Source organism: Vulpes vulpes, chromosome 13 (assembly GCF_048418805.1).
Source record: "Vulpes vulpes isolate BD-2025 chromosome 13, VulVul3, whole genome shotgun sequence".
NCBI classification, from domain to species: domain Eukaryota; kingdom Metazoa; phylum Chordata; class Mammalia; order Carnivora; family Canidae; genus Vulpes; species Vulpes vulpes.
In genome coordinates this window covers 44,070,305-44,142,393 of record NC_132792.1, presented here as the reverse complement: position 1 = coordinate 44,142,393, position 72,089 = coordinate 44,070,305, and the positions used below count along the sequence as shown (strand labels likewise).

Below are 72,089 nucleotides of genomic sequence, written 5' to 3'. Positions count from 1 at the left end.
AAGTATTCTCCTAAAGACTTTAAGTTTCAAACTGCTTGCTGGATATCTTTATTCACAAATATAATAGGTATATCAAACTTAACACATACAAAATTTAACTCTAATCTTCCATGCATGTCCTGTATCACACCCCTCTCTCAATCTTCCCTATGTCTTCAAAAATATATCCAGACTCTAATCCTACCACTACCATCCTATTTCACTTGTGTTTGCCATAACTCTTTGCCTAAATTAGTAGAATACTACCTGTATGAATCAGGCTTAACAGCGTAAAAAAATATCCTCCCAATTCTCAGGGGCATTCAACATAATTTACACCTTGCTCATAAATCTACAAGTCTAAAAACAAAACAAACAAAAATCTACAAGTCTGCTGTGACTTCCCTGTGCTTGACTAAGCTTTACTAGGTCATCTTGTCTTGGCTCTTGGCTGCTAGTTAAGTGTCTATTTACTCCATGTCTCTCATTCTGGGACCCAGGCTAAAGGAACTCTGGCTACTTGAGATATTCCTTGGACAAAGCATCAGAGGGCTGAAAAAGACTGTGTTTTAAAGTCTCATCTCTTAATTACTCTACAGCCACTTTTTACTCACATTTCATTGGCTAAAGCAAGTTAAATCCAGTTTTAGTGGAATTTATTCTATCTAATGTAGAAGATAGGATTATAAATATTTGTTGAATGATAGCCTACTACAGCCTCCTAATTAGTCTTTCTGTTCTTTCCCTGGCCCTTTTCAGCCTTGACACGAGATCCAGAATGAACTTCTTAAAACATTCCAGGACCCTGCTTTACTAAAAATCCATCAGTAGCTATCCATTCACTATGAATCCACACAATGGCCTATAATGTCTTGATTAATTAAGCACCCAGTTACCTCTTTGATTTCAGTTTCTACTAACTGCCTCCTCACTTTCTCAGTCCCAGTAATATAGGATTCCTTGCTAACCTGGAATAGACCGTGCATGTGACTTTCTCATATTATCTTCTACCTGTTAAGATGATCATCATCAAAAAGATAAGAGATAATAAATGAAAAAAAAAAGAGATAATAAATGGTGGTAACGATGTGGAGAGAAGGGAAACCTCACCCACTATTAGTGGAAATGTAAATTGGCACAGATATTATGGAAAACAGTATGGAAATTCCTCAGAAAACTAAAAATAGAACTACCATTTGATCTAGCAATTCCACTTCTAAGTATTTATCTGAAGAAAACAAAAACACTAACTCAAAAAGATACCTCCATCTCTATGTTCATACTGGCATTCTTTACCATAGCCAAGAGGAAACAACCTAAGTATCCATCGATAGATCAATGTACAAAGAAGCTGTGGGGTGTGTGTGGGGGGGGGAATATGATTAAGCCATAAGAAACAAGGAAATCTTGCCATTTGTGACAACATGAATGAACCCTAAAGTCATTATGTCAAGTGAAATAAGTCAAACAGAAAAAGACAAATACTATATGATCTCAATTCTCACCCTCAAAAGAAAGAGTGGTCAAAGGTGCGAACTCCCAATTACAGGACAAACAAATACTAGGGATGTAATATGCAATATGATAACTATAGCTAACATTGCTGAATGATACACAGGAAAGTTGTTAAGAAAGCAAATCCTAAGAGTTCTTGTTACAAGAAAAATTCATTTCTTTTATCTTTTTGCTTTCTCTTTTTATTGTATCTGTATGAAATGATAGATGCTAACTAAACTGCAATCATTTCACAATATATATAAGTCAACTCATTGTACTGTACTCCTTAAATTTATGCTGTGATGTATGTTGACTATTTCTCAACAAAACTGGAAAAAATATTTGCTTCTGAGTCTTTGTACTTACACTGCCTTCTAAAACATTATTCCTCCAGATATCTCACACTCCTTCCAAGTCTTTACTCAAACATAACCTTAGTGAGCCTTCCCAGAATCTCCTATTTATCATTTCAAACCATTCAATACTCTCTAGCCATCATTTCTGCATTATTTTTCTCCATAGTACTTATTATACCTTACATTGTGTACTGTCTGTCTCCTCCCACTAAGATGTGAACTCCAGGAAGGTAGGTAATTTTTATATGTCTTATTCACTTCTGTATCCCCTGGAATAGTGCCTTATATATAATAGGCACTCAATAAATATTTATGGAAGGAATTAAAAATAAGCTAGCATAAATAAGGATGCTCTATTATTATAAATAAATTGCCTTAACAGGGAGAGCCATTCTACCAGGACAAATCTGATGTTCAATCCATATCTGTCCTTTGAATTCCAGAGACCACATCCAGGCTGATGAAGAAGTTCAGGAATCTCAGGGTAGCATTAAAAAACAAAACAAAACAAAAAAGCTTAAGAAGTTTTTAATGATAAAGAATATCTTTGAGGAACTTAATGCAAATTTAAAAAACATACAAACAGGAATTATACAATCTAGGGCTCTCTAGGAAGAGTACATGTTATGGCATTTGATCATTTAGAGGAGGTCTACCTCTATTTTCCATATATACATATGATGAACCAATATATACGATAATTCAATATCTATGATAAACTGAATTTTCTTCAACTTTAATACACATCTCTCCTAAGTATATGGAATGTGAAAGTGCGTATTAAAATTGAAGAAAACTGGGATCCCCAGGTGGCACAGCAGTTTGGTGCCTGCCTTTGGCCCAGGGCGTGATCCTGGAGACCTGGGATCGAATCCCACGTCAGGCTCCCGGTGCATGGAGCCTGCTTCTCCCTCTGCCTGTGTCTCTGCCTCTCTCTCTCTCTCTCTCTCTCTCTGACTATCATAAATAAATTTAAAAAAAAATTTAAAATAAAATAAAATAAAATAAAATAAAATAAAATAAAATAGAAGAAAACTGGTTGCTTGGTCTCTGAAGGGAGTATATAAAGAGTAAACTGAGGACCAAGGAAATAAGGTATACAAAAATGCTTTGCAAAGTTTAAAGGAGATGAAGGTTTAAAATGCAAAATACATTTTTTCATTTTTATGGTGATACTAAAAGTGAGTCAGGGATTGGGTGCACCATGGCACCTGTGCTATAAGAACAGTAAGAGCTTTTGTGCCACTCAGAGGACACACAGACTATGTTAGCCCCTGTAGTTGAGGGCACCAGTAGCAAAATGAGGCATGGGGTATGGGAAGGAAGAGAAGGTAGCTAGATTACATAGTTAATTAGGGACAGAAAAATTCTGCATGTCTCTAAGCCAGTGGTTCTCCAACATTAGAGGTCAAATGAATCACCAGTTCCTGCTACAAATCAAGTACCCCTCTACCTCCAAAGACTCTGATCATGTTAAGTATGGACTGGGGGTCCAGGAAACTGCATTTAACGAGAGCCACACGCAGTTCTAATAGTGAAGCTGGACAACTGGACTTCAGAAAGCACTATTGCAGGTTAAAGTCTCTCCCATCCTCCTGTTTTCCTTCATTTTAGAGGCATTCTTAATAATGGCCAGAAGATGGCATGCATAACTCCAAAAATATATAACCAAATATTCTCACATGAATTAAAGAGTTGTAAATCCAAAATATGTGCCTTCAGTTCCCAATGGAGACAACACAAAATGACAAAAGTTTGGGAAAATAAAAAGCAGAAAGACAGCACACACCACAACTATTATCTCCACCTTGACCACTAACTAACACCTTATGAGACAACACACGTTCTGAGAAATCTTTTTCGTTTTGAAATTGTAGTGTATAAAAGCACTGATGTACATGTTATTCTGGATTTTTCAAAAAGATACCTGTTGTTTGTTTGATTGGTTGCTTGCTTTTTGAAATCTCTACAACCTAAGCTTTTCCTTTGAAAACAGCAGTAATAAACCCTCAAGGCATTTTATGTCAACAGTTCCTATGATGTAATGTTTATTAGGCTCCTCCCCTTGTACTAGATAAACCTCCGAGTTCAAGGCTGTGAAGAAATGATTGTTCAATCATTAGAGAACTTCCTCCTAAGTCTGCCAAAGACATAAGGGACAGCAGCCTGGGAAGACCAAAATAAAGAGACCTTCCCAAATTGTTCTCTTCTTCCTGGTCCTCCAAGGAGGGAAGGGGGGTGATGATGGGTTCTGTATGCTCTAAAGAGCAAGGCACATACAAGCAGTTACTTTTATCTCATTATATTATAATTCTCTGCTGTTAGCCCCAAACTGCTGGTAGACGTTGTTAGGGGCTACAAAGTGGTCTCACCTCTGCTGTGGCAAATTCACAAAGGGGTGTGTGCCCTTAGTTAAGTCTGGCTGCTGAAGATGACAATGTCAACATCTTCCCTGGGAGCAAGGGAGGTGGTGGCAACAATGATTAGTGAGATCCTCAAGGGAGTGAGATAAGGCCTGGACACCAGGGCAGTTGTTCCTTCCCCCACAGTTGAATTGTTTAAATTAGGTGAAAAGTTACTCTGTATAGAACAAAATAAAAATTACTCCTTAACTAGGTTTCCAAATATTCCAACTTTTGACATAAGCTGTTTTGTGAAGGCTGATTGTAGTCATTTTCTTCATAATAGATCATTAAAATAAGATGCACCAAAATCTTGTCCTTTTCTTTACAATACCAAATATAGCTTTTGTTTTGAGAGGGAAACCTCAATTTTCCCAGTAAAAAATTAAGGAGTTGCTGTAAGAAACTGGAATGTTGGCAAACTGAATTTAAATAAAAAATACAAGTAAAATCAAGGGACGCCTGGGTGGCTCAGGGGTTGAGCATCTGCCTTTGGCCCAGGGTGTGATCCTGGGGACCGGGGATGGAGTCCCACATCGGGCTCCCTGCATGGAGCCTGCTTCTCCCTCTGCCTGTGTCTGCCTCTCTCTCTCTCTCTCTCTCTCTCTCTCTCTCTGTCTCTCATGAATAAATAAAGTCTTTTTTTTTTAAAGTAAAATTAAAAAATTAATGACATAACAGAAGGGATATTCTGAAAGGGGGACTAAAGAGGAGTAAATAGGAGGTTCTTTACAAAACCAGACTGGGGGATAGATGATAATTTATCCAGTGTTGCAGCTGTAGTCATACATCAAAGACTAACTGTATATTCTTTAACTTATCTGAACTAAGCAAAGGTAGACCCAGGGACACAATGGAAGCCAAGTGAAATCCCAGCATGGCTGGTTTGCTTCCTGGGAGCCCTTTGAAATGTGGACTAAAAATACTCTTTTTCCCTTCTCAAAGACTCTTTCCTTTCCCCAAAACCTTCCTTCCAATTCTGCCTTCATTTTGTCACTTATTTTCTACTCCTGCTCCCGTCCAATTGTGCCATCTCACATGTTTGAGATTTATGTTCTTGTCTTTAATTTCTTATTCCAACTCATTTCCTGTATGCTTTTCATTCTTTTCCTTTATTCTGGAAGGAATAAGCTTCCCCTCTTCCATAAGCTTCGTTTCCTATTTCCATAGAGATGACTCTAAAGCTATCTAAAACAGTTACATAAGTATTATTTTTTATTCTTAATATTTAGTGGAAATTATATACGTATGTATCTTTACAAGGACAAGATCTTTAATTCTGTCTGGGTTAGAATGCAGCTGGTGCTATATACAGTAGGTGCTCACTGAGAATATCAAGGAGAGTGATCTTACTCAGACTACAGTATCTCCTGAGACCCTTCAGATATTCTATCTTTTGCCACTGTAACTATGGCCCATGGGTTAGCAGCATGGGGCACTACCTGGGAGCTAGTTACATCTGCAGGATCTCAAGCCCCACCCATTCTTGTTGAATCAGAAGATTCCCAGGTGATTCATACATGCAATAATGTTTGAGGAGCACATATTAGAAAACATACAGAAACCTTCGACTTTTTTGCTAAAGGATTGTCAATGTCCAGAATTTCATAATTAAATGCCACTAGCTTAGCGTATCTAAGCAGAGAACTAAAGCCTATCTTGGTGGCTTCAAAGACTTACTGGCATATAATATAACCTACAATCTAAGATTTCCTCTCTTTTCAGACAGAAAAGAGATCAGAACAGGTTAAGTATTTGTGACTGTTGCAGTGGGGGGGTCATGAATAATTGGATATTGTTCTCAATGAAGGGTACTTGTTATTATAGCCCTGTACAAGTGTGCATAAACAATTACATATTTCCTTAGTTTTTATTTGAATGTCTGACTAGTTGGAGAAGCTAGACATGTATAACCAGTTTAGTCTAACAATCAGGTTCAGAAAACAGTATGTAGACTTCCTCCTAATTCCTCTTCTACATGAGGCCTCCTGTGAGCTCAAAAATATGATCTCTTGGAAATTTTGAGCCCAAAATTCTCTTGGTACTTTTGTGAATCACTTTGCTTGATTCATATATGTATCTTCATATAATGGCTTTTAGTAATAAGGAATATTTGGAGATGAAAATATTCTGAGCCCATTAAATTGGTAGGTTGCCATCTCTTATAAGGATTTACTCTTCTGGTATACCATGTTTTCATTATTGTTTTTTATATTATTTTTGGCTTAGATTTCGAGTTCCCTATTCATGAAAAATCAAAGTCCTTTAGTTATGCTGCTTTGTTATTAGGAAGCACAATGTGAATGCTTGTTATCATCTCCGGTGACATACTTACTAGTGAATAAAAGGTAGCATTCAGGCCATAATTTAGGTGATTCAGGCTTTACTATCAGGTAACTTGACTGAAAGATCACAGTTTTGAATGACTAAGGAACTGCTCTGCTCTTTTTGTTTCTTGTTTTTTAATATTTTATTTATTTATTCATGAGAGACACAGAGAGAGAGGCAGAGACCCAGGCACAGGGAGAAGCAGGCTCCATGCAGGGAGCCCAATGTGGGACTTGATCCCGGGACTCCAGGATCACACCATGAGCCGAAGGCTGAGGTTCAACCACTGTGCCACCCAGGCGTCCCTGCTTTGCTCTTTGTGAAAGAATTATTCAAAAATATGATCTCTTGGAAAACACAGAGGGGTGTTAAAAATGCAGAGTTTGTATCAACCTTTAAGAAATTCTGTAAAGAACCAAAATTATGATGCTCCCTACAAGGAAACAAAGGAGCTTCCTTATTCACTAATAATCCTCTGTGATAGCCATTGGAGGATCTGCAAGTGGTAAGTCAGCATTGAAATTCCAATATATAACTCCTTCTTAATCCAGAGAGGGAAAGAAATGAAACAGCATCTTTTTACAATCCTTTTGTCTTCCAAGAGTAAGAAAAGAGATCACAGAACATGAGGGATTAGAGACATGACATGAGGCCTTCTTGGAGAGCTTCAAGATATCCCTGCTTTAAGAGAAGAACCAGCTAATTAGTGGGATGCCGGGACATCATGCCAAGAAAGAAGGACTCTCAATCAGTGCACATTGCAGGAGAGCTAAAAGGTTCTCAGCAGCCCCACTAAAAGCAATTTTCCTGGAAGCATAGACAATACAGACATGAATTTTAAAGGATATTAGTATTTACTAATCCTGCTATTTCCGGTACCTTACGTGGCGATAGTGGGTACTTGATGAATAAGTAAAAGACTCGAGGATCATAGTAGATGCAAGAGAAAAAAAATTTGGGGTTTTCTCCCTCTGAAATTAGAAAGGTGAAAGTTAAGGAAAATAGTACTGTTTTACAACTAAATAGCAGTTTTTAGTAGGGATACTTAAAGTGTCTGCACATTTGTTTTATTTTTTTCGACTTTATTTTTCCATGTTTATGTCTAGAAAATATTTTAAATGGTTAAATACACATACTACATATGTTTTATGTTCAGAGAAAAACATATTGATACTGATGGGGTACTTACTGATAGTAACATAAAATGTTAACAATGGTTATCCTGCAGGAGGTAGAAGGAGTGATTCTTTGAGAATCAGAGAAGGCTTTCACTTACTGCATTATCCACATCTGTTGAATGTTATGTACAAATATGACTTTCAAAAAATTTTTTACATTTTATTTAAGTAATCTACTACACCCAACGTAGGGCTCGAACTCATGACCTCAAGATCAAGAGTCACATGCTCTTCTGACTGAGCCAGCCAGGGGCCCCCAAATATGACTTCTTATTAGGAGCCTCCACTCCCTTGCTTCGTGTTTATTTAAAGAGATTATACAAATACTCCTTGCATCTCTCCCTCTCCTACAGGCTCCTTCCCAGGTATTATCCAATAACTGAATTAGAAAAAGAAACTGAGGGCAGTCCAGGTGGCTCAGGGGTTTAGTGTTGCCTTCGGCCCAGGGTGTGATCCTGGAGACCCAGGATGGAGTCCCAGGTTGGGCTCCCTGCAGGGAGCCTGCTCCTCCCTCTGCCTGTGTCTCTACCTCTCTCTCTACTCTCTGTGTCTCTCATGAATAAATAAATAAATAAAATCTTAAAAAAAAAAAAAAAAAAGAACAAGAAACTGAGGCAGTTCACAAGCCCCTACCCAGTCTTTTCAGACCCAGTCTGTCAATCAGAAGCATGCATTTCTTTATTGTCTCTGCTGCCTATAGCACCCTGCTTTACCGCCTTCCCCCTACAAACAGAAGGAAAAACCATATAGGAGAGCAAGGATTTTTGCCTCCTTCATTCCCTGCTGTGTCTCCAGCATCTAGAACATGTCAGCACTCAGAGAGTGCTCACTAAATAAACACTTTTTGAGTAAGTCAATAAATTCCCATGTGGTGAGGTGCCTGCCCTGCCCAGAGAAGCTGGCAGTTGTCCAGCAGTGCTGAAGGCTGGGCCCACTAACCCAATTCAGAGATGAGGTTGTCAAGTCCACTATGGCTGCACCAAGCCTTGTGTGCACTCAGCCCGTTGTTGCTTAGCCTGACAGCTGGCATGTGATACCGACCCACTGACCACTGAGTTCAACTCTTACTTGGCTCCAATTCAAGAAGAAAGATAGCATTTGTTAGATACATTCCAATCGTGGTATTTTTGTCATTAAAACTTTTGATTTGAAACAGACATGTTTTATTAGAGCTGTGTTACTTTTTAAAAGCAATGTTAACTAGGTCATATGCTTCTACCACTCTCTACCGTGTATGAATAACCACACGTGCATGTGTAACTAAATATACTCATTACTAAATGCACCGTCGAAAGGGGGCCATTGAGGAATGAGAGCATTGCAGCCTTCTCACTCACCTCTCCTAGCTCTCAACAGGAGGTGTCTCCAGTGACCATCCAATATGACTTTTTCTCTCAGAATATCCACAGCCCCATAAAATGTCTCTGCCCTGAGAAAGCAGGTATGAAAGGATACTCGGTTGACAGAAAGGAACACTGAGCTCCACCTAAAAGGCTGGCATACTTTTGCTTTTTCTGTGTTCTCACAAAGTCAATGACCATCCAGTATATTTCAGAGGATCACAGACCTACCCCCACATGAATCTTTGTGAGGCCACTTGCCCTATCCTTGCTGCAATTCCTATGTACCTACCCCCTGAAGACCAATGAGAGACATAATTCAGCTTCTCTAGGCCTTTTTCAAACACAACACAAATTGGGTTGCAGAAGTCTGGGGCCAGCTGCAGGAACTGCTTGCTTATAGATAACCAGTTCCACAGAATGCCTTGCAAAACTATATCCACTTAGTGACCAAACATACACATGCTTATTCATTTAGGCTACTGCTGACCTCAAAGATTGTTCAGAGACTTAAAACGAGACAGAGGGTGGGGCACAGACGCTTTCGAAGATAGTTTGGAAGTTTCTTACAAAACTAAACATCTTTTTACCAAATGATCCAGCAATTGAGCTCCTTGATATTTACCCAAAGGAGCTAAAAACTTACATCCACACAAAAATCTGCACAAAGATGTTTACGGCGGTTTTACTCACAATTTCCAAAACTCTGAATCAATCAAGATGCCCTTCTGTAAGTGAGTGGATAAATAAACTGTGGTATACCCAGGCAAAAGAATATTACTTGGCTAAAAAGAAATGAACTATAAAGCCAAGAAAAGCCATGGAGGAAACTGAAATACATATTAAGTAAAAGAAGCCACTCTGAAAAGATTACATATCATATGATTCCAGCTATACGATATTCTGGAAAAGGCAAAATTATGGAGACAGTAAAAGACCAGTGGTTAGGGGATCCCTGGGTGGCGCAGCGGTTCAGCGCCTGCCTTTGGCCCAGGGTGCGATCCTGGAGACCTGGGATCAAATCCCACATCAGGCTCCCGGTGCATGGAGCCTGCTTCTCCCTCTGCCTATGTCTCTGCTTCTCTCTCTCTCTGTCTCTGTGACTATCATAAATAAATAATAATAATAAAAAAATTTAAAAAAAAAAAAGACCAGTGGTTACTATGTGTGGGGATCATGAATGGACATGTGTAGCATACATGATTTTTAGAGTGGTGAAACCATTCTGTATGATACTATAAATGATGGATATATGCCATAATACATTTGTCCAAATCTACAGAATGTACAACACCAATAATTAACTGTAAATAAACTGTGGATTCCGAGTGGCTATGTACATTTATCAGTTCTAATCAATTTACTATTCTTGTGAGGGATATTGGTAATGGGTGAATTATACATGTGTTGGGCAAGGATATATGGGAAATCTCTGTATCTTCCCCTTAATTTGGCTATGAACCAGAAACTGTTCTAAAAGTTTAAGTCAGGAAGGAAGGAAAGAAGGAAAAAGGAAGGAAGGAAGGAACGAAGGAAGGAAGGAACGAACGAAGGAAGGAAGGAAGGAAGGAAGGAAGGAAGGAAGGAAATAGAGAAAAGCAGATCATATTCTTCAAGAAAAAAAAAGTGAGAGAGGCACATTCCTGTCAGGAAATTATTGGCACTATTTTCCCTTCTACTTAGCATTCTAAGGCAGCAGGGCCATATGCTTGCAAATAATGTTAAACCAATACAACATATGTTAAGATGAAGGAATGGATGTGTTGAAATGGGGAAGGAAGGGGCGCTGAATATACCTCCTTCCTTTCCCTGCTGGTTCAGAACACTGCTGCCTTCTTGCCAGATCCTCATACACAGGTTAGATTCATACCCTTCCCCAATCTTAAAGCCTAGAAACACATCTTCCAGCAAAACCTTAAATAGCAACAAAATAACTCTATACTCAAATAGCCTGGAAATGGTATAGAATTCATTTTAAGTTGAATATTGGCTGAACATTAAAATCAATATTTTAAAGGCCCAGAATAATTTTATCAAGACTTAGCTATAACTTGAGAGTCATTAGTGTCTTAAATTCTTACAATTTCAGAGACTACAGAAGCAATACAGCCTAGCAATATATTTCAATCAATATAACGCACTTAACACCAGGTAGGGTCAACACATTTTTAAGAGATTGATAAAAATGTCTGAGTTGCCTGCTAGAGCAGAGGAGGAAACAAAGCAAGAAAAAAAAAAAAAACACAAAAATCAAACTGCAAAACAAAACCAGAACTCCAGTCACTTGATATGCTTTTAGATAGCTGACCTCACCCCAGATTCCTGTGGGATTTCTTATTTGATCTAATTTCCTACTGTAAAGGTTTAAGGGAGATATCCATTTGTTATCTATGCCCCTGAGTGTCTTTTACATATTCTTCCCTTGGAGCTCAGAAGACAAGTCACAAAGTTTGTTTTCCCTCAGAGACAAGACTGTCAACTAGGCCAACTTCCTGAGGAGACAATTATTTTCAACTTGCTGGTAAACATGTAAAGGGAGACTTATATTTTTGTTTGTTTGTTTGTTATGAGGAGACACCTAAGATTGCACGAAACTGCCTTAGATTCCAAACTCAAGACTAGACTTGGCAGGAATCTGCCCAGTTCCCTGCTTACTAACCATCTGGCATCGGGATGTATCATTAACCAAGTGTTATTTACTAAGGCATTGTTCTAAGTGTTTTGCTTGGATTAACCCACTTCACCCTCAAAAAAAAAAAAAAAAAGAAAAGAAACTTGAGATGGAAGCCTATAAGATGAGGTAACAAAGAGAATAAGTAACATGCTGAAGATCACAGAGATGTTCAAATAAAGAATTGAGATTAAACCCCGGTAGTGCTGTTGCTAAAGCCTAGACTCTCAACCATTTCATTGGTGATTTGCTTTTTTATTTTTTTTTTAAGGGGAGGAGAAGCAGAGGGAGAGGGAGAGAGATACAGAATCTTAGGCAAGTTCTATACCCAGCACAGAGCCCAACACAGGGCTCAAGCTCAAGCTCACAACTCTGAGATCATAACCTGAGATGAAATCAAGAGTAGGACACTTAACAGACTGAGCCACCCAGGCACCCCTATTGGTGGTTTTTAAATTTTTAAATATGATCTATTAAAGAATTATATTATTATTATTATTAAATATTATATATAATATATATTATATATTATTATATATTATTATATATATAATTAAAACCAACATTTTATTATTCTTACTCTTACTTCATGCAATTGATATTTTCTATTATATTTTATTTTTTAGAATGGCTAATCACTCCCAACCAAACTGATTTCAGGATCCACTGACAGTCAAAACCTGAAATTTGAAAAACAGGGCACTACATTTCTTTTTACCACCATAGGAATTTTGTGAGAATTACATAGGCTGATGTGTGCAGAACATTAATTACAAGGCCTAGCACATACTGTGTGCTCAATACATGGTAGTAATTATTATTAAGCTTGTAAACTAGCTGTAATTATGGGAGGTAGAGACATGAAGGGGAAAACCATGACTGGGCTGTAGATGAATCTTACTGCCAGTTAGTATCCATCCCCGGCAGTGAGATAGGGAATTTCCCCAACATTTTTAACGTATACTGTAATAGAAATCCACATTCAGCAAGGGAGCTGACTGGTGGCTTCCTCTTCTCCACTAGAAAGAGCAATTTACAAATTGCTATGCCTCTCTGCTGGAACCCTCAGTAAACCCAACTCATTGATCTATGTTTATATCCAACACCATTTTATCTAACGTTATTTTGGACACTACGAGCTATTCAAAATTAGTCTTCATAAAGGAGTCCAGCTGAGGAAATGCATTCATTTCCTACTGATGTTTTATAAATTACCACCAACTTAGTGGCTTCAAGCAACATAAATTGATTGTCTTCCAATTCTAGAGGTCAGAAGTCTGAACTCATCTCATGATGCTAAAAGCAAGCTGTTGGCAGGGATATTCACCTCTGGAGTATCTAGGGGAGAATCTATTTCCGTACATTTCCTGCTCCTTTTTAGAGGCCATCTGTGTTCCTTGGCTCCTGGCTCCTGGCCTCTTACAAAGGCCACAACAAAGCCTACAAAGCCTACAAAAGCAAGTTGAAATGTCACGTCGCATCACTCTAACTTTGACAATGACTTGTCATCTCATCTCATTCTCTGAATCCTCCACCTTCTTCCACCTTTTAAGGACTCTAGTGATTACACTGGGTCCACCTGAATAATCCTTACCTCCTATAAGGTAACCTTAAGGAGACAAATCACCTACAAGAAGAAATAACAACAATAATAATAACACATAACATTTACTGAGCATTTACTAAGCATTTTTCTGAGTGTTTTATTTGCCTTGACTCATTTCCTTATAGAGAAACGAAGGCTCCAAGAGATAATGCAAATTGCCCAAAAATGTACAGATCATGTCAAACCCCGATCCGCTTGGCTTCAAAATCATGCTTTCAATCCTTCACTACATATAGATAAATATTAAATGTGTATACTTTTAGTGCTTTGCAGCTCCTCCCCATCATGAACTCCTTTTACTCTTTTCCCCTGGGGATCTTAGTTTGAAAGATTTTGTATATCAAATGTTTTTCTTCATTAATCAAAGACGAATTTCTAATTGTAACGTCTGGTAGCTTCGAGCTAATCTCTGCCTCTTTTTAGATTTATATAGTTCCAGCCAAAATAATGAAACATAAAACTTTATTTAATATGTTTTGGTATCATTTTGGAATACTGAAAATGGAAACTCAAATAACCCCCTTTGTAGATGCCCAGGGATTCAGAAAAGAAGGAAATCAATGGGGATGGAGAAGAGCAGTCAGAAAAAAAATGGGGTCTGACTTCAGTCTCGAAGAAGTAGATATTTCAGATAGACCTAAGAACAAAGAACATGAATAATGTCTAGGAAATGGGAAACAAGTATACGTAAAAGATGAGATGTAGGTACCTTGTGAGGGAGAACTGGAAAAAAGAGAGTAAAGGAGAATAAATAAAGCATTGAGGCTTGGAAAGAGATAAATAAGGTTAAATTTAACCAGGCAGGAAAATGTAGAGGCTGGAAAGTTTCTGAGCAGGAGTTCTTAACCAAGTAGAGCAAAGAGCAAGAAGGAAGGAAGGAACTGGCTATTGTAATTTGCTTTCCATGAGGGATATTGGGTGGCTGGCAGATATGGAAGGGGTGGGGACTAACTTTTCACTATATCCCCCTTTGATTCTTCTAAATGTGATGCAATACACAGGTATTAGCTAGTAAGATATAGATACATATGTCATAAATACATCATTTATATCTGAAATATATTGATACGCATATATAAGATTATCTTCACAGACTCAAAGTGCCATATAGTAAAACTAGGTATCTACTCTTAGTATACTTAAGGGCTCAGAATAAACCACTCTGTCATTCTGCTCAACCCTGCCCCTGAGTAAAACTACTTCACTGATATTCTCATTGGCTTAAAAAACTTTTCCTTCTGTCACTTGTTTACTTACCTCATTCTAAGCATCAACTCAAGGTTGGGCTAGTGCCCACGTATTTGGCATTTACTTTTATATGTTTACCCAAATTGAATGAAAACCTACTTCAGAAATGACTGGGAAATCTCACAGGATCGTGTGATTTACCCCCAGGATCCATGATCAGTAATAGAGTCACAAGGCCTACACATTCTGACCTGCCCGGAGTCCAGGCTCAGACAATGCCTGCCAACTGGCCTCATCCTCACACCCCATGCTGCACTTCATCACCAGTGGATTGGCATCAATATTTATATTCTAAATCAATATGCAACTTAAAGGAATTTTTTGAATCTCACAGATCAACAGATATCCTCCTGTTATCTTGTTTTTAAGAGTTAACTAATGAAATAACTCCACCAATGGGGCATGTGGGTGGTTCAGTTGGTTAAACGTCTGCCTTTGGCTCAGATCATGATCCCAGGGTCCTGGGATCTGCCTCTATCAGACTCCTTTTCCAGCGGGTGGGGGGAGTCTGTTTCTCCCTTTCCCTCTGCCCCTCGGTCCACTTGTGCTCTCTCTTTCTCTTTCTCTCTCTCAAATAAATAAAATCTTAAAAAAAAAAAAAAGGAAAGAAAGAACTCCATCACTATTTTGTGCAAAGATGTTGAAATTTTGCACTGCTTAATAATCCATGCTTTATTTATAGTATCAGAAAGCTCAACAGTCAAAGCAATACCCTATAATGCCGGGGCAGCCAACCTGCTGCATTAGTGCTACATGAAGTAAGTGAGGCATATGAGGGCTCTGAAATTCTTTAAATGTTTTGACATTTACACAAAGAGTTGCATTAGAAAACAATCCCTTGGGGGCACCTGGGTGGCTTAGTCAGTGGATGTTCACCTCGATTTCAGCTCAAGTCATGACCTCAGGATTGTGGGATTGAGCCCCACATGGGGCTCCACACTGGGCATGGAACCTCTCTCTCCCTCTGCCTCTGCCCCTCCCTCCTTCTCTCTCTCTCTTTCTAATTAAAAAAAAACAAAAAAAAACAAAAAAACAATTCCTTAATCAGGTTGTGACTTACTGTTCAAAGCCATAGTATTAAGCCCTTGCTGAGAGCTTGGCTGCTACTTATGCAATTACATAAACAAACAAGTTACAGCAGGCATAGAAGATATAATAAACCAAAACTGACTGGCATAGCTAGATCCTAAAAGCCAGTTTGGCTACTTTTTGCACATTTTGCCAACTTCCACGTGTAAGAATACATGCTTTATTATATGAATGAAAGTATTACATCAATTACCTGATCCCTCTGTTTTATGTTACTTAGTGGAGAAACCTTTATTGAGCTCCCCACAGATGAGTAATTTTAGAAACTACATTTACGGAAAACATCCAAGGGCAAATAATTGCTAAGCCTCTAAAAACTGTTGTCTCTTCTCTTGGAACTCCTGGAAAGCAGGAAATACCCTGTGTTTTTCCATGTGCCTCGTACAGTGCTTACCCTCAAATGACACTACACTAGAATAAAGAAAATCTTAAAACAGAGCCTTGATTCAAAGCTGAAATTAATTAATGTGTCTCAATTCATGAAACACTTTCACATCTGTTATCTCATTCATTCTTCTCATAACCCCCATGAATGACAACAGCAAATTTCAATAGAGATATGCAATGTGGGTACTAAACTGGAAACTGAACTTGAAACCAAGCACAATGTTATTGTGTCTTTATATGTGGTTAAGGCCAGGCACACATTATGCGGACTTAGAGCCCTTGGCCATCCACCCAAAAAAATATAAAGACATTATAAACTCATATTGTGGAACTCAACTCTTAAAACATTTTATTGCCCCAAAGTGTAGTAGAGTACAGACTTGACTCACTGTGGCTTTTGCTCCCTTGTATCATGCAGGCTTATAAGTGGTCCTTAAAGACGTGATTTTCATTCTCAGACCTTGCAGTCCTCTCTAAATGTACCCAAAAGTTTCTGGGAACAATGTTTCTCCTATCTGTAATATCAAAAACGGTCCCTTTCTTTGAACTGCACCTTCAGATCACCTCTTTCCATGTTTTCCCAACCATTTATACTCTACAAAATAATAGTGATACATCATTATTTGTCAAGCAACCTCCATGCTTTAGAATGAAAATTACTGAATCTTCTTAAGTATTTCCATTAAATATTGTACGTTTATACATATATACGTTCAGCTATGACTCCAACCCAAGCCTTAATAACTGAGGTATCTCAGGCACTTAGTTCAGATGTGCCATTTGAGTACTCAGTAGTATACACTAAATATACACAATGCATTTATTCTACAGAGCCCATCAATTAATAACAAAGAAAATATGAATAAAGATGCAAATTTATGATATTTGGCTCTTTTATATTTGTAGGTCCTAGCTTAATGATAACTCTAGGATATATACCAAAGAATTAATGAACAAGAGTTCTCTAAGGCAATGAACTTGAGTTAGACTACCTGGTTAACCCAGTTCTATTAACCTTCTACTTGTAATACTTGAGGCCAGGAGCTCTACTCTTAGGCTCAGTTTTTCCACTTCTAAACTGGAAATTATTGAGTAAAACACTTACCACTCCCCCCCATTCCAGTATTCACTTCCAGGAGAAGAGTTCTTTCACTGGAATAACATATCTGGCCTCTTGCTGCACCATCTATTCCCAGTACTGCTTCCTAGGGGAATAAGAGCATCTTGCCTGACTAGTGAGTTTAGGAACATAGTAGCTTATCCTCTCTCTCTTCCTTTTCTCTTTGGGATCTTCCTGCCTTTAGAGAGAAAACACTCACCTTACTTCTACTATAATACTGCCTACATGTTCTTCTTATGATTAAGTGGGAATAAGATTAGCAAGTACATTGGCCCAATATCTCTAAATCATGTTCTCTAAACTTAATATAAAATAGGATTTTTGGTCTCCATCTCCACTGCTCTTTTGCTTGCTTCTCAGTTGGCCCTGATCTTTGAATAAAGAATATCATTTATTAGGCCCATCATAACTCAACAGGGATAATAGTTACAAAATAAGATTATCACATGATACTGTATTTTGTAGACTGTAAAACATTTTTTTATGTATAAGGAGGCACTACTGCAATTTTAACTCTTCTTTTATCTATTTTTTTCACAGCAAATTTTTAAGGAGATTCATTTAGTCACTCAATGAGATGACAGAGCTTTGATTAAATCTGCTAGAGGAATAAACATAAATTAATATCGAATTATGCTTGAAATAAAATATCTTCCATCTAGTGTTTTCAGTTGTACCTGGTTTATTTTTAATATTTAATAAAATTTTAATTTTCTAAATAGGTGATAGAAAATACTACTGCACTGGATACAGTCTAGTGTTTAGATAATCGTTGGAATACTGGCTGCAAAGACTTTTTAAAATCTGTACTTTTTTCATAGCTTTACCTCTGGGAACTATAAGGATTTTTAAATGTGAACTTATAACTTTGAATAGACAAAATCCAGAAATGAGCACACCAGATAATCCTGCCTGCTCTTAACCAAAGAATTGCAACCTCTGACTAGCTACACCCACATCCTTCCACAGCTTAAAGTGATAGTAGGTTGAGTTATTATCACTCTCATTCATTGTTTTAGACTCTGGTGAACAAAACAGACATGGCCCTTGTCTTCACAGAGCTCACATTTGAAACAAGAGCATGGCCACATACTGTACTTGTGTGAGCACAGAACAATGTATGAGGAAGTGGAATCACTGTTGCATATCTAACACTAACTAATGTAACACTGTGTGTCGACTATACTCAAAATAATGTTTTAAGAAAGAGCATGGCTACATAAATTTTCAAATATTTCACTTTTCAATATTTCACAAGCCAGCCTCAATAGTCATTTTACAATATAATTCTGATAATTCTCATTTAAACTAAAACTGGCAAGGCCCCAATGCTTCCTTTTGAAAAAAGGAAACAAATATTTGTTGGATATAATCTTATATACATAATCCTGTTTAACTCTCATAACACCTTTAAGAAAGGTATTATTATTATTATTACCATTTAATAGATGAAGAAAAGAAGGCTCATTGAAATTACATGTTACCAAGGAGGTCATGCACATTGGTTAATAAAGAAGGAGACTTTTAATTTATAGCCATGGCATTCCATATTTTTTCTGCTAAAATGGATCAGTTAATGCCAATTATATCCCAAGTCAAAATTGTTGTTATACTGAGAAAGATTTTTAAAGGACAAAAATGGTGAATATAGACTTTTGTCATCACCTTTGTAGGCAGCAGTGTAGAGTTTATTTATCTCTGTGTGCCTCACATCATAGACATTCAATAAATGTTGGGTTAAATTGTTAATATGTAAAAGAAAAAAGCAAATTATATTCAATAGATTAGTTCCATAAATTTTAAGTTATTCTTAACAGTAAGCTATTATTAAAGAGATACATTGACATTTTCCAATTACTAGATTGAACTGCTTGAAAAGATATTCTTGCTCACATATAACTCTTCATATGACAGCATATTGAGCTTTATCAAATCATTCTCACTCCATCTCTCAGAAGTCTAAATACCACTTTGTGAGAGCAGCTGAACAGATTCAGGATGCAGCAATACAATTTTCTTGGTTCAGATCCTGGCTCTGCCACTTAATAGCTATGGGACCTCACACAAGTAATGAACATCTCTGTACTTCAGTTTCTACATTTGCAAAATGAGAATGACAACAGCATCTAATACTGTTGTATTAAATGAGTTATTATATGTAAATTGTTTAGAAGAGTGTCTAACTCATAGCAAACATTAAATAAATGTTCTGTTACAGCTATTGTTGTTTTAGAAATACAGTAGCTGATGTCCATATCCACATAAGCCACAAAGAAGATGAGAGATGAGACTGGAGATTATGACCAACCAGAATCTCTTCCTCCAGAGTTCTGGGCTCTGAAACAGCACCAGCACCATAGACAAGTCACTAGAGAAGTCAGACGAGCCAGCTCTCTGAGATGCAGATAGTGAGGACCCCTGGCTGGGTAATAACTGCTCTATGAACTTATCAAGGTCCTCTAGACAAAGACCACCAGGAGCACATCTACAGTTCTATAGAGCTGGGTTTATTAACTCAATGCAAGGAGAAGAAATGTATACCATGGGGAACCAATGGAGTATCTCATTAACAGTATGTTAGAAAAAACTTAGTGCAGGATTTGGCCCTGTGTTAGGTTATTTGGGGGAGCATTCAAGGAAACAGAAATCTCTCCCACACTGGACACTGTCTGGAAGCAGGAGTAATTCTTTGAGTAAGTATCTTAATAATTCTTATCTGTGAGAGGAATGAAGCTGAGCTAAAGTAATTGGTAAAAAAAAAAAAAAAAAAAAAAAAAAGCAGTCACTCATTATTAGCCAGGAAAGGGGGATGTTTACTCTCTTTTCTGGTTTGGACAATGTTCTTACTTCCGTTTGCTCAGACATGATCATGTTTGTCTTGCTCTATAGTCACAAAGCAGTCTTGTGTGAGGTTGATCTTAAACGAAAGTACTTCTGCTCAACAAGAGAATTTTACAGATTCACTGTGTCTGGCCAGCTCCCTGCTAATAAATAGAGGCTGCCTTTCTCTTTTTCAAACTAGATGAAAATATTTTGCTTAAAGGACAGAACTGACCAGGAAAAGAACTACTGTTATTAGACGTATTAACAGGTTTATAGTTTATAAAGTCCTTTTCTATTCATTGTATAACTTGATAAGCAGGCTAGAGGCCCCCCACATGGCACAACTGTAGGGGTCCAATTCATAACTCATTCCATGTGACTGGCACCTCCCCAATGTGAAGAGTATCTTTTAGAATTGTGCAATCACACTGTCCTATTCGTTCTTACAATTATGAAAACTGAGTCAGAGAAGCTTCTTGAGTTTCTTTATTTCCCAATAAACTAGAGAGTTCTCTCGGGCAACCTCCTCAACTGCTGACATCAATCCTTGATTCAGTCATAGTTTCCATATCCAGACAATTTTTTCAGCCTGCTCTGTTATAACCTAGACTATACTGTTACCAAATAAGAAAAGCTCCACCTTCTTCGACAACTTTGTCCTTGCTTTTCCAAAACAGGATGCTGAAAAAGGTTACTGAACTTACAACAAACCACTTTCACTTCCTAGGAAAAAAAAAAAATGTGTGTTGCCCAAAAAGTTAATACACTACAGTATGTGTTGCTTGCAATGTCAGAGTGGCATATTAAAAGAAATAAAATTATTTGAATTCTGAATAAATTTTAAAAAGCAGAATATCCTTCTAAATTCAGAGGCTGAAATTTTTAAATGCAAACTGAGTGGCTAATAACATAGGTTTCCACAGTGTTGGAAACCTGCCAAGTAAAATGTCAAAGGAAAATGGAATTTCCCAAAGAAATGGAAACATCCATTAATAGTGAATTTTGCATCCAGCATTGTCTTTTTAAAGCTAGGAAATTCCCTCTTGCTTCTAAATTTCTCTCCTAAAACATTACATAAAGTGAAACCGAAAATGGAATACTCTACCGATACATTAGGCAATTCCCGGAAAGACTATGGGCTCTGATTCAGATTTGTTCAGGAAATTCTATCACAGTAATTCACAAACTCTGACTCTGGGCAATTCATCTAACCTCTTTTTCATTAAGTTACCATGCATACTTCTTTCCTCTACAACCTGAGAATACCTGGACTTCCCTATCAGAACATTTATCACATTCTATGTTCAGATTTCTATCCCACTTGAAACAAAAAAAAAAAGAAAAGGCACTTAGAAGACAGGGACCGTGTGCATTTTGTTGTCTTTGTACTTCTAGGACCTAGAGTTATGACACATACAGTATTTGCTAAATGTATTTGTTGCCTGAGGGGAAATGGCCTGGAGATCTGGAGAATTCGGGAAGGTTTACTTTTCTTTCACATAACTTTTCATAACTTTGAATATTCTAATGTGCCAATTTGGTACACATATTTCTTCTTAATTAAAAATAATATTTCCATGAAAAGGAGAAAATGTTTCTTGCCAATAAATATTTGGAAAAGGAATAGTAGTCACTCATTACTGTTTAGTCGACTGTCTGGTTTAAGCATGGGATCAAAGTAGGTGATTTTAAGACAAATTTTCTGTCTTCTTCTAGGTAGTAAACCATATGTATAATTTGAGGACCAAGTGTAAATTTATCTGGCTATAATTTTCTTTTCCTTTTAAAAAGTAATAGAACAGCCAGTTCTACCTTAAATCCAGAACATTCCAGTTTGCGGCTAGATAGATGGAGGAGGTCAGTGAGGGAGAAGAACTCTTGGACCTTTTGCCTAGCCTATCAGTCAGCTAATCAGAGTTTTAAAATATAGTACCACTTTTCCTTCTTTTGCCACCATTCTTCGTACATATGGCTCTATCAGGGCACCTCATAGAACAAGATGGCTGGGGACTGAGGCATGATATATCTATTCCTCAGTCCCTTGTCCAAATGCTATGAAATAGCACCAAAATCTCTAACTCCACCCACTAGCAATTTATACTCATTAGCAAATAACTTTCCCTGCATGGAATAATTCCAAAGACTTAGGCTGCTGATCATCTTATTCTAAATCACCACAATAAATCCTAAATCCTATAGTCTTTCTAAAGGACTTCTGTTTCTTTAACCACTTAACTCAGATGATGCTGATGTGGAAAGATTTGAGTCAAATTTACATACTAATTGAATGTTTTCTGCCAAATTATGCTTTATATTTTCACTTTTAAAAATTTAGCAAAAATAGGCACCTTGTTGGCTCAGTTGGGTAAGCATCTGCCTTCAGCTCAGGTCATGATCCTGGGGTCCCAGGATCAACCCCTGCATCAGGCTCTGTGCTCAGTCGGGAGTCTGCTTCTTCCTCTGGTCCTCTCCAATCCCCCTTCCCCTCCACCTTATGCTCTCTTTCTCTCTAATAAATAAAACCTTTAAAAAATAAATAACAAAAAGTAAAATTTTTTTTAGATTTATTTATTTATTCATGAGAGACAGAGAGAGACAGGCAGAGACATAGGCAGAGGGAGAAGGAAGATCCTCAAGGGGAGCCCAAGGTGGGACTCGATCCCAGGACCCCCAGGATCATGACCTGAGCCAAAGGCAGATGCTCAACAACTGATCCACCCAGGTGCTCCTCAAATAAAATAAATATTAACAATATGATTTGTTTCAAAGAGCAAATAAAACAATTTTCCCAGAATATAATCTAAAATGTAAAAAAAAAAAAAAAAAAACATGCTAAAGCTTTAAAATCTAAGTGAAAAATATTTTCTATATACTAATTTTATAGTTAGTTAAGTAATGAAGAGGGGTCTCTAGTAGTCAGCTCTAGATTCTGAACTTATTTTGTTCTGGTCCACATTTTTGTTGAATTGAAAACATAGGAGAGAATGAATGTAGCATCTACTGAGGGTATGCCTCATACTCATACCCACCATTTTATAAGCATTATCTTACTTCATATTTATAAAATCTGTTGCAGAAATAATTTCACAAAGGGAGAGAATAAGCCTTAAAGAATTTAAACAGGCTGCCCAATGTTACACAGTTCATAAATAAAGAAGCAGAAAACTGAAGTCAGACATGTATAATCCCAAATATCACATTTCTGGAATAGCCAATACAGCAAAGTACACATTTAAGAGAATAATGGAAGGCTAGAGGAATGGACCTACAAAGAATACAGTAAAACTAAAACTAAAAAAAAAAAAAAAAAAATACAGTAAAACTTAATAAGAATAAAGTCAATAATTAAACATGAATCTACAAATGCAATATTACTATATACTTATTAGACAACTAAAATTTAAAAAAATAGTGAAAACACTGCTGGTAAGGATTTGAAAAACTGGAATCCCTCCTCTCTCAGAATGTAAAATGACACAGTTACGTAGAAAATAGTATGGCAGTTTCTTAAAAAAAAAAAAAAAAAAAAACTCAGAGATAGGGGCACTCAGGAGGCTCAGTGGGTTGAGTCCAACTCTTGATTTCAGCTCAGGTCATAATCTCAGGATCCTAGGATGGAACGAACCCCAGAGAGGGCTCAGCAGAGAGTCTGCTTGGGATTCTCTCTCTCCCCATCCTTAAACCCCTCCACACTGTGCTCTTTCTCTCTCTCTCTTTAAAATAAAAACAAAACAAAAAACCTCATATATAAAATGTATGTCCACACAAATACCTGTACAGCTTCCTTTATAATATAATACATATAATATAATATAATATAATATAATATAATATAATATAATATAATAAATAGCTAAAACCTGGAAACAACTAAACTAAAATGTTCCTCAACCGGTGAATGGTTAACTCTGGTTTACCAATACCACCGGATACTGTCAAGCAATTTAAAAAAAAAACAAAAAACAATCAACTACAAGAAACAACTGGATGGATCTCAAGGGCATTATGGTGAGTAACAAAGCCAATCTCAAAATATCACATACATGTCACTAACATGACATTTGTGAAATGACAAAATTACAGATATGGAAAGCAGATTAGTGGTTACCAGGCTTTGGCAATAGAAGTGAGTGGAGCGGGGGGTGGGGGGTGTCTTTGTGGTGATGGGATAGTTCTGTATTTTGACAGAGGTGGTGGTAGACAAATCTAGGCATAGGATAAAATAATTTGGAGCAGTATACACACATTGGATGAATGTTAAATTGCTAGTTTTGGTATTAATTATGTAAGATGTAACCACTGGGGGAAACCTGGTGAAGGATACTGGGGCCTCTCTGTATTATCTTTGCAACTCCGTATGGATCTATTATTATTTATTATTAGTATCCAAATAAAAAAGTTTATAAAACTTGCACCTGGGGAATTTATTTTAGTTTCCTGGAGCTGACATACCAAAGAACCATGAACTTGGTAGCTCAAACTACAGAAATGTACTTTCTCACATTTCTGGAGGCTAGAAGTCTGAAAACAAGACGTTAACAGAATTGGTTCTTTCTGAGGGCTGAGAGAGAATTTGTTGTATGACTCTCTTCTAGCCTCTGGGAGCCTTGGGCATTCCTTGGCTTGTAGATAGTTTTCTTCCCGCGTTGTCACAATATCTTCATTTTATGTATGCCTGTCTGTGTCACAATTTCCTTATAAGGATACTAGTCACTGGATTAGGCCCCATCCTAATTATCTCATCTTAATTTGAGGCAAAGACCTACTTCCAAATATGGTTAAATTAACAGGTAATGAGGTTTAAGACTCAACATCTTTTTAGGTATACCGCTGAGCCACCAAGGCTGCCCCTTTTTTCTAATTGAAGAAATATTAGAGATTTCAACCTACTACTTAATAAAATAGCACCTGTGGTATAAATAACCTTAATTCTCAGTAAATGGAAAAACAAACCTTACTGTGATTTTACAGAATTTTGAAAAAATGAATTCAACATACAAAGGTGATACTTATTTTTTCACCTAATTTGTATAACTATTCCATTTTTTTCTCATTTAGTTGATATAATTCAGTATCAATATTCTTTAAGTTTTGTCTTTAGCTAATTAATTCTGAGAATTAAACAATACATATATGACTAAGAATACATTTTTTTTTAAGATTTTATTTATTTACTAATAAGAGACACAGAGAGAGAGGCAGAAACACAGGCAGAGGGAGAAGCAGGCTCCCTGTGGGGAGCCTGATGCGGGACTCGATCCTGGAACCCTTAGATCATGACCTAAGCTAAAGGCAGAGAGGCTCAACCACTGGCTCAGCCACCCAAGTGCCCCAGGAATACATTTTTTTACACTGTGTATTGGTGAACACTATCATGAAAGCTAAAGGTCTGACGTTGGGATAAAAAAATTGAATCAACTATCTAGAAGCTTTGCAATAAAAAGAACATTAGCATTTAAATGAGTTTAGAAGCACTGAACTCCAGTAATCAGCAGGCCAGCATTGTACCATCTATTTCAAAAGAAAATGAAAGCAACTGTGGAGGAACAGCACTCTTACTGTCTGCAGGGGAAAACAAAAACAAAAACAAAAAACAAAAAACTGGCACAACCTCAATGAAGAGCAATTTGACAATATAATATGACCAGATAAACGAGAATTACAAATGGGCATAACTCTTTGGTCCAGCAATTCAGCCTCTAGGAATTACATATGTAGATATATTTGTGCAAGTACAAATGACATATGTAATGATTATTTTTTGCAGCATTATTCGTAATAGAAAATATATGAAAATAATCTAAGTGTCCCCTAACAGGGGACAAATTATAGTATATACATCAGCCATTACAAAGAGAGGATGAGGAAACTTCTTACGCATTCACGTGGAAAGATACCCAAGAGACACTGCAACTGTAAAACAAGCAAGGTGAACAGGGTACAGTGTGAAACTAATTACATAAGATGAGAGACATAATACACATCCATATATGAATTACATAAGATGAGAGACATAATACACATCCATATATGAATTTTATATTTAAACCTATTAACTTTTTATTGGGTATAACAAAATACAGAACAGTACATGTTAAGTGTAACCCCAAAGACTGTTGGTAAAGTGAACACACCCATGTTACTGGAACCTAGAGTCTAGGTCCTAGACCAAGAAACAGAACATTACTATCACCCCAGAAGTCTCACCATGCTCCTTCCAGTCACTATCTTTCTCCCTACCAGAGAAGTCAGTATCCCGATTTATAAAAGCACAGTTTCATTTTTGTACTTAACAGACACAGACTCATACAATATACAAGTGTATATTCTTTTGTGTCTGATTTTTTTTCATTCGACGTTATATTTGCGTGATTCATCAATGTTGTTGTGCGTTGCCCAATCTCATTGCTGTTTAGTGTTCCATTGTTTAAATGTGCCACGATTTATTTGCCCAACTCTGTAGTTTATGGGTATCTGCACAATTTCCAGTTTGAAGCTATTACAGATAGCACTGCTATGAACACCCGAACATTTGCAAAAACATATCCACATACTTAGAGGAGGAATTGATGTGTCATAGAATTTGCATAGCCACAATTTTTTAACAGAAGCTACTTTACAGTTTGCCAAATTACTTGTAACAACTGACACTCCCACCAGCAGCATCAGAGTGTTTCCATTGGTGCAAATCCTCACTCACACTTGCTGTGTTCTTTTTAATTTTTAGTTAGTATTTGTGTAGCGGTATCATACTGTGGTTTTTACCTTGTAGTTCCCTGAAAACTAACAGTATTGAGCACCTTAACTCTTTCATTTGCTATTTGCTATTTAGATACCCCCTTTTGTGAGGTGTCTAGGTCTTCAGCCCAGTTTTTCATGGGATTATCTGTTTTATCCTTTTTAATGTTGAACTGTGTACATATATTACTTATTTTTAAGCAATGTAATTAAAATATAAATTTTGTAGATTTCTATGCATCATGCTCTTGGAGCTCTTCACCTTCTTGGGGATTCATACTATACCACTACGATAAAAGTTCTGAAAACACTTGTCCTTTGCACCAACGCCAGCCAGCCTGTCAAAATGTTGTTTGTGTTTCTGTATTTTTATCTCTAATAGAATAATTGCTTTGCATTTAGATTTTTGTAAGTCCTCTCTCCAATTTTTATCACATATTTCCTTAGATCTATCAAACATCTATGAATATAATTTCCCAAAATTGTAAGAGTAGATCATCTATGAAATCTATCATTCTAACTGGAGTACTCTCTTGGAGTCAGCCATCTCCATGATCCAATAAAAAAAAAAAAAAAAAAAAAAGAAAGGATGCTCTCTAATTCTGTGAAATGTTGGGGGTTACCTTCACATTATCCTGGTCCTATTTTCTGGATCCTATGTCTTTCTCTTTCGTGATTTATGCCCATGTTTTCTTGGAGCACATCCTCCAGTAGCCTTCTTTCAAGAAAAAAAAGAAAAAAAAAGTAGATAGAAGGAAAGAAAACATTTGCATCTTTCTATATGTGAAAACATTTTTTATTCTGCCCTTATACTTGATAGTTTGGCTGACTATAGAATTGTTTGGAAGTTACTGTCTTTTAGAATTTGAAGAAATTTCACTTCACTGAGTTTTAGCATAAAAGTGTTATTGTTGAAAAATCTAATCCCCATCGTTTTATCCTTGTTTTTTCCTCCTGAAAACTTGTAGAATCTTCTATTTATTCTCAGGGTTCTGACATTTTTAATGATGTGCTTCCATACACGTCTTTTTACATCCACTGTGTGTATTGGGGGCGCTTTCAATAGGGAGACCCCTGTCCTTTGGTCCTGCCAAAACTTCTTGAATTATTGTTTCGATCGTTTCTTCACTTCCTATTTTTTGTTCTCTTTTTGGAACTCTTAGTTTATTAAGCGACTGAATGAATGAATGAATGAATGGGAAAAGTTTTCTGAGCACTTTTTGTAGCAAAAAATGTATTAAGCAATAAAGCACAGGGTATCACACTGTATCTTTAATACTAAATATTTTATTGTAAATGACCAAAATTTTAAGACAATGTCTCATTACAACTTCCTAGCATTGTAAAATGTAACATCGCTAGTCTCCTTTCAGGCAACACAAAAGTACAGGAAACATTTGTTGTCTGCTGACATAAATCCCCCATCGAAGGCAAGCATTCCTTATTGTTGGGGTCTTAGAATTCATTAAAATGCCCAGGATGAACTTAGGGTTATATCCAATATTTGCACTCACGCGCTACAAAATAATCATCCAAGTAGGAAAGTGTTTGTTCTATGTTTGTTTTTTTTTAAAAAAGGAAAGATGCTTGGTTGTTTTGGGGTGGACATTAAAAATGAGCTGCGTCTAAAAAAAAAAAAAATGAGCTGCATTCTTCCCAGTTCTTCGGGAATGGGAAGGGAATTTTCGCAGTCTTACCTGGAGCCAGAGGGACTGACTTCCCAAAGTCACTTTTTCCACCTCCATAGAGTTACGGACGAAAGAGAGAAGAAAAATAAAGAGAAAGATAGAAAAGTAGGTCCCTAGGAGAGGAGCAGGCGAGCTGAGCCCGGCGCCCAGGTGCGGCGTCCAGGTGGGCAGGAGACCTGAGCCCCCGGCCCGCCCACCCCCCGCGCAGGCGCACAGGCGGCAGCCGCCCCGCCCCCCGCCCCGCCCGGCCCCGGGTCCCGCGCGCTCCCACCCCGCGGGGAGGCCCCGTTGGCCCTTCAGCCCGCGAGCTGCCGGCTGCGAGGAACCTTCGTCCCGCGGAGGGAGGACGGGACGAGTGGCCCCCGCCCCGCCCCGCCCGCAGGTGTCGCCCCGAGCGAGGCGCCGCCCCACGTGACGCAAACGTCGCCCCTCCCCCTCCCCCGCCCGGGGCCCGCCGTGACGTCACGGGGGAAGCTCGGGGAGGGAGGGGCTCCGGGAGGGAGGGGCGCCGCCTCCACGCGCAGGCGCCGCAGAGCGGCCGGCGGCCCCGGGAAGAGGAGTCCGCTCGGGCTGCGGGACAGCGGCGGCTGGCGTGCGCCGCGCGGGGCATGGGCTGCCCGGCCACCTAGTGCCCCGCCGCGGGAAGGGCCCGGCCGCCCCGGCTCCGGCTCCGGCTCCGGCTCCGGCTCCGGCTCCGGCTGCCATCGGGCTCCGGCTCCCGCTCCCGCTCCGCCTCCCGTTCCCGTCCGGCTCTCGCTCCGGTCCAGCCCCGGCTCTCGCTCCAGCCTCCTCCCCAGCTCCCGCTCCGCCTCCCCAGCTCCCGCTCCAGCCTCGGCTCCCGCCCGCCTCCAGCTCCGGCTCCAGCTCCAGCTCCAGCTCCAGCTCCAGTCCCCGCCTGCAGCTCCGGCTCCCGCTCCCGCTCCCGCCTCCTCCCCCTTTCTCGCTCCCCTCCCCAGCTCCAGCTCCAGCCCCCGCCTCCAGCTCCGGCTCCCATCTCCGGCCCCAGCCTCCGGCCCAGCCTCCGGCTCCCGCTCGCATCCCCAGCTCCCGCCTCCTCCCCGGCTCCCGCTCGCATCCCCAGCTCCAGCCCCGGCTCCCGCCGCCAGCTCCCTCCTCCAGCTCCCGCTCCCGCCCCGGCTCCCGCCCCCAGCTCCCGCTGCAGCCTCCGCCCCCAGCTCCTGGCCCCGACCCCCCGCCCGAGCGCGGCGCCCCCGAGCCTCTCCGGAAGCCTCCGCCGCGGCGGGCACACCCGAGCGGCCGCGCCCGCGACCATGAGCCGGGAGGGCCCCCGCAGCGCCCTGCCCACCATCCCCTGCCGCAAGCTCGCCGACCTGCGCTACCTGAGCCGCGGCGCGTCGGGCACCGTGTCGTCCGCCCGCCACGCGGACTGGCGCGTGCAGGTGGCCGTGAAGCAGCTGCACATCCACAGCCCGCTGCGCGACAGGTAGGGCGCCCCGCGGAGCCCCGGGCGAGCCAGCTCTGCAGCGCCGCCGCCTCCGGGCAGCCCTCCGGGGCTCGGGCCTTGCGCGGGGACGGGGGCGGGGGGGGGGCACCGGCTTCCTTGGAGATGCTTCCATCGCCTTCCTCTGCCCTCTCCGCTGCCCTCTGCGTCTCCTCCTTCCCTCCCAGTCCTGGGCTCCCTCCCTCCAGACGCCAAACGCCGGGGTGCTTCGGTGTGGGGCTGCGGTGGATTTGGCTTGGTTTGCGGTTTATTACGTAGGGTCCTGAAAGTTTAGGTTCCCCGCTCCACTCGCTTCAGTTTCTCCTCTCACTCGGTCAGGGAGGCCTGGTCCCCCAGAGGACGTGTGGGTATTAGCTTGCGAACAACGCGCTGAATCAGAAGAAAGAGCTGAACGACCGGGAGTTCCGAATGCCGCTCGCATCCTGGAACAATTTCCGTGCACCGTCTAGGTTGTCAGGGAAAGCCAGCAGTTTCTGTTTCCAGAGAAGCATCTCAACCCTATACCGTTGCCCTGTGATCCAACCTATTGGTCAGTGGGTCTAGGCATGAGTCTTGCGTGTTTTCCTTCCTGGAGTCATTGGTCTTGCATATTTTCCTTCCACTCCACCAGGCCCTACATTCAGTCCTTAGTGAGTTAACATCCATGATTGCAACATCCTCCTCTCCTCCTCCTCCCCCCCCCCCCCCCCCTTGTACCTAATATCCCAATTCATCACGCCGGGTGTCTGATTGGTCAGGGCCCTTGGTATCCAATGGCAGATAAATTCCTCAGCTTCAGCCCTGTGAATTTATGGGGCTTTCATCAGCCTGTAGCTTTTCTTTGCTTTCTTGCTATCAGGCTTGGATGGGTGAGATCTCACAGTAAATTTGAGACGCCTCTAGAAATTGTTGCCACTCTTTATATGATCACAATCCAGGTCTCGTGTTAGATAAGATGTGGTGTCTGTTTCACCTGGGCCTTGAGTTCTGTGGGGCAAGTGCTGGGCAAAGGTGGGTACATGTATGTAGTCAAGTTTGAAGGGTGGTGATTGGTTAGAAAAGGTGATAGTATTTTAGAATCAGCTATGAAAATCTGTGGGTAACTAACCCTGATGGCCCCCTTACATATTCTACAGCAAATTGATCTGCCCATCTTGGATGCTGCTCCTCAAGAGTTCAGCTATCCCAGTTGTGTGCTATTTGAGATCAAAGGAATGAAGAGGGGGTTCCCTTTTCTATTCTTAGCAACAATTTTCATAACCTAAAACTCTTCAGTAAATTGGTAGGGAATTCTGTGGTCAAAGAGGCCGTAAGGACCAGTTAAATCCTTTGGCATTATTGCATCAGGTGCTTTCCCCTACCTGTTACCTAAGATCTTAGCATTCACAGTATTTATGCAATGTGAGCATTGGACTGAGCTATGCAGTTGACTCACAGGGTGTCCATTTACTCACTTATAAAGTGGGAATAATAATTGTATGTACTTGGCTCCGGTGTGGAAAATGTTTGCATTGTTGAGAGAGAAAGGAGGAAAAGGAAAGAAAAGAAAGGGAAAAGAAAAAAAGAAGGGAGGAAAAGAAAAACAAGTTTATGTGCAGTTATGTGTTCTTATTTTAGTGACTTCTGCCCAATGAGTGGGCCTTCCCCTACCATCTCCTGACTCTTTCTGTGTAGATGAGTCTGATCAGTTGTTCAAACACCCTGTGACTGAAATTTCGATTTGGGTAATTTTGGTGATATGCCTCTAAAAAACTGTATTTTACATTTTTTTGTTTTTAGAAATATAAAAACCTGTCTTAGACCTATTTATTTTTGGCCTTTTCTGTTTTGCCACTCACTCAGTCTTCCCAAAATCTGACTTCAAGAGCTTTCCTTGATCCTTTCCTTTCTCCCATCAAGCAGTGGTATGGAAAGAACACAGGCTTTGAGTCCCACAACTGCAATTCAAACCTGATCGCAACCCTGCCATTTAATGTTGGCCTTATAGAGAAGGCCTTTCTAACGTATCTGAGCCTCAGTGCCCTCATTTAAAGGGGTGATAAGGTAACCAGCTTTAGAAGGTTGGTGTTTGGGTGCTAGTGCATATAAAGTGGCTGACGCATAATAGGATCACAACAGAAGGAAGAATGCCTGATACTCTTAATGTGAGAAAGAACAGGTATATTAAGGATCACTGAGACTTCGCCAGCATGCTCTCTCTATAGTGTGTTTTTTTTTTCCAGTATACCTAGAAATTTTCAAATCCGTTCTCTGTCTCCAGTATGCTGAACAGTAAGATGGAGCTCTTGTTGACTTCCATCTTTTGAGGCAATCACAGAACTCCTTAAATTTAAAGAAGATAAGTTTAATCAAGACAGGTCTCATAAACATATCACTGGTTGCCTCACAGTTGGGGTGTTAAGTGGCTGAAGAAAGGGAGAAGGAAAAAACTTTTTACTTTAGGACCTCTTGTAACTCTTGAATTTTAAACGTATAAATATATTATCTATTCAGAACGTACATAACTTAAGATTTTTCCCTTTATTTTGCTTTTCGTTTGCTTTTAAAGCAAGCCTCCTGGTCTGGTGTGGAGTGTCTGTTGTTTTCTTATTTCAACAGCCATTCATCCAGAGCTTGAGTGGTTTAAGCACCAACTAATCATCATCGCTTACCCAATAATCTTCTCCTGGAGATGTTTCTATTCTGTTACTGCTGCTACCAACACCTCCATCCATGGTAAAAACCAGTGACATTTCCAATTCCTTTGCTTTTTTTCATTTTTGTTTTTATTTTTGTTATTATTATGTCTACCTTAGTCACCACACCCTGGGCATTCTGTTGAGCTAGTGTTTTTCTTTCCATTTTCACTGAGACCTTTATAGTTTCAGACTCTCATTCCTTCACATCTCAATTAGTATTGTAACATCCTAACACCGAACTTCTACACTCTGCCCGCTTCTGCTGACCCTACGTCCTTTGGCCAAGCTAATCATCCTAAACGTTTGTCCTGCTCATGTCATTACCCTGCTCAAAAACCTGCAATCACAATTTGCTGACTATCAAATAAAGTGTAAACACCCTCACCTGGCTTTAGGGCTCTGCGATGAGGCTCTAGCCTACTCTATTCATTTCCCTTCCTTTCATATGTTCTATGATGTATCCTGATTCGTATCGAACAATTTACCATTTTCTAAACACAACCGTCACTGTAACTTCTTTGAATACATCTGGTACATAGTTTATTAGATATCTATCAGGTGCCAGGCCCTGTTTCAGGTCCTGGAGACACATGGACAAAAAAGAAAGGCAGAGTCCTCCCTTCTTGGAGGCCACATCCATCTTGGCTGCCCTTTTACCAATGTTTGATATTCTAAAGACTGTCAACTCCCCTAGCCCAAGGTTTACTGCTTTTTCTGAGTTCCCCATAGTTTTCTGTTTATTCATTTGCTTGCTTGCTTGCTTTTTTTTTTTTTTTTTTTTTACTTTATTGCGGGATAATTGACAGATGTAATCATGTATGTTAGAAATGGACATGATGATTTGATATACACTGTGGCATGATTACCAAGATCATGACAATTAACACATCCGAGGAAGACCTACAAATGGCCAGTAGGTATATATGAAAAGGTGTTCGGCATCACTAATCATCAGGGAAATGCAAATCAAAACCGCAATAGGTATTTTTCTTAAAAGGTTTCTTGGTAGCTTGAGGACACAGACTATGTTTATAGTCTCCATAATGTTGAGCATAGTTCTTTATTCATAATAAATGTTCAATATTTATTTGTTTTATGAATGAATGAGCAAATGAACCTGGGATCCAGAGTTACCCCAGGGATCTGTTATAAGCACTTACCTGTTCTAAGTGTCCTTTTCCTGAGTTCCACTGTATAATTTCTAAGCATTTTTGACCCTTATGCAACTATTATCATCTAGTCATTTAAATCTACAACATTTAAATGTATTATTTAAATATTTTGGAAAAAATGCATGTGGTATGCAGCCATGAAATTCAATATAATACTCTAATCAAATACAATATTCTAATACAACATAAGCTTTAATTCAAACAGCAACCATCCTAATATAGATAGACTTTATAGTTACTCAAATATTGTGTCTTTTCCCTTTCATAGGAGAGTACAATAATGATAACCTGTGTATAGCACCTTTTTCTGTCACTGGCTCAGAGAAGTTAGTATGGTCTCTAAACAGACCTGTGGAATGTATAGGACAAGTATCACCCCTACTTTAAATACAAAGAAACAAAGGGACAGAGAAGTTATATAATTTACACGAGGTCAATTAGTGAGGAAAAAAAATCTAGTCTTAATGTTATTGGTATGATTATTGTGTATTTTTCATTACTTTGAAATAATTATACATTTTCTTTCTTTAGTGAAAGAAATGATGTTTTAAGAGAAGCTGAAATTTTACACAAAGCTAGATTTAGTTACATTCTTCCAATTTTGGGAATTTGCAATGAGCCTGAATTTTTGGGAATAGTTACGGAATACATGCCAAATGGATCATTAAATGAACTCCTACACAGGGTAAGTATTGTGCATTTCCAGAAGCTATGATTCTATTTTTGAAGCTATCTAGTGTTTTGGTTTTACAGATGACCAGATTGTTTGGAGAGATATAGATGAGTCAAAATAAGAATAATAGAAAACAATGGCAGTGGTAAAGTTACACAGTTTATGGCTTCTTTTGTGTTGTTAAAAATACCATAGAGTCAGGCCTCACATTCTGCAAGACTGAAGCTATTTTGTTTAAATAGCTTAAACTTCTTCCTGAAGTTTAAACTGAATTCCAGTAACCACATGTATAGTTACAGAGGTAGGAGAGGAAGAGAGAAAAGATAAACTCTGCACACGATATAATCATCTGTTAGTTAAGCCAGGTTTTATGTTAAAAACAATTTAGAATTCAAATTAAATGTTAATAATACCATTCCATAAAGTTCTGAATAGGCCAAGTAAATCTGACTCTGACTACCAAATACATCGGTACTCAATGGCATGAGCCATTTACCTTCTTGCCAAGGTACCAGTTACTCTGGCTTTGATTGGGAATCCCATCAGTAAGCTAACTGGAGGGGTGGGTCCTCATTCTTACCAGTAAGAAAATTTGTAGATCCTTATTCTCAAACTATGTATTTGCTTGATCTTATTAATATTACCTGCAGCCTGCAGTTTCTCTTAAGAAATCATTTTTTAAATTTACTTGGTCTATTTTGTGAGGGTTTAGTTAAAACCTGGTATCATAATCCGTAAAATCCTATTAGTAGATGCTCCTAAATTCTGATACTTCACAATGTTCTGTAAGCAAACAAGGGAGAGTGGGCACCACTGTCAGCCACTCATGGAATGACTTCCTCTTTATTTCTGAGTACATCACTTCCTATTAATGACGAGACCATTTGAGACAAGGACTATTGTCCGTGTGTAAGATTTGTATAACTATCACAGCAACCAAGACACAAATATCACTTAGCACAATTTCCTTTTTTTAAAAAATGAATATAAGCGTAAATTCGCATATTTTCTTCCCATACCCCAATACCCATTAGATACTCTGATATCCAAAATTGGAGCCCACTAGAAACTATAGAGCCTGCTTCAGGGGACTACCAACTCCCAGAAAGAATCATAGCATATAGAGTGAGCGTTCTACTACTGTCTCTATGATCACAGAGGCTCGTTACTCCTTTGAACTACATAATTTTCAGAAGAAAATTACCTTTGTACAAACTAAAAGATTCAGTTACTGGGATGGAGGTCTGTGTATAGCAGAGGAAGTAATGTACTACGTTTCTTTTGATTTCCTGTGTTGTATTATTAGAGTGGGATGTATCTCGAAGTCCTCTCCCCGACCCCTAGAAGAGTGCTGAAAAAAAAAAAATCAAAATACAAATGTAAACACCAGGTTAATCAGTAAACCATAAGCTTACCCATTCACAGAAAAGATTCTCAAGAACAGATTTGAGCTTTCAGTAAAACCATACTTTTTCATGTCATTTAGAATATAGCCAGTAGCTTGGTGCCTAATAGTTTAATGTCACATCTCCTCAAATTATCTAATTTTTCTGAGTATGTTCATTCTTCTGGGAAGCTACATAACTTTTATGTTCAGAAGTTCAGGTGAACATCACGTGTAAGTACCAGGAAATACAAATCGAATACGAATCATATATTTTAAATATGTCTGTATTACATACACTTAGAAATAAAGGTAGTCTTTTGTCTCGTTCACAAAAGCAAAACTCCCAAAGGCTAAGTGTTCAAGCTAGGATACAAAAGTTATATGATAAGAAGTAGGAGATATTCATGTTTAGTAGATATAATATGGTCATAATTTTAATTGATTTGATTTAATCATTGGACTGTTATAATAACTAAAGTATAATGTCAATGGGAAAAGTAACATAAATTTTGAATTAATGGTTGGTATATACTAGAAACAAACTTTGTGTATGTTTGTGTATGTACATATAGGTTACTTGATAAAAACCATAGAATGAGAGATAGGTGTGAGTATAGGTATATGTGGAAAAAAAAATTGAAAACTGTTAAATAAAAAAAGAAGAGCCAATAGCATGTGATTATATAGCCAACACAAACTAAAAGGAAATATCAGTACTATAAAATCATCATTATTTTTTCTAAAAGATAACATGGATGTTAAATAATGTCAAATTGATACCATGATACTATGTAATAAAAATAAACATGTCTTGATCTCTGTTTATACTGTATTTCCACGTGGAATATTTGATTTTCTAAATTGAAATGTAATGAATATGGTCACTTATTTTTAGTTTTGTTTATTTTCATGTATATGAAGAAAACAGAATATCCTGATGTTGCTTGGCCACTGAGATTTCGTATCCTGCATGAAATTGCACTAGGGGTAAACTATCTGCACAATATGAATCCTCCTCTACTTCATCATGACTTGAAGACTCAAAATATCTTATTGGATAATGAATTCCATGTTAAGGTAATTACTTAAAAAAAAAAAAGTTTATCTGCATCCTTGAGATGAATAGTTTTAAAGACTTCTTAGAGTTTTTTTCTCTACCTAGCCAATTTAATCTCTCTCCCTTTTCCATAGCCTGTAATTCTTTTTTTCGGTGTCCCTTCTTCCAGCTGCAGTGGTTTAGTTATTCCTAGACTCCAGAGGCACATAGAATCATGGTACAAATTACAAATTCATTTTGTCCTTCACTGAAATTATCAAGTGAACCTTTTTTTTTTTTTTTTTTAATTTTGCAATTATAGATTCACAGGAAGTTGCAGTGATAATACAGAGATCCAGTCAACTCTTCACTTAGTTTCTGCCAGTGGTTACATCACACCTAATTATAGTACCATTTCACGTCCAGAATTTTGACATTGGTACAATGCATGTATGTAGTTTCTGTGTTACTTTATCACGTGTGTGACCATCACAGCAATCAAGATACAGCACTATTCCATCACCACAAATATATCAGTCATGCTGCCCCTTTATATTCACACTCAATCTCCTCCCTTCCAATATCCCTAACCACTGACAAAACCACTAATCTGTTCTCCATCTCTATGATATTGTCATTTTGAAAATGCTGCACGAATGAAATCATACAGTATGTGATAGTTTGAGATCAGCTTTGTTTCTTAGCATATCTTTGAGATCCATCTAAATTGTTGGCTTATATCAATAATGGGTTCTTTTTTATTGGTAGTATTCATGGTATGCGTATACCAAAGTTGTTTTAACTATTCGCCTACTGCAAGATATTTGTATTGTTTACAATCTTTGGAAGTTAAAATAAAACTATGAACAATCCTGTGCAACTTTTTGAGTGAACGTAAGTTTTCATTCCTCTAGATAAGTGTCCACGAACTGCAACTGCTGGATAAGGGTTTGTTTAGTTTTTTAGAAAACTACTAAACTATTTTCTCTAGAATATTTATAGTTTATTTTATTATTATAGTTTATTTTATTTATAGAATAATAGTTTATACTTTATACATCCTACCAGCAGTGTATGATAGACCTAGGTTTTCCCATATCCTCACCAGCATTGGGTATTGTCACAGTTTTTTATTTTAGCACTGTAAATAGTAGATATATAGTGTTAGCTTATCATAGTCTTAATTCCATTTTCCTAATGGCTAATGATGTTGAACATTTTCTCATTTGCTATCTATATATCCTTTTCAGTGAAATGTTTCTCCATGTCTTAAGCCTGTTTTCTAGTTGGATCCTTTAGATTTTTCCTATTGTGTTTAGAGAGTTCTTTAGATTTTTTTTAGATATGAACTCTTCATCAGATATGTAGTTCACAAATATTTTCTCTCAGTTGGTAGTTTGTTCTTTTCATCCTTTTAAGAAGGTCTTTCACAAAGGGAAATTTTCATTTTGATGAAGTCTAATATATTTGGGTTTTTTTTCCTTTATGATACTTTTCTGCTGTCATATCTAAGTAGCCTTCATCAAGCCATAGATATTGAAGATTTTCTTCTATGTTATCTTCTAAAAGTTTAATGTTTTACACTTAAATCTAGGATCTACTTTTTTTTTTTTTTTTTTTTTTTTTTTTTAAGGTTTTGTTTATTTACTCATGAGAGACACAGAGAGAGAAGCAGAGACATAGGCAGGGAGAGGAACAGGGTCCCTCCACAGAGTCTGATGCAGGTCTTGATCCCAGGACCCGGGGATCACGACCTGAGCCAAAGGCAGACAGTCAAACCACTGAGCCACCCAGGTGCCCCTAGGAACTACTTTGAATGAACTTTTGTATAAAGCATAAGATTTAGGTGCCTTAAAGGCACCAGATCCAATAGTGATTTCATAGTTTACCCTATATCTAACTGATGACAGAGTTTACCCTATATCTAACTGATGACAGCAAATAAAAAGTAGTTGCCAAGTAACTAATACTAAATGTAACTCACTTTATTTTTATATTATTTCGGTACACTTCTTATAATAATATATTTATTAACTGAAGATTACTGTAAATATCAAAAGGCATTCAAAGAAAAAAATCACAAGGAAGTTGGAACAATAGAAAAATTGGTACAAAAAATGTGAGAAAAGTTAAATAAAAAAAAAAAGAAACCTCTGTTAAAGGCACTTCCTCTTCCTAGAATAAAATGAGAGGGGAAAGGAAAAAAAGCAAACTGCCACCTCGGTATTACGAAAAAAAAAAAGAAGAAGGAAGGAAGGAAAGAAAGAAAGAAAAAAAGAAAAGAAACTAGTCTATTACATAGGCAATAAAAACCACACAAATAGAAATGCCTTCATGGTCAGCAAGTCCCTGAATCCTCACGTTAGACCCTTGTTTCCCAAGGGAGTTATCCTATGACCGGGGAGTCTTAATATCCATACTTAAATGATTGCAACATTTTCTTATATGATCAATCAAAACATCTTTCCCTTGTTTCCATCCATGGGTCCTAGTTCTCTTCTTTGTGATGAACTGAGGAAGTCCAATTCTACTTCCATATCACAGCCCTCTCAATGTTCAAAGACGGCTGTAATACCCCTGCCCCTCACATACACTTGTGTTTTGCTCTTTTCTGAACATCCATAGTTCTTTGAACCAGTTTCCTTAATATGTGGATTTTAATTGCAAGTGCTATCCAGATCCTTCTGTGTTTAAATCTCCATTAAATTTTTATCCTCACAACGGAACAAAATCTCCTGATGTGACCCCATTAATGTAGAGTTAAATGGATGTGTTTTCCCTGGTCCCTAAACACTTTGCTTAATACTTCATGATTCATTGGCTTTTTTTTTTTGGGGGGGGGGGGGTTATATCACAACATTTAAATTGGGCTCAGCATCAACAAGCCCTGAGAAGCTTTTTTGTTCAGATAGTGTTGCTTAAGCCACATCTCCCAATCATGTACTTTGCCAGAATACTTTCTGGACATTATCTTGTTAGATATGAGTAATCACTTCAGCCTCTTAAGATCTTTTTCAGTATTATTTCTGTAGCCCAAGGGCTTCAACTTTGTCTTCCAGCTTTGTGTCCTCCTCAGATTTAATTAGCTGGTTTTTGTATCTTTAAGCCATGTTTAAATATTAACTAGTACAGAACTCAGATCAGTGTTCACACCACACAATATGGTGCTCAGAACCTTCCTCCAGGTCAATATCAATCCTTAACCAGCCCTTTTGGAGAATAATCATTAATTTTGTTTCAAATACTTGTAAGAGAGCTGTTAATACAGCCCATATTTTTCCATTTTGTCCTTAAGAGAAGACCTTGCTTGACTACCTTCCCACATGTCCTCCTGGCTTCTCCCCCCACCTTCTTCAGAGTGACAACTCCCTGATGACCCAGCCAATTCCTCTGTGTCTTTGTACCTTGATTTATGTTTCTTCATATTATTTTTCACCATCTGTCATAATTTTATTAATGTGTTTATTGACCGTCTCCCCCAATTAGACTATAAACCCCATGAAGACTGAAATTTAGTCTATTAACCACCACCTGCTCAGTGCGTGCCATATTGAAGCATTAACTAAGTACCTATTGAATAAACAAATGAATGAATTCCAGATCTTCTGTATATACCAGATAAGCCCGCTAACTTAATAGTCAAGCATGTTATATAAAATGACAAAGTGTTTTATAATATGCAAACTGTTTAAACATTTACGCTTTGACAGTGCTACTGCCGTCAAAACAGGAAATGAAATTGGTCATAATTTTATTCAGTAAATATTTATGGAGCAGCAGTAGTGTGCAAGGCATTGTGCCAAGCACACAAGACCTGACGTTGATCACTGATCTGATGTGATTTGTTTTTCGTGAATTCCTGCTGATACACCTTTTATTAAATTTTCTAAATTTTTAAAGCAGAGATTAAGAATAGTCTCTATCAATAAGTAGATTTGCAAAGCCAATATTATATTTTTCCTTTTTAAAAGTCAGAATAGCACTTACTTTTCTCATATTCTGTAGTACCTCCATTCTGTCTCACAAAGAGCGCTAATAGCACCATAGAGGTACTTGCAAGTATTCTTGGTAACCTGAAATATGTATAAAATAACCTGAGATTTGCACTTTTTAAAGCCTTTCAATGTCCTTGGACTTTACCTTCTTCATCTCAGTCTGGAAACTATACTTAATAGAGAAAACAAAAGCAAAGTAATAAATAGGGAATGATTCCTACTTTCTTCTTTTCACTGATCAGCAGGATGTCCTTGGTCTTTCTTTAATATGAATAGAATTTAGAATAGTTTGAGTTTGTTTAGTTTTTATAATTTTTATTACTCTCAGTACATACAGAACTGTGAACTTTGTAATACTATTCCTATAAATTAGCGGCATTCTTTTACATGCAACTTACGTGTCTCTACTTGTTACTTTATAAATGTCCCTTTAAAAGTCAAAGTTCATCACTGACTCATGGAAAAGTAGCAATTACTTAATCTACCCATCTTCTTCTTTAAATGAATTGCAAAATATCTTTAAAAATACTTAATGAAGTTATGGGTAGCCCAGGTGGCTCAGCAGTTTAGCGCCTGCCTTCAGCTCAGGACCTGATCCTGGAGACCCTGGATCTAGTCTCACGTCAGGCTCCCTGCATGGAGCCTGCTTCTCCTTCTGCCTGTGTCTCTGCCTCTCTCTCTCTTTCTGTGTCTCTCATGAAAAAATAAATAAAATCTTTAAAAAATAAATAAAAATACTTCATGAAATTAAATGGAAATTTACACCTTGCTATCATTTTCTGAAGTAAGTTTTCTCACTGGAATGTTGACCAGAAACGTTATCTGAAAGGAAAATATTTACTCCTGATTAAGGTCGACTGATAGTTTTCTGCTTTAAAAAGAATACATTGTTTGATTATCTGCCAAGTGTCCATTAGTGTACCTAAGATATAAATGAACCAGTGATAGACTTCTTTGAAATGAAAATATTTATATATGCCATATTTGGTTTCTCTGCTCTTCTGTTGGTCCTAAGTGGAAACCAGAATACTTCAGGATTATTCTTCATAAATTCTTACTGATAATAACTTTATAGTTATTTATAAAGATATAACTTTATAGTGTTGTAGATGTGGATAGTGTATGTAAATAAAAATAGCTATTCTAATAGGGTGCTAGGATTGTGGATGATTTTTATGAGTAGTGTGTTTTAATTTCCTCTAATCTTTAAAATCATCTTTTTATTTAAAAAGAAAGCCTTTAGCTTCAAAATGCATGTTAAGATCTTGTGTAGGTAGAATGGGTAAGTTCTTATTCTCTGTCGTCATGGCTGAAGGATAAATTTATCAAGACCTTAAGAAATCTTAGAACTCTTATTCCTTCCCTCACATTATTCATTTTTTTCCTTCTGTCTGAAGATCCAAATTTAATGAGTCATGCCTTTCATAAGAATATTTGTAATAAAGGGGAAAAGTGGATTTCTACATGAAAACCAAACTAAATCAGCTCATAGAGAATTCTGATTAAGGTTTGTAGGTCAGGTTTGAAAACAAAGATGAAAATCTTGGGTGAAGGAGCACATAAGGAAGCAAGCTCAGGAATACAGTTTCCGCAACGCTGTGTTCAAACCAACATTTAGCCCAGGAATTTGCAAATTATGGTTCAGGTATAAGGTGAGACCACATCTCAGATTTTTTTTTTTTTTTTAGCATTTTTTCACTTGCGGCATAAAAATAAACTCTACTTATCATAGTAATGCATATTATTCTAGCAACTGTAGTGCTGATTTTGATTTTAGAGGGTAGGTGGGAAGAACAGATTAAATTGAGTAAGAGCAACCTATATACAAAACATTAATAATCTTAACACATAAGGATCACTTATTATGTGATACTACTATTCTGAGTGCTTTGCTTAGAACAAGTTGTTTAATTTTCTCACTACAACCCTGCAGTGTAGATGGTGTTATCATCCCCAGTTTGCAGATGGATAACCTGAAGTGCAGAAAAATTTAAAAACTTGCTCAAGTTGACGCACAGTTAATTAAGCGGTAGAATTGGAATATAAATGTAAATAATCTAGGTTCTAGAACTCATGTTCTTAGCCACATGGTATATTGCTTTTCAGAATCAATCCAGCTCTTCATGTATGTATCGGCACCATGTTTTCTCTTGGTCTTTCCTATTTTTTTCCTTAGACTTCCCTTTTATTTTAATAATATATGAAAAAATTCATATAGTCTATCTCTTCTCTTTAGTGTGGGGCCATAATATTTTTTTATTATCAAAATCGTCTAAACACTAAGCAAATTTTCTTCTACTAAAACTAGCAGAAAAATATAAGGGCCAAATAATTGAAACACAAATGGTATGCCGGATAGAGTTCATTTCCCTCTGTTTACCCTAACTTGTGTAACGTGAAGGTCTAAGTAATTTAAATTTAATGCTTTTAAAGATTTACTATACCCTTTTGTCTTTTAAACACTGTTTCTGTTCTCATATCCTGTCTTCGATTTTTTTTTTTAAAAAAGAAGAACAAGGAACCTATTTGAAAGGTTAGAGAGTTATAAGATGTTGTGTGACATCTGCACAAAATTTATAAGTGAAGCAAAACTATAGAGGATATATCAAAAGTATAAAATGTCACCAATAATTCCTTAAGCAATCCTTGCCATAGACATAAATATGCTTTATATGATTCTTTTAGGGGCAAGCATAAATCATGTAATAATGACCTCTGCTATATTAGAATTTTACTGACCTCAGAATTTAAGGTTACTGTTTTCAGGACATCATAAATAAGAACATATAAACCTGAGTTGCAAACAATGCCCAGGGGCACGCATATTAGATACCAGTAGTTTAGCAGCTCTGTGACGTGTAGCAGCATATGCCGCAAAACTACTTGTCTTAAAAAGTAGTATTTGGTATATATGCTCATTCAGAATTTAAGACAAAAAATACTGCTGTTTTTTAAAACTCAGCTTCCATTTTAAAATTTGTGATATGCTGAACTTCAGGTCAATACGTATTACTTCTAGAGTTACTAGGCTCAGCACTCAAGAATTTAATGTATTAAGAAACTGATACAATACGTAGAAATAAAATATTAATATAGAACCTTTTCTCTGCTCTCATACCTGAATACAATGAATACAACCAGAGTCAGTTCTTGGTTTTTTTAAAGGAAAAAAAAAGGTTTAAATTCAATTATTTACTCTTTTCCCTTACAGATTGCAGATTTTGGTTTATCAAAATGGCGTATGATGTCCCTCTCACAATCACGAACTAGTAAATCTTCACCAGAAGGAGGGACAATTATCTATATGCCACCTGAGAACTATGAACCTGGACAAAAATCACGGGCCAGTGTCAAGCATGATATATATAGGTATAATATATTACTTTGGCTTGTATAAAAACAATATTAATCAGAATTTTGAAGCTGCATTTTAAAGTGTGATTTTTAGTCTTGTGTCTCATAAGTGTGATAAAAATAGAGGCCACAGTGGTTAATATTTTTCAAATTAAATTTTTTTTAATGATGTAAAAGTAGCTGAAAGGAAGGCATCTTTAAAGTGTATCTTGTTGTCCTGTCAATTTATAATATAGTACTAAAAGGTTTTTTTCTTACTTGACATTGACAGAGGAGGAAGGGAAGCTGTGGTTAACAGTTAACACTACCAAGGAGACAGTACTTAGACCAGAAAAAAAAAAAAGTCAATAGAATAGAGCTACATGAGGCCATCTTTTTTTTATTGCTTTTTATTTTGTGTGAATAATAGAATTGTGTAGTTAGAGGTCATTAAAGAATCATCCTATTATCCTTGTCTAGAACTTCAAAATTTTATTGCAGTAATTTGCTAATTTTTCAAATTGGATTAATTCCCTTTCAAAACAAAACCGTATGTAAATATTCATCATCTTGGTTGTATATGGTGATTCTTTATATAGCATTTCACTACCTTATCACTTGCAAAAATGATATCTCCACAGTCAACTTTTAAAATCAGTGCTGTTTTAGTTTATTATGCATCGTCAGTTTATAATGTCTTCTATGTAATATTTTTATCTTAAACAGCTATGCAGTGATCACATGGGAAGTCTTATCCAGAAAACAGCCTTTTGAAGGTAAGTGTACTTTCATATCCTCATTCTAGATGACTTCATGTTGGTAGGCCGCATCCAGTACTATATAAATAAAACCTATCTTATTTTAAATTTGCCTACCATTCACTTTTTGGAAAACACGCTATGAAAACAATTTATCAATTCTGAATCCACTGTATATTGGAAACTATACTGCATTAAGGGTCAGAAATACGTAGAGTCTAGTACTTGTTCTGATGGTACTTACCTTTGTGATCAAGCCACTAAATCTCTTGGGTCTTCATTGTTTTATTTGCAAAATGAAAATTTTGAATTTTTATTTTTAAGATTCCTTCAGGCTCTAAAACTCTTAATTAGAAAATTTAATTAGTGCTTTTTCCATAACAGCCAGCAAACATTGAAGAAGAATGTTTAAGTTTTCTGATAACATTGTCCATTTCTTTATTTTGAGGATTATATGGGTCAGCTTGCTGTGTAACAACCTTAGAATCTTAGTAGCTTACAAAATAAATATATATTTTCTCATTCACAGTAGGTGTGAGTGGCCACTCTTGGCTATGTGAAGTTCCACTCATTTCTACTAAGGTCTTTTCTATTCATAGCCCATTGACCAAATCAGACATATGACCAAGCTTAAAATTAATTAGGTGAGGTGAGGCTATAAATACCACAGAAGCAGACAAGTCTGTCAATGACAGACTTGTCATTGTCTATGTATATATATATAAATGTATATATATAGAGAGAGAGAAAGATATATATATATATCTTAAAATTTTAAAAATCTTAGGGGCGATGCATTACTCCTAAGATTTTAAGTTTCCCTCATTTTCATTTGGTTGACTTTAGAATATATTTAAGTAATATATTGAATCATAATATATTTCTAATGAATGAAATATATATTTTTTTGACAGAAGTCACTAATCCTTTGCAGATCATGTATAGTGTATCACAAGGACATCGACCAAACACTAATGAAGAAAGTTTGCCACTTGATATACCTCATCGAGCACTTATGATCTCTCTAATAGAAAGTGGATGGGCACAAAATCCAGATGAAAGACCATCTTTCTTAAGTGAGTATACAGTTTGATTCAGGACTTCTTAAATTTAAAAAAAAAAGTGAATATACTATGAATAAGATATTTCTTGAAACATTACACAAGTTAGATGGCAAGCTTAAAGTTCCTCTTTTTTTAAAATTCAGTTGCTGTTTTTATTTTATGAGATGAGATTGGAGAGATAAGGAGAGCCAGTTGGCTATCATAAAAAGGTTAGATCCAACTACAATGGATCATTGTTAAAGTGTGTTTTATATGGAAATGACATGACCTAATTTAAGTTTTGGAGAGATCACTCTTGTTGATATGTGGAAAATTGACTTAAGGGCAGGAGTGGAAGCAGAGACCAGGTAAGAGACTCTCACAAGAATTTACTAAGGTGGTAATCCTAGATAGAAAAATTAGATAGAATTAAGATTTATTTCAGAGGTAGAACAGATCATCATCTAAATGTAAACCTAGGTGAAAGTTTTTATGACCTTATGTTAAGCAAAGAGCTCTTATATATGACATCAGAAATAAGATCCATGAAAAAAATAGAATTGGGCATTAAAAAAAAAACTGAAAATTTTTGTACTTCAAAAGATGATATTAAGAAAAAGTGAAAAGATGAGATGCCTGGGTGGCTCAGGGTGTGATTCCGGGGTCCTGGGATCGAGTTCTGCATCAGGATCCCCACAGAGAGCCTACTTCTCCCTCTGCCTACGTCTCTGCCTCTCTCTGCGTCTCACATGAATAAACAGATAAAATCTTTAAAAAAGAAAAAAGTGAAAAGATAAGCCACAGACTAGGAATCCTCTTTCTAACTGAAAAAGCAGTGAAATATATTTTTCATTCAAAATCTGGGTCCAGCGCACATCAGTACTATATTTAAAAACTTAAAAGTTGCTTGTAAATGGATTCAAGTTTTATTTATTTCCCAGAGCTACGTGGGAGAGTTTATATCTCCTTTGTCCCAGTGCCACTTCCAAATACTCCTTTTCTTTTCCATTCTCTAAAAATCCTAGCCCTTTTGCAAAACCATACCGTTAGGCAGGACCTCTCTACAGACTTCCTGGTTTTTCCCTGTTGTACTTTAAAGACTTTTGGCTGCCTGATTCACCCTGCATTGATCAGCACTGCTGAATACTTACAGGAGCCTTCTGCACGTGGCAGAGCTCTCTCTCTCTCTCTCTATTCCTCTTCTCTCTCTGGTACTGCCCTGTGCACTCTGTCTGCTTTGGTCTACCCCGACTCTCAGCCCCATCTCTTCAATCAAGTTTCCACTCAAGTGAGAAGTGAAGCCTCGCCTCACTTCCCTCTTAAGCTGCAGCTAGAAACTCAGCACAGAAAGCTTGCGAAATCATAAGGCTCACCTGATTTGTGTCCTGTCTCTCAGTGATCGCTGTCCTTTGTTGCCTGGTATCTAGGATCTTGAAACCCATTGTGTCATGTTGGTTTTTTTGTTTTTTTTTTTTTCTAGCTTTTTTTATTGTTTTAGGCAGAGTGGCAGATAAAACCCTGTTGCTCCATCTTGGCCAGAAGTGGGAGTTATTTATTGGTTTTCTCTTTAAAGTAATGGTCAGGGCAGTGGCTCAGTGGGTTAAGTGTTATAAGCAGCTGCCTTCGGCTCAGGTCACGATCCTGGGGTCCTGGAATCAGGTCATGATCCCCGGGTCCTGGGATCAAGCCCAGCATGTCGGGCTCCCTGCTCAGTGAGGAGTCTGCTTCTACTCCTTCCCCTCCTCTTCCTCATGCATGCTCTCTTTCTCTCAAACTCTTTAAAATCTACTAATTGCCAAAACTGAACACTAAACACTACTTAAAAATTCTGTAATGCCTGGGCAGCCCCGGTGGCTCAGCGGTTTAGCGCAGCCTTCAGCCCAGGGCGTGATCCTGGAGACCCGGGATCGGGTCCCACGTCAGGTTCCCAGCATGGAGCCTGCTTCTCCCTCTGCCTGTGTCTCTGCCCCCCCCCCTCTCTGAGCCTCTCATGAATAAATAAATAAAATCTTAAAAAAAAATTCTGTAATGCTTCTCAAACACATCGACTACATTCTCACAGATCAGCTGTTCTAAATGTATGGTACAAGGACCCCTGGGGTCGTTGGTTTCTGAGACTTTGAGAAGAATTCACAAAATCAGAACTGTTTTCAAAATAATAAATATTGGGACACCTGGGTGGCTAGTGGTTGAGCGTCTGCTTTCAGCTCAGGGTGTGATCCTGGGGTCCTGGGATCGAGTTCTGTCCGCATTGGGCTCCCCTCGAGGAGCCTGCTTCTCCCTCTGTCTGTGCCTCTTCTCTCTCTCTCGGCATCTCTCATGAATAAAGAAATAAAATCTTTAAAAATAATAATAATAAATACCAAGATTATGTTTTTAAATTCTCTCTCATGAGTGAAGTGAAGCCTCGCCTCAAAAAAAAAAAAAAAAAAATGACACAGTGGGTTTCAAGATCCTAGATACCAGGCAACAAAGGACAGCGATTACTGAGAGACAGGACACAAATCAGGTGAGCCTTATGATTTCGCAAAAAAAATCCACATAGTGGATTTTTCCAGAGGCTAGAGGTATGATGGTTTTATTGCTCCAACAAATAATAGAATGTGTTCTCATATACTCTGATGTTTTAAATTTTTCTCAGTTTTAATTTGTAACATAGTAAATATCAATAGATATGACCCACATATACCAAAGCTATTTGCACTAGTCAATAATTTTGAAGACTCCTGAGACCTAAAAGTTTGAGAATTGCTTCCTTCTATCTGTTGATCATCTTGTAGTATTGTAGGAGACACATAAGGCCTATTCTTTATGTTCCCAAAGTGATGGTGAAATTCTATTATCAGTCCCCAAGAAGGAAAGTATAGGAAGAACATTTCCAGCTTCTACATGCCCCTCAGCACACTTCCACAGAATTACTTCATTTATTAATTTTGGAAAAAAACTGAGCATGCTTATCTGGTCCCTTCTCAGTTTTTTTCCTTCTTTTAGAAGTCAGCCTGTCTAAAGGATGCCTGCATTTACTGCTCCCCCATGTGGAAGTAGATGAGGCTTGTGGCTGAGTAAAGCTGTGAACTCTTTCCAAGCCCATTGGCTACAGATCTAAAGGTAAATCCTCCCAATTATCTTTCCCAGTAATAAAGATTGATACTTTGATCATCATCATTATTCTAGGTCTTTTCTCGATAGATTCTGAGCTTAGGAGGAGAATACAGGGGTAATATCTTAGTCTCCCTCCTTAAACCTCCTGCACCCCATGCTCCATCTTTGAGCTGATCACCTCTTCTCACACGACATTGAGAAATTAAAAACCATGAGAGAGTACCACTACCTGATAGTTCCACTACCGCATCTACCATCTTAGTTGTGCTTGTATCCATCTTTCCTGCCTTCTCTCTTTTACAGGGAAGAGAGATCTCTTTCACTTTTTATGGGAAAGAAGTGTCCATATACTTACATAAATGTAAATGTATCACTTGTGCTCTGGGTACCATCCCCAAACCGTCTCCAGCTTCTGTTCCTTTATATTCTTGCTCTACTCCTTGCAGTGCCCATCTCAGCCTGTCTGCTGGATCATTCAGCTGTCATACATAATCCTTTACTATCTCCTATCTATACAGGAAAAAAAATCTCGACTCCATCATATGTCAGGTAACCACCTCATTTTTGGGCTCCCATTCAAATCTAAACACCTTGTAGGAATTGTCCACCCTTGTTGTCTCTGCTTCTTTCCCTCTCATTCAGTTTTTAACAAACTTAACATCAGTCTTCTGTTTGCCTATCTCTACTAAAGCTACATTGTTGGCATTACCAAAGATGGCAATGTTAGAAAATTCTGCTCATCTTTCTTGGTTTCTCAGAAGATTAGACATGACTGTTCCCTCCGTGTAACTGGGCCCTTTACTATCTACATACTACCTATACTCATGACCTAGGTAATCCACTCCAGACTATGGCTTTATATACCATCCATATGTTAGCGATCCTCAGTTTTATATCTGGAGCCATGGTCTCTGCTTTCAGCAATAATTTCATATATTATTATAGTAGTCGTAATTATGCTTTTTTCTATTTGTTGGCTATTATGAATGATGCTACTATGGCTATGGCTGTTTATATACAAGTCTTTGTGTGAACATACACTTTCATTTCTTAGATTGCTACCTATGAGTTGAAGTGCTGGGTTGTGTGGCAAATTTATCTTTCATTTTTAAAAACTCTCAGATATTTTCTAAAATGGCTCATCATATCTTACATTCCCATTTTCAAATGGGTTGTCCTATTATTGTTATATATTCTACGTAGAAGTCCTTTAGCAGATACGTGATATGTAAAAAATGTTATCCCAGTCTGGGGCTTATCCTCATTTTTCTTAACAGCAGCTTTTTGAAATGCAAAGGTTTTCAATTTTTTTGAAGTGCATTTATCAAAATTCTTTTTGGATCCTGTTTTTAGTGTCATATCTAAAAATTACTTGCCTAACTCAAGGTCATGAAGAATTTCTCCTATGTTTACATTTAAGCGCATGATCCATTTCAAGTTAATTCTATGTACGGTGTGAGGTAAGAGTCTAAATTTGTCTTTTTTCATGTGGATATCCAGCTGTCCTAGCACCATTTGTTGAAAGGATGATCCCGTTCCTATTGAATTGCCTCAGCAACTTTGTCAAAAAGCAATTGACCATAACTATAAGGGTTTATTTTTAGATTCTCAAGTGTATTTCAGGATATGTATTTCTATATGCATATAACAAAGGCTCTTAAGAGGGTTGAATATCATCATTTTGGGGAAAAATTGACGTAGAGCCTTATCAGTGAAATATTAGCATTTACATTTTTGCAATTTAATGATTAGAGCAATCTGAACACATATAATTTTTTTTTTTTCTTATTTAGAATGTTTAATACAACTTGAACCAGTTCTCAGGACATTTGAAGAGATAACTTTTCTTGAAGCTGTTATTCAACTAAAGAAAACAAAGGTAAATTACTAAATAAAATAGTGGAAATTGAACTTAAAACAATTCTATATTATTCATGAAGATTTTCAGCTTGTTTAATTTAGTTTTCTTCTATATGCTTTTCACAAATATCAGCTCTACAGTATTAGGGTGATAGAGCTTAACAGAGACTATGAATACTGTTTTCTCTCACCAAAAAGCTTTTCCATGTCTTTGAAATGGCCACTTCTTGATTTCAAAGGCATTTCCAGAACTCCCATATATCAGATGTAAGTTTAAAATGTGTAATGAATGCCAGTTATATATAGTGAATGCCCTAAATTACTAGGGCTTTTTAACCTATAGTTCTTTTTTTTTTTTAACCTATATTTCTTAAGCTAAAGTTTCAGTATATATGGACTAATAGAAGTCTGGGTTCTTACACTTCTTTTTAACCAAAGTTCTTGGGTTTTTAAAGATTTATTGCCAAGTTAAGCTATAGAGTTGTATTAATAATTGAGGCCAAAATGTGTGTTCTTTTAATGCTTTATTTTATTTCTGTTTTCCCATTCAGACACTCCATGTTACATAAATCAAAGCAACAGTTGATACGAATTACTTAGAACAATTTTCTTATTTACTCATTCTGGCTTTTATAGATCATAACAATTGAAGGGACCTATTACTGCACAATTTTCTTAATACTGTCAAAATTTGTTTAAAAAACAACTACGGCCCTTTAGGGACAAAGTAAGCATAGTTGAGCACTTGCTGAGTGTCATTAAATTGCATCTGAGATATAATAAAAATAATCAATTATTAACCAAAGTCTTGAGTTGTGAATTAAGCATAGTCTATAATTTATATATTATTAAAGACATTGATTGCCTCTCGTGGTTTGCTGAACCTTTTGACAAAACCATTAGTTTGAAAAGGAAATACATGAAGAAAACAACTACCTTTAACAAAACTAAAAATTGATGATGGTAGTATTAGTACCTGTTTTCTGAGAAACTAAAGAAGAACTGTGTTTTAATTATTTTGATAACTTTTAACTGGACCTCCCTGCTTCTGAGTAGGTACAGTCTTTTCTAGAACATTGTAGCCTCTCCACTTCTTAGTAGCTACAAACTTCTGTAATTTTTTTGTTTTGTTTTGTTTTATCTGTTCAGTTCTCTTTTCTCTCCTTAAAACTGTCTCTTCTTCTGCCAAGCAAATCTGGATAGAAGAATTTGTTCATAAAATGGAAGAGAACTATTCCAGTTTTTTTTTTTGTTGTTGTTCCCTGAACAACTGAAACATTAGGATCTATATTTAACAACTGAAACATTAGGATCTATATTTAACAACTGATAATTTTTAGAAGAAATTTAGGCTTTTTAAATAAAGTCAAGTTTCTGAAAACCAGGATGCCTGTTGGCTCATTCAGTTAAATGTCTTCCTTGGGTTCAGATTGTGATCCCTAAATTGTGGGATTGAGTGTTGTAGAATTGAGCGGGGCTCTCTGCTAAGCGGGAGCCTGCTTCTCTTTTCCTTCCATTTTTACCCACCCCCCAATTGTGCCCGAGCGCTCTCTTTCTCTCTCTCTCTCTCTCTCTCTCTCTCTCTCTCTCTCTCTGTCTTAGAGGGGGAACGGCAGTGAGGGAGGGAAGGGGAGAGGGAGGGAGAAATTTCTGAAAATTACAACCACCAGTTACAGTGACTTGGGTTTTTTTTTTTTTTTTTTGAGGTTCCTACATTTTTTTCAGTTCTTTGAACCATGTCCCATAATTCGTGTTTTTACAGACAGCATTTTCTACATCTTAAGTAATAAAAACTGAACCAAAAGAAGTTTTTCCTTAATATTATATTTCATTTCTTTCTTGGGGTTGACTTACTCGTTCATAAATAATTTGAATTATCATAACATCAGTTATGAAAAATGATGTTGCTAACTCAAGGATATTGCATTATCAGGAAATGTTTCAATAAATATAAAAGCACAGAAAAACCTTCTATAACAAAGTCCTATCCAACGAATAATTCAATAGGTTCATGTAAAAATATATTTAACAGGGACGCCTGGGTGGCTCAGTGGTTGAGCATCCGCCTTGGGCCCAGGGTGTGACCCCGGGGTCCCGGCATCGAGTCCCACATCGGGCTCCCTGCATAGAGCCTGCTTCTCCCTCTGCCTGTGTCTCTGCCTGTCTCTGCGTCTCTCATGAATAAATAAATAAAATCTTTTAAAAAATGTATTTAATAAATCTTCATTGGACTGCTTCGTACAAATACTATGCTGGGTAGATTATATATACAGATGAATAGTATTTTTTTGCTCCTAAAATACCTTACTCATGTAATGAAGCAAACAGTCATAAGTATGAATAATGGAGGTCTGAATGTAGCACCCACCAATTTCTAAAGTTCTAAAGTTATGTTGACATTATGTTGGTTTAGAGAAGAAAAACATACTGACAGGTTTGTTTTTTAAATTACTCACTAGTGATGGCAGCTAATCTAACTGGCTTATAGAGACAGAGTAAATCACTAAATGATTTTAGTACAAAAGTATAGCATATAAATAAATCATCTGCCTAATAGCTAGCATTTACTGAATGATTGCTAAGTAATCTTAGGACTTTTTTGTTTATAATCCTCCCTGAAGTAATCCTGCAAAATAGGTATTCTTATTTCTAGTTTGCAAATGAGTAAACTGAGAATAAGTCTTATGCCTAAAATCCAACAGTTAGGTATCCTAGGATTCTAAACCAACCTGATTGGCTACATGGTCCCCATAGTTCCATTAGGATACCCTGTATCCTTTACTTACTCCATCCCTCAGTTTCTTATCTATAAAATGAAAATAATACTTCTACTTACCAGCACAGTACCTAAAATAGAGTAAATGCTTCATAATTTTGATAGACACATATACTTACACAAATGAAATTTATTAAGTACTTAGCTTGTATCAGACACTATATATTCATTATTTCACTTAATCTCTAAAACAGTCCAGCATGTTTAAAGATAAATTTGCTCAAGGTAACCAACTAATGAAAAATGGGATTCAAAGTCTGTTTCTCAAAAGTTACTACTCCTATACTGTTTCTACCTTTACGTTATATATTATAGCCTCAAATGATTTAACTTTACTTTCCACAGATTTTTTTATAAGCATATGAAGTATGTTAAGTAGATTGTACTTTACTCATATAATTTCCTAATCACTTCCAACTAAAGAACTTGTATGCATTCGTTCCAGTTACAGAGTGCTTCGAGCACTCTTCACTTATGTGACAAGAAGGAAATGGAGTCTTCTCTGAACATACCTGTTACTCATGGACCACAGGAGGTAAAAAAAAAAAAAAAAAAAAAAGTTGATAAACTCAAAATGTGAGAAGAATACGAAAACTCATTTAGTCTTAATTCCTTCTTCCTGTATATGTGGGAAGCTAAAGCCAGGGAGAGATTTTAGGATTCATCAGGTAGCCCATGGTAATCTCCATTCCAAAATCCAGCACTCCTATTTCTCACGCCACTGTTTATCTCATTGAGTCATACATAGTCCTTGCTTCTTTGTTTGCCATTGTCATTATTTCATATAACGAATGGTGTTCCAGTGTGGTCCACAGGCAAATCATTGATTACATTTTTACCATTATGTTTATGCCGCCTTACATAGATGTAGACTAGCTATAATACAGCTTTGTCCTTACCTCTTACAATGATTAATGAAGGGAAAAATGCCATTTGCATGGCTAGCTACAAGGAGAGATTTCTTTAGTAGCACTCATTCGTATTTCAAATTAATAATTTCTCCCAAGAATATATAAGACTTGTTATTTTATATATATGTTTCTTTAATTTTGTAAGGTGTAAGTCGTAACCGTTTTTTATTCCTTTTTTTATAATAAACCAAAAGCAAGAACTATTTAGAAACTCTGTAACTTTAAAAATGATTTTCTATTCACCTGAATCATTTATCTTCTATTTACTTTAGGAATCGTGTGGATCCTCTCAGCCCCATGAAAATAGTGTTTCTACTAGAGCCTCGGAATCCCTGTCAGCTCCTCAAGATAATAATTTTTTATCTAGTACGTAAATTTTTCAATCAGTAGTACTTGCAAGTTTTCTTTTTTTTTTTCATATTAAGCAGTTATGTTTGCATGGAACGTGTCTTTCATCTGTAGTCGTAACTCATTTTTTAGAAGTGTCAGAATCTAAAGATGAGAAATAATAGTGGGATGTTCTAAAAATACATTAAAATATTGAAGACATTGTCTTAGGCTCTGTGAAAAGATATATAAAAATATACCTTTTAAGATAAGAGAAATGTTTCTAAGTAACCATGGTATGAGATAGACAGTGACAATAGAGTCTATAAGAGCTATGGATGTAGAGCTGTGGTAATACACTGGAAAAGTAATATTTTTTACAAAGTATTTCACAACAACTTTGTGAGGGAGATATTCCTCATTTTACAGATTTTTAAGATCAAGACTTCCTGGATCACATAGTTAGTAGCTGGCAAATCCAAGACTTGAAGCCAGGTCTTTTGATAAATATTTTCATGTCACTCCACCATGTTGTCATCCTGAAGAAATTGTTTCTGACAGAAGGTTGGACCTATAGTTATAAAGATGGGCATTCCAGGCAAAAGGAACAACATAGAGCCACAGATGCAAGTGAGTAGTTGGATTTAGCTGGTAAAGAGGATGAATGAAAGGAGGTAAAAGATCAATAGGTGGAGTCCTATCATCCCAAGTTCTAACATTAGGCTGAGCTATTTGGGCTTTTTCATGTGGGTAGGGAGCAACTATTACAAATATTTGAGCAAGGGTGTGACATGATAAATGTTGTTTTGCTTTATAGAAAGATTCATCCTAGCTGGAATATGTAGACTATTTTGGAAGGAAAAAGAGAATGGAGGTGGGGAAACCAATTAGTAGACTGTTGGTCTGTTACTATAGTACACAGGAGAGATTCTGAGACCTGATTCAAAGTACAAGAAGGGAGAAAGGATGAAAGAGATGTTATAGAGGACACACTGAAGGACTTCATAGCCTTCTACTTGTAGGAAGGAAGAGGAAAAAAAAAGCTGAACAATAAAGGTTGTCAAGCCTGGCGACTGGGAGAATATTGGTGCTATTAACAAAAATAGGTGAGGAAAGAGGTTTTAGAGTTAAATAAATAATCAAGTTTTTAATTTTTTTGTCAAATTTGAGGTTCTTAGCGCATATGAGGTTGATGTCCAGTGGACTTTTGAAAACGTCAGGCTAAGGCTCAATGAAGATAGAACATTTAATTACGTAGATGGGGGAAGAAAGCTGACATCTGAGGCCCTGAGGTTGAATAGGATTATACCAAACGAGTATAGGAAGGCACGCATCATAAATAGATTTAGAGGACACATTTAAAGTACAGAAGGAGGAAGAAGACACAGAAAACATTAGGGATCATGTGAAGAAGTAAAATCCGATGATTTATGATTCACATACAACAGACAAACATAGACATGAGGTAAAAACATTGATTATAAACCCTCTTTTGCTCTAAGATGTATTTGCCTTTACAACTAGATTTATGAACCAGCTTTAATAACTGAAAATTTAAAGACAATACTATTTTCCAAATGACCAGAATGTTGATATTTTAGCTAATAGGAATAGCTAAGGACTCTTCTACCCCTAATGAAGATGTTGTGTTTTGTAGGAAAAACTCAAGACTTTTCTCCAGTGTGTCACTATCCAGTAAATCACAGTTGCAATAGTAACATCTCTGCAGCTCAGAAGTGGACATTTTGTGATCACAAGACCACCCCATGTGCGTTAACAGTAATAAATCCATTCTCAGCTGAGGGAAACACAGGTAAATATTTAACACTTGTAAATGATGCTCTTTACCTTACAACTGTACGCTCAGTAGATTTCCCACACAGTTAGTTTTATTCTTCTTTATTTCTTCAACACAATAAACACATACCTTCTTAAATAGAAAAGCACTTGTAATCCTAGAAGATATGAGTGCTGACATGTGATAATAAGCCCACATGGTATACCATGAACATCTATCTAGGGAGGGAGGTGTGACTTAGTATGTTACTAAAAGTGAAGTTTTTTGTTTTTGTTTTTGTTTTTAATAATAAATTTATTTTTTATTGGTGTTCAATTTGCCAACATAGAAAATAACACCCAGTGCTCATCTCTATGTATAATATAGATTGGGTTTTTACCCCCATAGATTTATAAACATATAAAAGGACTTTTTCTGGGAAGGGAACTGAAGGGAAAAGAAGAGATAACCCAAATATCTGAGTGTTTCCCAAAAATTAACAGCATCCCCCAATTCCTGTATTCCCTATTAGCATAATCACAGAAAGTTAGGTTTTACTCCTCATTATTTCTTTTTTATCCAGTTTTACTCATAGCCATAGAGCTGTCCTCAACTGCTTTGTTATCCTTTGCTCTTCTGCAGAGCGATTACAGCCTGGCATAGCCCAGCAGTGGATCCAGAGTAAAAGAGAAGACATTGTGAGCCAGATGACAGAAGCCTGCCTTAACCAGTCACTAGATGCTCTCCTGTCCAGGGACTTGATCATGAAGGAGGACTATGAACTCGTTAGTACTAAACCTACAAGGACCTCAAAAGTCAGACAGTTACTGGACACCAGTGACATCCAAGGAGAAGAATTTGCCAGAATTATAGTACAAAAGTTGAAAGATAACAAGCAAATGGGTCTTCAGCCTTACCCGGAAATACTTGTGGTTTCTCGATCACAACCTTTAAATTCATTTCAAAATAAAAACTTATAAGTGACTCTTTTTCAAGAAGAAAAGTCTTTCTATAAGAGGTTATTTTATATTTCTGTTGCCTTTATCATATCGTTTTTATAAAATCCATATGAATATTAGAAGTTTTAATTGAAGTTTCTTCTTCAGGTTAATATTAGTCTTCTTCCATAACATTATAGTATGTTTTTAAATTAATATATTGGAAAGTTTGTGTTTTGCTACATAGTTCCATTGTTTTGTCTCCTTGGTTAATTGAAATTATTTTTTAAATGTAATAGTTCTCATATATCACAATGCCTTGAGGTGTCATGCATTGCTCATGGAAGCCATTTTCATATTCACTTTCCTTGTGGATGATTTATTACTTGTCAAAGATACAGTTTGGCTTTTGGAACTTTAACCTTTATACTCAAATTAGAGTTAGTGCACCATTTCTAACATAGAGTGCCAGGTTCAAATCCCCTCCAAAAGGTTATGCATTAAACTTGGTTATCCAGATTACATTTTTTAAATCTTCTTCATTGAATTCTTAAAAAAAAAAAAAAGTTTCAAAGGTAAAATGATACAAAGGAGATGAAGAAAAAAAATCTTTCAACATATGTTTCTGCCCTCATTTCTAACCTCAGCTAGCAACCAAGGTGACTAAAACTTAACAGCACAATGTTTATCCTTCTATACCCTTCTTCCTACTGACATGTATATGCTCATTTGGGAAAGGGTTTTTCATTAATATTATTACAATACATCATACTGCAACCTAATTTTTGCACAGCCTTCCAGGTCATGTATAAATCTAACTCATTCTTTTTAACTGCTGCATAGTATCAAGGCTGCTTTTTTATTTTTTTAACTTGTTCAAGTTTAGCCAAAACAATAATGATACAATGTGAAGTGGGGTTTGTTTGTTTTGTTTTGGTTTGTTTTGGTTAACAGCTTATGTCACTAAATGAAAACTTACAAGGCATAATTGGTCTTCTGAAAATGTTTATTAGTAATGTCATCAAAAACCGTGATGCAGGATAAATTTGAAAGTACAGACTTTCAAGAAGGACCAGACCTACCGTATGAAAAAAAAGAAGAAGAAGAAGAAGAAGAAGAAGAGTAAAAATGACCAGAAAGCATGGGGGCAATTAGATATTTTATTAAAATATTTAGTATTTTAATCTCCATTTGGAGCTTGACATTAACCTGTGGTGCCTCATTACTGTGTCTCTGAGAAATATGGAAATTAGTAGGGAAAAATAGAAACCAATTAAGTATATGAGTTATCATATCTCTTATTTTTAAAGTGTTAGGATAAAGATTTAATTTGGGAAATAAGTTGAGAAGATGGGATCGTTTTAGGTAGTACATAGACAACAGCACCAAATAACATTTAAGTCAAACAGTAAGGAAATTCTTTTCAGTTCTTCTTTGAGCCTTTTTAAATAAGTAAAGGAGAATGTCACAATTGTGCAGTGTTCTTTTAATACCCCCTTGTTAAGAAAGATAGACTTCAGGCTCAGAACTTAAGAAACAGTATTTAGCCAGAATTTTATAGTTTTTTTTTTTAATTGTATTTTATTTGAAAATGACCTCCATGACAAACGGTACTAGTTTTGTTATTTATAATATATAAAGTTTCATTTCATAATATTCAAACAGAAAGATAGTGAGAAATACCAAATTGTACTACGATATGGGAGTATGACAGCAATCAGAAGTAGTAGGATGACATTAAGATTAAGTCACTCAAGGAGGGGACTTAATCTATAATTATTTTAACAAGCTGGTACTAAATAATCTGAAAGTGGCGTTCTTTGCAGTATATTTTAAAAGAATATTACCCACAAGTGTACTCCACAGAGCAGCTGCATTAGCATCACCCGTAGCTTGTGAGAAATGTAAATTTGTGACCCCTACCTCAAACCCGGATCAATCTCGGATAATAAGGATCAGAAATCTGTTTTAACAAACCATCCAGGCCATTATCTATCTGTGCTAAAGCTCACGACTCTGTTTTAAGAAATGCAGAACTACACATAAAATAATTTCCCTTTAGGTTCACAGATCTGTGTTCCTTATGTCTGCTCAGGATATACAGTCTCCGAACTGAGGTTTGATTAGGAAATTTGACTTTTTTTTTTTTTTTGCATTCACTTGAATTCCCAAAACAGTCTTAGCCACGTTTTGCATTTTAGAAAGATGACTTAAATATGATAATCAGATTAGTAGATGGAATCTACCGCTCAGCTTTTTAAAGTACTTTAAAAGGGGGCAAACACTCAAATTACGACAGCATAAGACAGCTGATGTGGGAATGAGACAAGAAGCAAGACTTAATTTGCTGGAAGTTAGGCTAACGAAGTTGGCATCACTATGAAAGACTGGATGTGGCGGTGGCAGTAGCCAGCAGGGAGAGCTGGTTTCATCAGGTCTGTAATTCTCTGCTCACCCTCCCCACCCCAGTCAAATACTTAATTTCCTAATATATGAGGAAAACTTACAGCCAATTGGGAGAACAGAAGAATCGATAATCTTTGATGTTACCCATCCTCACAAACATCTCACTGGTCTCAGTAATGTGTTTCTTCTCTACAGTCTCAACTCCCATCTCTGAAAGCCCAGTCCCTAAACAATCTCCTGCTTTTTCTCTCCTTTTACTCTGGATCTTTTTTTTTTTTTTTTTCAATTTCAGAGACCCAGATTTCTTTTTAAAAATGAAATTCCTTTGCTTGGCTTGTCCCTTCTCCTTTTCCTGGAAAATTATGCTGTCTTTACTCTTGTTATCAATTTCATTCTTAATCTTTTAAAAATTTTGAAGGGGCGCCTGGGTGGCTCAGTTGGTTAAGCATCTGACTCTTGATTTTGGCTCAGGTCATGATCTCAGGATCCGGGATCGAGCCCCGCATAAGGCTGTGCACTTGGTGATTCTCTCCCTCTCCCTCTCCCTCTTCCCTCTTTTTCCCTCTTCTTCCCTCTCCCTCTCTCCCAGAGAGAGAATGAGAGGGCGTGTGCACACTTGCTCAGGAGGAGGATTAGAGGGAGAGAGCTCAAGCATGCTCCCTGCTGAACACGATGCCCTTCCTGGGGCTTGATCCCATGACCCTGAGGTCATGACCTGAGCCGAAATCAAGATTTAGAGCCTGACTGAGCCACCCAGGCATCCTTCATCTTTTAGAATTTGATGTCCTACAATTAATGAATCTCTAGATTGAAAAGAATGATTATGCCTGGTTATGCTTCAAATTCCCCAAATAAAGACATTAAATAGACACATATCTCACAATCAAAAAATGTCTACCGATGATGAGGGAACCTAATCCCTACCCAGCAATGTTCATCTCTAGACAGTGCTGTCACTTCTTCTCTAGATTGATTTAAAGATCTATTTCCCTATCCGAGGATACCAGCATGGAGAATAATTATGACATAGAGCCAATGTAGACATAAACCTGTACTATTTCTTCTTGCTAGTAATTTTAGGATCATTTAGGACAAAGTAATATTTTGATAATCTATGATAGAAGTTCTGTCAAATCTTTTCTGCCTTGATATCAGTAATCTGTGAGGGATCCTGCAGTTTGCAGTTGAATGACTTCAGTATCCTTCCACTTTTTGATTTGACCCTAGGTTTTAAGTGTTGTCTGGGTGTTTAAGAAGCCTGAAGTCATCAAGATAAAACCTAACCTCAAAAATTGGAAGCCAAGTAACCTGCAGAGAAGGAATACACAGAAAAATTTGATTGATTTGGTTAGGGCATAATTAGGGCCTGGTGCATAGGCTAGATTTTTCTGGTTTTCAAAAATTGAATTTTGTGTGTGTGTGCACACACACTCCTGGTTAGCACTCCTGGTTCTAAACACTGAGATAGTGTATAGAGTCCATCTATTCCCTCCCCCACATGACAGCTCTTTTATATATTTCCAGGGAACTCTTCTGTCCCTGATGACTTTTTTGTTTTTATACTTTAATCCCTTCTTCCTTCAATGGCTATTTAAGAGGTATGGTCTGTATTTCTTTTAAAGTATGGTACCCATAACTGCATGTGATACTTCTAATCCATTTAGGTCTTATCAGCACAGTTGGGATATCTCCTCCCTTGTAATTAATATGTTAAGAGCTATTTTTAGTAGTCACTCGACATTGCTGAGTTGATATTTAACTAAAATGAGCTAAAAATCCTGTCTTTTCTAACTATGCTGTTTTGCCTTATCTCTCCTTTTTCACAAAGTTGAGTTGGGTTTTTGGCTCATATATGACACTATGCCTTAATCCCTCTTAATTTTTTTAAATTCATCCCTAGTTCAGCCACTCAGGATAGTTTTGATTCCTAAATCTGGAGTCTCTCAGCTCCTCATCCACAAATTGACAAAGTTGCCTTTTGTAATTTCATCCAAATTACTAATTAAAATGTTGAATGGTACTAGGCCAAGGAAAAGTCTGCAAAAAACCACAGGCCTCCTCCCTTCAACTTGACAAAGATTAACTAATTGTCACTATTTAGGTACAACCATGCATCTACTCACTAATGAATATAACTGAAATATTTTTAAAGTGTTACAGATTATCATAAAAGACTATGTAATCTACAAATTTAACCAAAATGTCTCTATTTCCAGGTCAGTTTTTAAAGCATTGGTTTATTATTTCATCTAAAATGTGTGTTTCAACGTAAGCACAGTTTTGTTGGGGGCTTGGGTTACGGTACATTAAAATATTAGAAAGAGGGACGCCTGGGTGACTCAGTGGTTGAGCATCTGCCTTTGGCTCAGGGCGTGGTCCCAGAGTTCTGGGATTGAGTTCCACATCGGGCTCCCTGTGAGGAGCCTGCTTCTCCCTCTGCCCGTGTCTCAGCCTCTCTCTGAGTCTTTCATGAATAAATAAAGTCTTAAAATTTAGATAGATAGATAGATGATAGATAGATAGATAGATAGATAGATAGATAGATATTTAATACATATATATTAAAAAGGAACCTTACATAGAAACCGTATGATATTGCTCAGGCTTTGCTTATGAACTCTAGATGCAAGGCACTGTGACCACCAAAATCTCATGATTTAAGGATATCAGCTATATAAAGAATACCCAAATTCAACATTTAAAGGAAAAAAAACTAAGAAAATTAAAGACTAAACAGAAGACAACCTTAAAATAGGTATAAATAATACCTCTAGAGAGATTTGAGTGGGTATATCTTTAAAACTAGAAGTTGCCATGAAATGGAAAAAAAAAATATATATATATATATATAGAAAAAGTTCAAACTATCATCCTCAAAATAGCTACCCAGAAACTGTTTACTCTAAAAAAAAGAAAAAAGATTTTTATTTATTTGAGGGAGAGAGAAAAGACTCCTCCCCGAGCAGGGAGCCCTATGCAGGGCTGAATCCCAGGACCCTGGGATCAGGACCTGAGCCAAAGGCAGACATTTAACCCTCTGAGCCACCCAAGCACCTCCAGAAACTTTGTTCTCAAAAACTGTCCCACCTCTTGTTCAACTACTGACCTAGAGAATTTTTTTTTATAGTAGATAATGCATCCAGAGCTCCAACATCCAGATTCCTTCATGACAGTATTTTGGGACACTGAGCAAATGGGGAAGTGCCCACAAAAGAGCTGCAAGTACTCTTCAACTTCAGTTTGAAGGCTCTTCCCCTCATCAAGAATACAAAAAGAAAAAAAATAATTGGTTCTATATTGATTTATGTGGTTAAGTGAGAGTACAGCTTAAATGACCAGATACTCTACTTGTTTAGAAAGAACATAAAATGATTGGATGGAATATGGATTTGCTTTCTGGCATTTCACCAATCAGAATTAAGTTTCATCCTGTGGATCTTATATTCCGATAGGATTTATTAAGATAAAATCATGCTCTGGATTTTTGTTATACCACAGGAGGAAACTGTACTTTGCATCGCCTGTCAAACCTTAATTTTTCTCTTTATTTTTTCACCTTTTTGGGGGGGGGGGGTGAGAAAGCGTAAGCTCTAGTCTCGTAGCATATTTCAATTAAACAATATAGTTATGTCAGCTATAATCATCATGTTTAACACTAGATCCTCAGAGCTTACTCATAGTTGAAAGTTTGTACCCTCTTACCAATCTTTTTCTATTTCTCCTGCTCCCCAGCCCCTAGCAACCACTTTTCTAGTCTGTTTCTGTGAGTGAGCATAAGTCTTTTTTTCTTTTTTAGCTTCCACACATAAGTAATCTCATGCAGTATTTCTCTTTCTCTATCTGGCTTACTTCACCTGGCATGATGCCCTCAAAGTCCATCCATATTGTCACAAATAGCAGCATTTCCTTCTTTCTCATGGCTGAGTGATGTCCCATTCTCTCTGTGTGTGTATCACATCTTTTTTATCCATCCACTGAGGAACATTTAAATCTTTTCTATATCTTGACTATTGTAACTAAATTTTTTCTCTCAAAAGAACAAGAATGATTCTTTTTTCTTTACTATTTCTTTACTATTTCTATACCTTTTTACTGCTGTGATTTGCTTCCCATTAATGTGAAGTTTAATGAGTTTTCAGGAATTCATATGGCATGTCTGGTCTGTACAAAAGCATTTTAGAGGCTACTAAATACTGTTTTCAGAGACTCAGAGAAACACCTGTGTTTGTTTCCTTCTAGGCAAACTTAGATTTTGGAATAGTGGTTCTTCAATTTGGTGACAAGTACTCAAAAATGTTCCCTTAAATACTCTTCAAACTTCAGAAATAATAGTGTGTTAGGATGGAAGAATTGCAATATATATGGATGAATTGTAGTGAACAAAGTATTTCTTAGGGGAAAGTTTCCTCTCAGTAGACATAAAAAGCCCTACAATCTCTACCAAAAGCCCCAACCTACCTTTAAGATTATAAAAGTTTTTCACTGAAAACATTGCAGAAAATTCCTAGTAGGCTAGCAGACGGAGAAAGGGTTTAAAAGTAGTAGCTAGGCTGACACCCTGGACACATTTTGCTAAGAAACACACACACACACACACACGCCTCAGACAGCAACATCCACAGTGTTAGATTTCTTAACTTCTTGCTGATGAACCCTCTCCCTGACAAGGAGTGTAATAGGGAAATTTACTCTCCATCCATTCTAGAAATCACTAGTGAATATTGACCCATGTGTCAGGTAGTAGGGATGCCATGAAAGAGGTAAATAGCCTCCTCAACAGAGTTATATTCTAGTGGGAGAGGAAGACAATACATAAACAAGAATCGCACAAATTTACTTAAGTGAATAGGATCCCATCAACTAACCATTCGTGTTGTGAAAAAAAAAAAAAAACAAAGAATAGTGGGTTTCAGAGGGATTAGAAGAGAAGGATCTACCTTAGATTTAAAAAAAATTATTACGATCCTTTTTTAAAAAGCAAAGTCTGAGAGAGAGATTTCCCCCAGTGAAGAGGAAGAGCCTGCCAGGTGAGGAAGAGGAGGATGAGGGAGGCCAATGTTTCTGGAGGTAATGACTGAGGACAAGGGAGCTGTGAGCTGAAGCCACAGCAGTAGGAAGAGGCCTGAATCATGTAAGACTTCAGGGAAGAGTTTAAATGTCATGATATGTGTAATGGAAGCTATTGGATAAATTCGAGCAGAGAACTGATATGGTGTCCTTAGTTTACATGTTTGAAAATCGCTAAAACGCTAAAAATGACTGGAGGGGGCTAGCGCAGCAAGCACCACTTAAGAGATGGTTCCATTGATGATGTCTGGGCTGCGGTGGGTAGAAAGGACCAGATCTCAAAATTAAATTGATGGGATTTAATGCATGTTTTAAACTATTGTAAGGAAATGCCCAGTCATTCAATGACAGACTTCTTTCATCTATTTCTAAAACAGAATGTATCATGCCACATCCGTTTAATCTTCAAAGGTCCCCAAATATCCACGGGATAGAGGCTAATCTCCTTATGGAAAAAAAAAAAAAAACCTGTAAGTCAGCAGCTACGTAGCTTTTCAGGCTCTGCCACTAGCATCACCCTGTCCATGCCCTGAACTTCAGCTACACCAAACTACTCCATTTTTCTTTTGTCATTGCCTTTCACATGCTTGTGAACATGCCCTGGAATGCCACTTACTCCTCCTCTTAATGCGCCTCAAGAACTCTGAGTCATCATCCCCAACCCTAAGGACACTCTCATAATCTCAGAGACAAGTTAGTTGCTGCTACCCCATGAGCTCATTGCAGCCCAAGTCATTTTTCAATTGTGTTCTAACTTTTTGCAACAGACTGAGATCCCTGAGGGCAAGGACTATGCTTTGTTATTTGTATTCCTAGAACCTATATCTCCTGAGTTCTTTAACTGCTTCTGGAAATGAATACATAAATGGGTGGATCATGCTGAAAATTGAGTCATACAGTGTATTCACTCAGGGATAGCATTTCAGGAACATTCTTCACATTATTGTTGTTGGTTTAAGAGTTGTCAGAAGTTTCCTGTACCATCTCATGAACAGCAACTTTCCTTCTTCTCATCAACGTACAGGTATGCTTTCAGTACAAAACAGCTGGTCATTGTTCTGTACGGTGTGGTGAGCATGTCACACTCGGTAATGGAGAACCAGCAGAAGCCAAGCAAGATAAGGACCAAGAAGAAAAAGTCCAAATGAAGCAGAACATCACTGGCACATAGCATCTGTCTCACAGTGGGGCATATAAGCTCAGGCACACTTGTATCTCCCAAGAAGGTTCTTAGAATAATGCCACCTCTCAGCTTTTCCTGACTGGTTGGGCTATTACCAGACTTTTTTCCACTGCTTGGGACTTAATGTTATGAAGAGCTAGGAACCTCCGTCCAGAAGCCAAGGACAAGCTGTGCATATGTCTTGGAAGCATTTCCTAGTGTTACTGTCTTCATCTGATTTTAGTCATCTTTACTCATTGAGCCAACAGGACAGGCCATAAAGGCAATCACGTTTATGAAATTTGCTCTCACACCTGTTTGGGCAAACTGTGATACCCCGTATGAGGCAGGGAAATGGACCATGACTTCCTGCATATGTGAGTATAGTACTTTGCCCTTCAGGCTCTTAGAATCTTAACCTAATCAATGAGACTTCCTAGGCTATTTTTAAAGGCCTGTCAACCTAATTCAAATTTAGTCGAGGGCCAGTGTATTTGTGGAAAATGGTCATTTGTATTTCTGATAATACTAAATGTTTAAACGTAGAACCTTCATGTCCCTGAAAATTATATTCCTTTATTTCATGTTGATTTTACTTAAAAATTTTATGAAAAATAACTGGTAACTTCAGGTTCATTACCCACTAATAGTTTATGGAGCTAGACTAAGAATCTAACTCCTAAGTTTAATTCTGTTCCATCCTATTCAGTTATGAATCTTCTATACTTAAAAACTGTGGGGACGTTGAAATAAGGTCTTCCACAATTAGCATATATTCTATTGAGAGTATATTCTATGTGAATGTCTTCCCTGAAATAGTGTGCAGTAGGTGCACTTGACTTTCCCCACATGAGGGGAAGAGAAGCCTGGTAAGATGCAATAAGGCACTGGGACCAAATCCTACTTTAAGGATCATTTTCCAAATTCAGCAGACCGCTTTATTTTTTGTATTTTTTTTTAACTAGACTCCACACCCAACATGGAGCCTAACATGGGGCTTGAACTCACAACCCTGAGATCAAGACCTGCGCTGATATCAAGAGTTAGACACGTAACCAGCTGAGCCATCCAGGGAACCCAAGCCACTTTAGTCATGGGTTGTAGAAGGGTAGGAAAAATAAAAGTAGATAAAGTCTTAAAACTACTATGTAAAACTGTTTCTTTATCAAGTGGAAAATGTAGGGTTTTTTAAACAATGGACTTTTATTCTATGTAGAGTCCTCTCAGAACACTGATTCTTGTGAGGAGCTGTGCCTGGGATGAAAGCAGCATAATGCCGTGTTTCACTTACTGGGTTCCTTCATTCTATAGGAACCATAATATTTATTCTCCATGAATGTGAACTAGGAAAGCAGAGTTCAGGATATCTTCATGTATGCAAAGATTTTATCTATTTTGTGGGGTTGGGTTTTTTTTATTTTATTTTATGTATTTACTTAGAGACACAGAGAGAGAGAGCACTGAACAGGAGGAGGGGCAGAGGAAGAGGGAGAAGAAGACCCCCTGCTGAGCCCAGAGCCTGATCTGGGGCTTCATCCCAGGACCGTGGGATCATGACCTGAGCTGAAAGCAGGCACTTAACTGACTGAGCCACCCAGGTGCCCCTGGCTACTTTGTTTTTTTTTTTTTTAATTTTTTTAAAAGATTTTATTTATTTATTCATGAGAGACACAGAGAGAGAAGCAGAGACCCAGCCAGAGGGAGAAGCAGGCTCCATGCAGGGAGCCTGATGGGGGACTTGATCCTGGGACTCCAGGATCAGCCCCTGGGCCAAAGGCAGGCGCTAAACCGATGAGCCACGCAGGGATCCCCTACTTTGTCTTTAAAGGTAAGACCAAAACCTAGGCATATGTAAGTAAATACACAAACTAACAAACAAAATGCCCATGAAGTAGTTAAGCAAATACAAGCCACTCTATTACATGAATATCAACCTTAGTTCTCAGAGACTAAGCTAGACTATTTAGTAAGTTCCAAGTTGTGTCACTGAGTTTCGAATATAGCCACTATTAAATGTTCTGATCGTAAAAAATAAATCTGTTTTCAATAGCTTTTCAGCATAATTATCTCATTTCATCATCCAAACCAACCTATGTAACTTAATGGCCATTTTAGGAAATCCAAATATTGTTTATTCATAAAAGACATCTCAATAGGGATTTTTTTTTATTTTGACTATAGGGTCTGAATTTGGGATAGACAAAATCAAGAATATTTTTTAAGAAGACAAAATATAAGTCAGAAATATTTAAAGATAAATATTTACAGGCAACCTTGTCAAAATACACAGCAATAAACAACAATGGTTATTAGAAACAATTGTTTTTAAGAAACGATTTTCTCTCAAATAAATAAAAATCTTTAAAAAAAAGTATTGCCTTTAAGGAGATCATATTAGAGATGAAAGGAGCAAACCTTTACAACCAAAACAACTATCCAAAATGTACATGTCTACTAAAAACAGTCAGGCCTTAGGAGCTGGAAAATCTTTGCCAAACATAATGTGGAAATTAGAAAGAAACAGACACAAGTTGAAGTAATAGGATAGCCAGGAAAAGGCCAATTGGCTCTTTCCGAAGATACCCGGCAGGTGTTCTGACATTCTCTTATGAAACTTCAGGCTCTGCCTTTAGTTTTATAAAGTTAGACATGAGTCTTGGCATCAAGTATGGATCCAACCATCAGAGTGGCACACACAGATTCTAAGACTGATCAATAAAATCAGAATGCAGTGCCATTTTATTCACTAAGGACAGGAAATAGAACTGTTGTTGGGCCTTCATGACTTTGTGAAAAATGTTTTCCACTAGTTCAATCAGTGCCAGACACATAAATTGTAAACAAAAAGAACACAGAAAACAGAGTGTCTGGTTATTTTCCCAACGGAGATACCACAATCAAGGCTCTAGACTTGGGTTCTCTTCCACCCAAGGAACGCCTCAGTGGACATGACAAGGACCACTTCTCTGACTTTCTGCTACCTCTGCCAAGTGGTCATTCCTTAAATATGTTAGTTCCTTGCAGACAATTTACTCCTTTTCAAATTATGAAATATCTCAAACGCACAGAATATAATCAGGATTCTGGGCACCTGAATGGCTCAGACGGTTAAGTGTCTGCCTTCGGCTCAGGTCATGATCCCAGGGTCCTGGGATCCAGCCCCACATTTGGCTCCCCTGCTCAGTGGGAAGCCTGCTTCTCCCTCTGCTGGACCTCACTCTCTCTCTCTCTCTCTCTCTCTCTCTCTCTCTCACATGTGCACTCTCTCAAATTAATAAATAAAATCTTTAAGAAAATAAAACAAGGATTCCATATATCACACATTCTAGGTGCTATCTGTATCAGACTTCTTTTTAAAGAAATAAAACAATATAAATAGAACTAAAGCTCCATTCCTCTATCTTCCTCCCATCACCACCACCTTTTTCTTCCCAGAATAAAGAACTATCCTGATGTAAACATGAATCACCCCATGCATTTATGACTATATCCACAGTAGTGTCATTTCATAAATAGCACTACATTATACATATCTATTTGTAGGTTCTGGTTATCTCTCAACATACTTTTTTAAGATATGACCACGTTGATATATGTAGCACTGCATTTGGTACAGCACACTATAGCAGAGAGTAGATTTTTATCATTTTATGTATGTATTTTATTATTTGTGTGTAAGACAAACACCTTTATTATTTGTTTCTGTGTAAGACACAGAGCTCACAGGGCCAAAATCTAAGGGTAGGCAGGGCTGCGTTCCTTTTTGGAGACTCTAGAAGCAAATCTGTTTCCTTGCTCATATGGGTTATTGTCAGGATTCTTCTGTTCCTTGCAGTTGTAGGTCTGACGTTCCCATTTCACTGCTGTCCTCTAAGAGTTGTTCCCAGCTTCTTTTTTAAAAAAGATTTTATTTATGTATATGAGAGAGAGAGAGAGCATGCAGGGAGTGGGGGTAGAGGGAGAGTGACAAGCAGACTCCACTCTGAGCATGGAGCTAACACGGGGCTTGACCCCAGGACCCTGAGATCATGACCTGAGCTGAAATCAAGAGTCGGACGCTTAACCGACTGAGCCACCCCGGTGCCCTGAGTTGTTCCCAGCTTCTAAGGTCCAGCTACACTTCTTGCCTCATGGTCCACTTCTTCCATATTCAAAGCCAGCAAGGATGAGGAGAAGCCCTCTGAAAATTTCAATCTCTCTTGCCTCTCCTCCAAATGATACAAAGCAATCTCTTGATCTTCAGGTCATTAGATTGCACCTTTAATTCCATCTGTAATCTCAATTTCCTTTAACCATCTATGCATTATATTCACAGGCATGATATTGGGTGTAGACTGAGGGGGGCAAAATCTGCCTGCCACACTGCTAATGCCTCAGAATTTCTTGTTTTGTCACCCAGCAAGCATAAGGGAAGATACTTTCTCTGATGGGAAGGTTTGTGACCCTTATATAGTTATAAGTAGGTCATGACCCTTAGGTTTGTACGAAAGTGAATATAATTGACTTTTCCAAAACAAAGTCCATACCAGTTTGTTTATCTCAGGGTGACAGTTTCATAATGGATTAGAGAGAAAAGATGTCCTGGAGAAACTGCTCTAAACTCTGAGGAGGGTCATCACCTTTGCCTGTAAGTATATCTTCCATTTGGATGCAAATGCTTGTATTCTTGGGGTTCTTTTTCAAACACTAAAGTGTCCTTTACATTTTCTCTTGAGGAATCTACCAGTGTACAGTTCTGTATCCATGCCCGTTATGATCGTCTTTGATTTGTTGACCAATGTGGCTTATGTCATCCACTTATGCTGTCTCTCCTGAGTGGTGATGCTGTGGCTGTGGTAAGTTTAAAATGATCTACTGCCCTTTGCCTCTGTTGAGAAGTTTTTCATAAGTGGAAATATGAGCAATTTGCACCTCTCTGTACCAGATTCATTATTTAAAAAAAAATAAGGAAAATAATAACACTGGGGACATGGTAGGAATTAAATGAGCTAATACGTTTCTTACCACAAAGCTTGGCACAGTAATTGGGGTTCACTCTTCACTGTTCTTCTTGCTGCACTAACTTCAGATCAAGAAGAAACACTCATTACTGTCACAGCTACCAACTAAGGACCACATTATACATACCAGGCAGCACGAGGAGGGGGGCTTCTGTTCCTCTATGGCGACTTAGTGTGGACCTACAAAAACAAGCATAGGATTTCCCGACCAAATTTGCCTGTAGCCAAGGTAGTTACCAGAAATGACACCAGAATTTTCCAGCCACGTTTATGTCACTGTATTGGTGACCTGAAGGGTTTCCAATCCTGAGTTACCGGGATTACCCAAATCCCTGTCCAAAGAGCAAAGACTGCATCTATAACAAATTCATACGAGGAGGTTGGCTGATAAGACTTGTGTGAGGAACTGATTGTGTCCACAATATCCTAACATACAGTCTTTTTCATTATTTTTCTTTTTAACTCTTTTATATCCACCTTTGGGAAAACTATCTAGATTAGATACCCCTAGATCCGATCCCCGAATTGCTGCATTCTTATAGATATTCTAATTTCCTATAAAATCAAGAAAAAAATAAAGAAGAAAATTATGGGGCCTTACGTGAGAGTCGAGTTTGGTATGCCGTTATAAATTCAGCATCAGACAATTGAGAGGAACTGAACCTAGAGAAGTTTGCCAACATGTATCATGTAGATATTATTTTTCTTTAGGTTTTAATTGGCTAATTTACAGTTCATTGATCCTTCTCTACATGAACCATAGAGATCTTCAGTTAATTAACATTGAGTCCATTTCA

At 37.5% G+C, this 72,089-nt stretch overlaps 1 protein-coding gene across 2 annotated transcripts; it reads left to right on the top strand.

Moving 5' to 3' along the window:
- Positions 1 to 28,981: 28,981 nt before the first annotated feature.
- RIPK2 (receptor interacting serine/threonine kinase 2) lies at positions 28,982 to 58,645 on the top strand. Of its 2 annotated transcripts, XM_026013327.2 has the most exons (12): positions 29,765 to 29,894; positions 32,490 to 32,606; positions 34,273 to 34,426; positions 36,723 to 36,878; positions 44,044 to 44,201; positions 44,892 to 44,941; positions 45,838 to 45,999; positions 50,862 to 50,947; positions 54,150 to 54,239; positions 54,888 to 54,981; positions 56,600 to 56,755; positions 57,362 to 58,179. In XM_026013327.2, exons 2-12 carry the CDS (start codon positions 32,563 to 32,565, stop codon positions 57,697 to 57,699), a joined length of 1,488 nt encoding a protein of 495 aa, XP_025869112.1. In that variant the 5' UTR covers positions 29,765 to 29,894; positions 32,490 to 32,562; the 3' UTR covers positions 57,700 to 58,179. The 2 variants fall into 2 exon arrangements, with proteins under 2 accessions (XP_025869104.1, XP_025869112.1); XM_026013319.2 differs by lacking the exon at positions 32,490 to 32,606 and having other exon boundaries at positions 28,982 to 29,894; positions 57,362 to 58,645.
- The last annotated feature ends 13,444 nt before the right edge of the window (positions 58,646 to 72,089 follow it).

Bases quoted from the DNA above. Each gene is read 5' to 3' on its own strand.
- RIPK2 (XM_026013319.2), top strand. From the start codon at position 29,722: ATGAGCCGGGAGGGCCCCCGCAGCGCCCTGCCCACCATCCCCTGCCGC. The intron at 46,000-50,861 runs GTGAGTATACAG...TTTCTTATTTAG, and splicing joins TGAAAGACCATCTTTCTTAA to AATGTTTAATACAACTTGAA. The intron at 54,982-56,599 runs GTACGTAAATTT...TGTGTTTTGTAG, and splicing joins AGATAATAATTTTTTATCTA to GAAAAACTCAAGACTTTTCT.